The sequence below is a fragment of the Diadema setosum genome, chromosome 13, assembly GCF_964275005.1.
Source record: "Diadema setosum chromosome 13, eeDiaSeto1, whole genome shotgun sequence".
NCBI classification, from domain to species: Eukaryota; Metazoa; Echinodermata; class Echinoidea; order Diadematoida; family Diadematidae; genus Diadema; species Diadema setosum.
In genome coordinates, this window is record NC_092697.1 from 28,956,321 (window position 1) to 29,016,254 (window position 59,934).

At 36.8% G+C, this 59,934-nt stretch overlaps 1 protein-coding gene across 1 annotated transcript; it reads left to right on the top strand.

Annotated features, from left to right (window-relative positions):
• Nucleotides 1-382: 382 nt before the first annotated feature.
• On the top strand, nucleotides 383-42,971 carry LOC140236557 (choline transporter-like protein 1). Its single transcript, XM_072316482.1, has 21 exons — nucleotides 383-503; nucleotides 8,927-9,028; nucleotides 12,377-12,469; nucleotides 15,607-15,749; nucleotides 17,353-17,565; nucleotides 18,148-18,314; nucleotides 19,335-19,424; nucleotides 20,234-20,373; nucleotides 22,870-23,056; nucleotides 23,755-23,923; nucleotides 24,390-24,530; nucleotides 25,392-25,507; nucleotides 25,980-26,017; nucleotides 29,148-29,276; nucleotides 32,201-32,293; nucleotides 34,052-34,147; nucleotides 35,042-35,152; nucleotides 38,664-38,711; nucleotides 39,854-39,925; nucleotides 41,429-41,500; nucleotides 42,900-42,971. The coding sequence occupies exons 2-21, from the start codon at nucleotides 8,996-8,998 to the stop codon at nucleotides 42,969-42,971; spliced, it is 2,223 nt and encodes a 740-aa protein (XP_072172583.1). The 5' UTR covers nucleotides 383-503; nucleotides 8,927-8,995.
• Nucleotides 42,972-59,934: the final 16,963 nt, after the last annotated feature.

Below are 59,934 nucleotides of genomic sequence, written 5' to 3' on the forward strand. Positions count from 1 at the left end.
AATTCCCTCGAAGATGAAATTAGTTGAAGGAACCCTGAATACACCTTCATACATGATAAAATTGATAGTTTTACGGAGATTTACTGACAAAACAACAGCTAAAACTTAGTTGGGCCGAGTTAGCCCACCGCGCGAAATGAACGTGAACCTATGGGGATCGCGAACCGCGATAAAAACGTCTGAAATTTCATTTTTACGTCGTTGTATCCCCCAAAAGTTGGCAAATATTCTTTACAGAAACCACTGAGCACAATTCCATCAAAATTACGGATAGAAAAGACGTCTTAAAGACGAAATAAACTCAAACACAGACAAGCGCTCACGATCACTATCGATACCAACGAGTGGGACAACTCGGCCCACCCTCGACAGGTGGGACGAGATGTCCCGTGGGCCGAGTTAGCCCGACCCCTGGCAGACGTAGATGTTGTGATTCTCCGTCCACCCTACGGTAGGAAAGGCTCAGGTCGGGAAGGCCTGCGATCCTGTTGTTTCTCCGAAAGGTGAGAATTCCCATGAGGCCAGCTTGTGTTTTATGATCCTAGGTTGTTTTACACTAGCCACTCCAAATAGACTACTAGTACCCTGGTATGTCGGTAAGTCTGCGTGAAACAAGTTACCGGTACAAAGAGCATCTCGCTGCGCGAGGCTGGTTTTCTCAGTCCCATCTATTGCTAAATTTGTACGAGTGATGATGATTAAGTCTAAATCCAGCACCATGCACCAGTTACTAGCAGTAGCACTCTGCAGCTCATCCACCTGTCGCAATGCCAATGGTAATCACTGTAAGGCCTGGATTTGCACTTGTCATACTTGTGCACATACCATAGATATTCGTCATAGGATAGGGACAACTAAATTATTTCTTCAATGCAGAATGAGAGATTGTCATGAAAATTCATGTTTTCAACTCTATTTATAGCGCTATATTATAGGTTCCTAACTAACAAGTTAGACTAACTGTTAACATTAATATAAAAAGGTGGCACCAACCAACCAAAGTCCAAGGTCATGGCCGATGCAATGCCATCAAAAGTAAGCGAGACAACCAAAAAAGAAGAATAAAAAGAAAAGAAAAATTGATCAAATGGCAGGTGTGTGAATGGTGTTTCAAATCATGAAATGTACACTCAGCGCTGTATCTTGAAGTTGAAGACAATTCAAAGTCAAATTGAGCTATTTAACGTTGTTCTTTCTGTAATAACCAAGAACAACTTAATTGCCATTTCTACAAATCCACCTGCAAACACCGGTGTTTGCTTGAGTCACTTGTGTCGGGACGTCTTTTTTTAAAAAAGTTTTTCTTCTAGTACATCGATCTAAAACAAAAATTCAACTTTCTTCCGAGGTACCGTAACATGTTTTTCATGTTTAGAAATAAAACAATCTTGATTTTGCATCGATCTTTCCATTAAGCTGTATTGTATAAGAAGATTACTGGTATGTAATGAATAAATGGATGACTGAACTTAAAGAAGGAAGGAAGTACATTTGTACTGTATTTCTAGCTGTGTGAAATTGAAAAAAAAACCACACACACTACATTTGTATTTTTAAGAAAAATGTGTACAATGCAAAGGGCAATGCATGTACCCCAGCATATGTAGGCCTATTAAATGCTGAACATTGCAATGACATTTTATGAAAAAAAAAGAAAAAGATTTAGATGGGACATTGTTTTACATCACCTCATCTGGCCTTTAAATGACTAATCTTAATCCTTAGAAATTGACATTTTGAATGATGAATACTGTAAAAGCCACCTAAAAACAAACTATAGAACCATAGAAGACAAAGCAGATCTGACTGTTCCGCAAAGTTTTGCTCTTTGATAACTTATGAAAGAGGACATCTTGGAACATGAAAATGATATGTAGGGATGACAATTGATGTAGGACTTGATAAAGAGTTGTGCTGTTCTACTCACAGATAAACTTCAGAGTGAAAATTGATTGTCTATGTGTATGTATCACATTCAAATCTATAGTGCCACTTAATTAGTAATTGATTATACATGTAGGTATCATTTGTTTTGACTGTGACATGCCCAATGATAAAAAAAGAAAAACAAAGCAGCAAATGAAAATTTGCACATTAAATCAATTCAGATGAATAGTAAAATTTGCAAATGAAATCAATTCAGATGCATAGATACTGTATATGAATAAATAGATAAGTACAGATGAGTAAATTATTATTGAGCCAGTAGCTTTCAATTTTCATTTTCTAAGACATTTCAAGATGAAGTTATTTTTCAAAGCCGTAAAGGAAATGCATGATTACAAATTGAAAATATATAATATATATAATGTTACTTACAATTTGTAGGAGAGCTTGGCTGCTTTCCAGATTTGCCATGCAAATTACTTACATCATTGCAAGAAAAATTCAGTTGAATGCCAATTTCAATGAGGATCTCTGATATGACAAATATGAAAATAGTATTAATCCTACCAAATGTGTGTAATGATAGATCAACATTTATCGTAGACTAATTGAAGTGTACATGATGCCTGGTTCTGAATTTTTTGTTTGTTTGTAGCTTTTAAAAATTGTAGATTATATGTGACACTGCATCACAAAACAAAAAGTCGCCAGACATGGATTTTTAGTTAAGGGTAGATTCTGAAAAAGCAGACTCTAAGCTTTAAAATGATATATAACTCTATTCAAATGGACTCCCCTAATCTACCTAAATATTGGAAAGAAAGCACACACTCTGGAAAAGTGTGAACTGAGAAAAGAGGCTCTGAAGTACAGGGTCTATTCAAGCGCTTGAAAATCTTTCACCAAGCCGCGCTAGGTGTGCGATGAAAGGGACAAAACACAGGATGTCAACCACTGCAGCAATAACAATGAAGGGATTATCAGATTAACCTGAAATTGAGCATGTTCTATCAACACATTCTTTTCGTGATTAATGCCAACTTTCAAAGCAGAAGACTCGATCCTTTCAAAAGTTATTAGACTTGAAAATGAAGAGTGTACATAGGATTTCAAGAAATAAAAAGGGGCCTCTAATACATACCTGATCAGTCTACTTTCCTCCAAAAAGTGGTTGTAGAAAAACTGCGAAAAATGCACTTTCCCATTCGTGTTTTGATCCCAAACTAAAGAATAATTTAGAAGAAAGGTAGCTCTTTTAGAAAATGTGAAAAACTCAAGATTGACTTAGTTGACCCATGTTACCTGTTTTGAGTCCTTGCGTAAAATCAAGGGGTGCGACTTTTTGTTTTGTGGTGCACAGTCACATAATATCGTAAATTTTTGGATAACTGTTGCAACAATGAAATCAGATTTAATATTTTTGTTAGTCTCAATGTCATTAGTGTGATACCCTGGCCTCGGGTGATTCTTTGTGGTACCCTGTATGATTAATGATTACTTGACGTACCCTATAAACAATAATTTGATGATATATCCATGCGGTTTTGTGTAATGTTGTGATGGGAATTAAAGGCAAGATGTTGTTATACATTCAGTTTAAAAGGAGTGCAGAATGTGCTGTAGGTACAGTTGTATGTTGAGAATATGGAGGTACATGTACAAATACCTCCATGGTGAGAACATTGCTGGTTTGGATTTTATGTATGGGACAATGTCTTCAATAGGTGTACAATTTAAATATAAAGTTGTCCATGATCCGAGGCAGGTAACACGTTCATTGAGTCTTGTCAGAGGACGTGTTCTGACTTGTGTGAAATTACCAGGTAGTGATGTTCGTGGTTGATTGCCCATTTCCTGTCCATCCCGCAATGCCCATGATACATGTTTCGGAGACGAAGGCAAGAGGATATTGAGCAATTGCACAGTGACACTCACTGGGAATACCAAGGCCAATGCGATGACTGACACACTCCTCAAGAGGAAAAAATGATAAAACAGCACACATGCACACACACACACACACACACACACACACACACACACACACACACACACACACACACACACACACACACACACACACACAAGAAAACAAGGTGAACCAGTTTGGGGAAGGAAACTCTTTGACATACACGTACATTGCTTGTTCGCGCACCAACTCATGAAGGAAGGAGCACTTCCCTACATTTGGCAGAGAATTCCAAGGAGGACATGAAGTGGCATGAAGTTTTGAAATAAGTTTTGAAATGACTGGAAATGACAGTGCAAGTGATTTATGGACGTTCAACCCATGATTGAGACCTGAAAGCTTCTTGTGTAATGTACAGGAAATTTTGAAATGACACCAACAGTCTTGGTGATGCAGTAAGAACTGGTTCCACACATCACTCAAAATACATTTAAAGTCAAAATAATAGCTTCTGCACTCAAGGTTTGCTTGAATTTGAAAGATAGTTGTAATTTTTTGTTTGTTTGTTTGTTCTCCCTACCCCCATTCCTATGTTGAAATCTTAAATGCACAGGTCTATACATTTACGTACAAGTGTAGCTGGACTTTCGTAAAGCACAATGTAATTTGAGTCATATTTCATACTGTACTGTGTAAGGACTAATGAAGTTGAACATAAAAAAACTTACCACAGTATCTTTGCTTTTCAAAACCCTTTATGCACCCAGGCACTAATAGCTTAAATTGCCAGGCATTTTTAATAATCAACATTCAGTAATCCATTCAAATTTGACTTGGTTTTAAATGAACAAGCCTACTCAGGTGTAACAATGTGCTGTAGTCCAACACGGAAGGCTCTATTGACACAATAAGTATTATTTTAAAGGGAACCCAGACCCAAAGAGCAATGTGGACTGAGTGAAAGCAGCAACATTAGTACATGTAGAACATATCAGTGAAAGTTTGAGGAAAATCGGACAATCAATGCAAAAGTTATGAATTTATAAAGTTTTGGTGTTGGACCTGCTAGAAAAGTAAATTTTTTTTGTCTCCTTTAAAGGGAAATAGGTAATCTACAAATATTTATACTCAGCAACAATTCAATTCCAGACATCGTCAGTGCCAATTGCCAAAGAAAACATTCTAGCCTTCGTGCCAATCAGTGAACAAAAGTTAAAGCTGCCTGTGTACAGTATTTGCTTGTTGCCTCCAAAGAAAAACAAAAAAGCCACTAAAATGATATTTCTTGTGCAGAATTGTGATGCCTTCAAGTGACTTGTTTAAATACATAGGCCTACTACTCCATGTACAACACTGACAGTTGGGCCTACAATGTATGTATGAGATGCTAAACCCTTGAAGGCCATCTCCATTAACCCGTTGAGGACGGTTTGATTTTGCTACAACACGCAATTCCCATAGACACCTGCCCGAGTATACTCGGGACTCGTCCTCAACGGGTTAAACTTCCTGATAGCACAATAAAGTCTTTGTCGAAGTAAGATGAACTATTAATGAACTATTCTGAAAGTTTGCACTTTCATTTACGATTAGTCACAGTACACAGAACACAGATTAAACCCTCTATTGAATTTTCAGTAACTGTATTGAATTGTACATTTTTTTTGACCAAAATATAAAAAATATATTTGATAAAGGATTATCTTGAGTAGCACTGTAATATATTAAAGTCAAACAGGGAATTTCAGATTTGTTTTTGTTGTACATGTTATGAATTCTTGTGTTAAAGGGAAGAAAATAGTGCCTTTGTTCAGGAAATATAAAACCTACATACGTACAGGAAGTGAAGGGAAAGGTTTAAACGTGAAATGATCTGAATTTGTATAAATCATCATGCATTGTGTCTTAAAGGCTGCACACTGGCACTGGTCCGATGGTCCAGGACCAATTAAAATCACTGTCGGACCTGTAACTTTTTGAGGGATGGACCAGTAAAAAATAGAAAAAAAAAAAATGGGTACCTTGTGGTCCGACAGACGGGTCAGACCATTAGAAAAAAAGAAAATGGGTTAGGGTGCAGCCCTGCTTCAAGGACAAGTTCACCTTCATATGCAGATTAAATGAATGCAGCAATATTAATAGAATACATCAGCAAGACTTTGAGGAAAATTGGACAATCTGTTTAAACGTTATGAATTTTTGAAGTTTCTGCTTAGTCACTGCTGGATGCGAAGACTATTACAGCTTGTGATGTCACATGTGTACAACGATATAAAGAAAGTATAAGGAAAATTCAAGATATTTTCACTTTTCTCGCATACTAAAAGACACTTGACTTCCCTCTTTCAGAAGGCAAGGGGGAATAATATTACCCTATGTAAGGGCCTTAACATGTCAGTGACAATTAAGTCGAGGAAATGTGCACCTTTTTCAAAAAGTAAAATTTTGTGAAATTCTCTTTTTATTTTCCTTATATCGTTGTATGCATGTGACATCATACACCCTAGTAGTCTTCTCATCCAGCAATGACTATGCAGGTACTTTAAAAATTCATAACTTTTAAACGGATTGTCCGATTTTCCCCAAATTTTCACTGATGTGTTCTACAAATATTGCTGCATTCTCTCAATCCATGATGTATATGGTGGACTTGTCCTTTAAAGAACCCTAAATTGCTGTCTTGGTCATTACTATAGCTGTGAATTTATTTAATAACTCACATTTTGTTCTAAAGATTACCTAAAACGTGATCTAGTTCTCATATCTGTGAATCAGATCAATTTCCATATCCGGTAGGATGTAATAGGTCTACTACAAGTATAATGTCCTTGATGTACAGTATATCGAGCAGATGTATGAAAGAATTATTATCAATACACAGCTACATTTTTATGTCCTATGAAAATGTAGAAGGACTCTTCATGGGTCTAGCAGTAACAGTGAGAATTTTACAAGTACTGTAAAATGGAAATCACAGCTTCTTGTTTGGGTCTCAACATTCAAATAGCCATTATCACTATTGTTCAAACATAAAATCTGCTCATTGTGCTCAAACTGTCATTGGATTTGTTGTGTTTGTTTCACTCTAGTCATGGAGTGTGAAACATCTCATAAACTACATTTTTCTGTAAAAATGCATTGAACTGAGTGATTAGTGTACAGTACACATAGGTAGTTTGTCAGTATTATAAGATAATATCACCTTGTGGCTTGTTGTACTAATACCGGTATTGCCACAAATGGTTGCACACACCCATGCTAGTGTGAAGAAATATGACATGTACACACATAGCGGTGTGTATGAAGTTTATACAGGGTATCCTGCTATAGTGCTTTAAATGATTAATCAGAACACGTCCAAGCAGTGGCATGGAAACGACGCACTTGAGATGCTGTATACATGAGGTATTGATCGAGGTACGAATTTGTACTGTTGTACAGTATTGTTACAGTAACTTGTCTGTGTGAACTAAAAACCCTGGTATTTGTAATTTAAGTTGATTGATTTACTCACAGTAACACTAACAGAGGCGGATTTGCACGCCTTTTATTTTGTTTTTATTTATTCAGTTCTCTATTTTTGTTGTTGTTGCTGCTGCTGAGGCCCTGCAAAGTTGTACCAATATACAGCACTTGGTAAATTTTTGCGTAGAGAAAATAGGCAGCTGCTTCTGATTTATGCTGGTACATGTAGCTTTTTGATCAAATTCATTTATTTCATTTTTTTTTTCTTTTTTTTACGTCTTCAAGAGAATTTAGTCTGTTGACCCAAGTAGTGCATTTGATATGTTTGTTCAGGAAATAGTCAGATGTCTATATGCAAATAATAACAAGACCAAAGGAATTTCAGTTGTTCTCATTAATATGGTACTGGTACACAAAGAGGCACATATAATGCAGACCATTAATCTGTACCAATTTATATAGTGTAGAGGTCAGTGTCCAGTAAAATTTGTGTAAAAGCCTGGTACACTATAGAAATTGAACCCAGAATGTGCTGTACATTAATCATTTATGCAGTCCATTTTTTTTTTTTTTTTTACCTTCAGCTTTTCATCAGTTGGTAAGACCATTACAGCAAATCAATTAATTATTGAAATCATTACAAGTCAGAGTAAAAGATGTACTGTATATGCCATGTCGCGAGTCTGAATTTTTTGCCAATCGGGAATTCCCGACGATTTTGCAAGTGATTAAATTCGCGATCGTGGAGTCTGGTACTGAACAGAGAAATGTACATGTAAATGTGGACGTCACATCCACATCAGGATCAGAGTCAATATTTTTGTGTGTCTAATTTCGCGAATAGCACCTGACTCGTGAAATTCACAAAAATAAAAACCTCCGAAATATTTGACATATATACAGTAATGCTCTTTAATAACCAATATGTACCATAGAGCCAGGGGCAAGATTAAGATATTGTATTCCATAAAGGGAAAATCGGATTCGAAATCCTCTTCAAGCAACCTCAAGGAGCCTTTTAGCCTTGTATAATTTTTAAAATGATCAGCCAGAAGATGGCAAAGGCGATCTGATCTGATCCGGTTCTGAAACCACCTACAGCAGGGGGTGGTTTCAGCTACCGTTACATTATTAACCTTTCTAGCTTCTACAGCAGCCTCGAAGAGCCTCAGCTGCAATATATAGTAACGTTTACAGGTTTGCAGCTATTTACACTTATTGTTGTGTTCAAATGCCCATGCCATTTATCAGAGGGGAACTCGGTTACCATGGAAAGGGAGCCAGTCATGGCCTGCTTTGGGTGGGTGGCCTGAGCAGTATAAATGGACAAGAGATCAATTTTTCTAAAGGGTTTTCGAAATGGCTCGACAAGGCTCCAAATATTGGCTACCAATGGGATATTAGTGTGGTCTCTCGTGTATTAAAGCTGGTACCAAACTCGTCGAAGCATTGACTGTTGAAATGTCAGTTTTGGCAATAAGATCAGCTGAGAGTGACCAAAGAAAGAACATGTTGGTTAGGCTCCATTGGCACTGAAGATCTTTCATAGTGTGACATTGTCAATGATGGCACATTTGGCAAAGACACATCAAATGAAAATATAATGGAGAATTGTTAAAGAGTAAACTTTCTCTCTTTTTTTTTTGTCTCTATTTTTACTTTCAGACCTGAGTTTTCTGAGCTACTTCAGTGCCCTCGTCAGCTGTTGTCCTTGGCAGGAAACACAATTGCACCATGGGATGTGCATGTCTTGGTTCCCCGACAGATGTAAGTTACGTACAGTAATATGCACATCTCAATTCAATGTGAAGAATTTCTGCATTTATACTAATGCGTGCTACTACATGCATACAAGTAACATATAAGAAAAATATAGCATGTGCACTGTATTATGTTTCTGTGTGTGTGTGCCAAATACAATGTATAGTGCAGCACCTCTCCTGTCTGTATCTTAGAGTCTCTGCAGTGTATTGTTGCATTTATTTCCCAATGCTCAGTACAATGCATGCATTTGCCAACTCATGATCTCTACCTAAAAAATGCAAAATGACAGAGAGTGCATGGGGAAAAAAAGATGGAAATAATGTATTTTTAAGGACCTACATCCACAAACCTGGTAAAAGCAAAGTAGGATGAAAATTGGAGGTTAAATAAAAGAAGTAATATTTGATACTGTTATACCTACCATGAGTGGTTCTTTAAGTGTCATTCAAGATTTGTCTATTACTATCTCATACCAAACTGCATATTACAGGTACATCAGTGAACACATCGTGTATGTTAATCCAGAATACATGCTCTCTAATTAAAGATGTTTTCACCAAAATACTTTGAGCATAGCATTCATGTATGACCCCGTTTACAGTGCGGGGCCGGGCTCGGCCGCGGCTCGGCCGCGGCCGAGCCCGACCTCAATTGCGCGGCCGAGCCTCGCAATTTTGTCCGTTTACACTGCTGGGCTCGGCTGCGCTTTTAATTCAAACCTTTCAATATTTTGTCGTAGTGGCGCTCTGCTTGTAAACAAACGCAATTTGGTATAGTCTGGTTTTCAGACCCTTTGCCAACTGGATTCCGTGGCGACGAAGTCGCCGTTCGGGCAAAGGCCTTTGCCGAAGGAAAAAATCCTTTGCAAGACAAAACCACCTTAAACTATACTAGTTTTCGACGTTGAGGGGGTTAATATCGTGAATAGCGAAATACTAAGGGCAGAGGGTTTGGAAGCCAGACTAAAATTGGCCGCGCATTTGGCCCAGTTTGCGTTTACACCAAGAAGAGGCCGGGCTCGGCCGTGGCCGCGGCCGAGACCACCTCCAGAGCGAGGCCAAATGCGAGGCCAATTTTGGCCTCGCATTTGGCCTTTTGCGCGTTTACACTGAAGCGGGGCTGGGCTCGGCCGCGGCTCGGCCGCGGCCGAGCCTCGCACTGTAAACGGGGTCTGTGATGCAGGCCTAATCAGCATATACATTGTATGCTGTATCAAAAAAGCTGCAGTGAAATGCACTCTTACATAGTTCAGTACAGTATTGTGTTGACAAGAGTACAAATTGTAGACCAGTGGTTCATGGCGGTATCAAAATATGATCAAAATTATGCTTTGTGTAGGATAGTCATTGTGAGCTGTGCTATCGTGTTCATGATTCTTCTGGCCTGTGCCGCTCTTCCATCTACACACAATCCAAACCTTTGTCAGTATTCAGGTGCTGTTCTCTTTTTTTCTCATACCGTGCTATGTACCGTTGTTACATTTTCCCGTCTCGAAATGACATACTACTGTAGGTTTGAGTGTCGTCTCTATTTACTCTAAGCCCACGTTTGAGGGGGTGTCCTTTTTTGAGCTTGTTCAACTTTGTATAAAATGGATTTGATTTACTTTTCATTCTAGTTTTATGTGGGTGTTTAAAGGGTGTTGTTGTTTCATTCTTTCTTTCAGCTACTTTGTTAACAGCAGAAAACAAGAATGAGAACACAGAGAAAAAGATGTTCTTGTGGTTGTTTTACATTTCAAACTCCAGCCATATTATGACTGCAAAGCTTGATTTTCCTCTCAAATGCAATAAAATGTCTTTCAAATTGATAGTGTTATTTTTCTGTTTTAAATAGATTCCTGGCACTTATTTGACAAGTTTAGAAGACTTCGCACTCTTTATAGGTTGTATGATTTTTGTAATTTGTGTTGTTGTCAGATTACAAAGCGAAATGGTTCAGGCTAATACAAAACAAAAATCATATGGTTCACTTGATATGTCCTTCACTGCATAGAAGAATTTCTATTGAGCCACAGTGGGTGAATTTTGAGCTTGATATTCATGCATGTACATGTATACAGCAAATAGAAAATGAAATCCAGATTGACTTTGTGTTTAACTCTTCTAAGGCTTGTAAATAGGTGATAGCAAATGATAGTTTATGCTGGCTGAGAGGGAGTGGTTGGCTAAAAAGCTATCAGCGTGGCTTGGAATTGTTGCTCAAATGTAAGTGCTAGCATGTTCCTTGTGGTTAATTTTCATATATAAGGTATTAATTGCATCTTGATACAGTTTCTCTTTGCTTATAAATGTACATTGCATGATTGGTTTATTTCGCAGTGCAATGTCTTTGATACATGTACATTTTGTAGAGATTCAGTCACTGATTCAACACTGCCAATGCATGCTTGTAGTTATTATTCCAACCCATTGCTCATAATACATTGTAGGATTTATTTCCTGGAGTGAAGGGATGGGAACGTTTGACTGCCACCTGCCAGGCTGTAATCTGTGCAATGCTCTTTTGCATCTTTTCATCCTCTAGTGGAATATACAAATACAATAGGAGTTATGGAGCTCATTGGTGCTCTTGTAAGAGATCAAAGCATCTCTGGTTTATAGTTCTGTGTGTGTGTGTATGTGTGTGTGTGTGTGTGTATGTGTGAGTGATGGACATGAATGCAGAATATTTCATGGCGTCTTTTGTTCTTGTGAATTTCATGAATCAAGCGATATAGGTGCGAGACTAAACGACTCACTACAATATTGCCTCAGAACTGTAAAACACAAGTGCTTTGCCTCCAAGGAGGAAAATCTAAAAGTTCCAACCCTTTCTTCTCATTCTGTATAGTTTTATTGTTCTTGATTGTGTATTCAGCCACTCATGAATGTGTTGAGCAAGTCCCAATCTGCAAAGTGTTATTAAATGCTTGTAAAATATGTGGCGTGTGCAGTACCTATGGATATCAAATATGAAATGATATCATACACTTTATACACTTGAGTGGATCATTATTTTACAAATTATACAACACGTATACAATGCAGAATGGACTTATTGATAGTTTACAAGTTGAAATTCGATACACTATTCTCATTCACTTGATGCTCCCCGCCTTACAATCTGTCAGCCCTATATATGAGTGGATCAAATGACTTCTATTCTATGGTCATTTCACCTTGTGAATCTCTTTGTTACAGTGATACATTGTATAAATGGAATAATTACCTTCAATAGTTTTGACCTTGTGCAGTCACTACATGCAGAACCTGCAAAGATACATGGATATTGTGATATTCACTTAAATTTAAAGTGATGCTCTGTTTTTTATGTGTCGCTCTTTAAAATGTTGCTTTCCTTTAATGGCAGGAGCCCGATTCGGGCAGTCTGAGGCCGGATAAAAAGAGACACTGCACAGACATCTTGTGTACCATCATCTTCATTGCCTTCTGGATTGGCATGGTGAGTTCAGTGGCAGTGGGATTGCATGTTTCAAAGAGTGCAAAACTAATCTGCAAACATTTCGTATTATCATCTATATAGGACGTTTTAGCCGCGCATTAAAAACGCATATTGTTGTCCGCGCAATTTTTACCGTTCAATATCAGAGCATATTGAACGAAACGCATAGGCCAACGTATTAATTCCCCATTGGCTACCGTTGTTACTGGCTGTTCAAGATCACACCATATTCTCGTCTGTTGCGCGAGCGCTTGCTGAGTGTGCAAACGCTTGCTACTAGTGCGCGTCATTTTGTTACAATTCACAAGCGCGCAAACAGCTTGCACCACGCAGTTTTAGGGGCTTCCCCTTTTCAGCGCTGGGATGTGACTGCCGGTCCAAGTTACTGAGTAACTTCAAAGACAAGTAGAAGCCCGGTATTTTTCTGTAGTTTATGCTTGCTCTACTTGATTGTAGATGATAATAATTATATTGGATGGCATTAATTCATGGAATACCAGGGAATATAATATAAATATTCATAGATACATAGACTACTAGTATCCCTATTTTTAACAGAGAAAGTGATGACTATTACTTTCACAAGGAACCACCTCCAGCCAGCCAGTCAGACTTACAGGTAAGTGTAAGGTTATATTGTGACTTCTCAATGTATAAAATTATCCTTTTTTTTTATCCTTTTTTTTTTTTTTTTTTTGTAGTACTGATAGTTCTGTGGTAGTACTAACACTATGGCTGGAAGTTGAATGGGTAACCTGGATGAATTCTAGCATGCATTATACAGTGTGTTATTTTTTTTTTTCTTTCATTATAAGAGCCTCAGAAATGTTTTGGACCATCCTTTGTCATATTGGCATTGTCTGCCGTAGTAAAAGCATGTCTGTAATTGCTGTGACCATGATACAAACATTTGCTGTAATCCCCCTGGCAGAGGGCTGCGTTCTGACTTTCTCTTTATCTTTCGTAAATTGCAAGGAGATTCCTGTTGTTCAGGCAGTCTCCTATTGACCTCCGAGGATGGCGCAAACATGCCCATCTCGGCATGGTGCGGACAAAGTACCTTGTGTAGTCTGGTTGCTTCCTATTCAGTTGTATGATCCAATTTGATGTAGGCCATGTCTTGATAAGAATTCCTCATGATAAACAGGAGATTAGGTATGACTCTTCTGACACAGAACAACACCTCAAGAATATATGTATCAAGGTACATTCACTTTTACCAAGGATGTACAGAGCTGCCAGATAGTATAATGTTACAATGCTTGAAGGGATGATATATAAGCATTGGCTGAGGTGAGAATTCAGTTTTTAATGTTTTGCAAGATATTTAGAAACCACTTTTAATATGAAATGTTAAGAAGCCTTCAATTCTAAGAGGAATTCAAAGTTTATTTGATAAAGAAGGGTTTTGAAATGGCAGAGATATCCGAAAACAAAGTAAAACAAATCGATCCTGATAAAAGAAGGGTCCCACCATTTATTTAAGATTTTTGTGTTTTAGATATCTTGGCCATTTCAAAACCAATTTTCATCAAATAAACTTTGAATTCTTCTTAGAATTATACGGTCTTTCATTTTTCATAATAGGTTTTTCATTATCTCAAAAATCATTATTAAAAAATGGAAACTCCAAAACCCATCTCAATGGAAACTGAACTATCCCTTTAAGTTTGTGTGTTTGTTTGTTTTTTTTACTAGATTTATACAGAAATATGTGCTTTTTGTTTTTAAGATGAATAATATGTTTCATGGAAGTTATTTATAGCGTGTGCAATTTTTCCACTTTTAAACCAAAGTATGATTTATACAGAAATATGTGCTTTTTGTTTTTAAGATGAATAATATGTTTCATGGAAGTTATTTATAGTGTGTGCAGTTTTTCCACTTTTAAACCAAAGTATGATTCATGCCGTCAAAATATGTTTTTACTGTGCATCAGTTAGTGCCTTTTGATCTACAGGAGTTGGCAACACTGAATGTATGGCACAGAAATAAATAGCTCAGAGTATACATGTGCAAGTCATCCTAAGATCTGAGATTGTGTTTGTAGCTCTTATTCTGTACTACAGCAGTCATGATCCTTCAAAAAGCAACTTCTGGGACCTGCTCTTCCCATCACATTTGCTGATTGATTTTCTTGAAATTTATGATTTGAATCTGCCAGGTATTTCATTGTCATACTATCTTTTGAGCGATGTTACAAAGTTACAAAATATTTGAAAAATAAACTTTACCAATGAAAGCAAAAGAGGAAATGACTCGGGACATTCATTATTTTAAAAGCATGAATGACTTTATGCCACAAATAAGGACAGTGGTTCTCAGCTAAAAAAGAAATCAGACCTACCCAAAAAGGAAACACATGGTTGTCATGTGTAAGGATTTGTGAGGTTGGCAATAAAAGTTAGGAAGTAGAAGGGCACAAATGCATGAGACTTTGTGTGGCATTAACATCTTTCTGACTCTCTGCTGATGATATTACACATCATGTGATGCGGGATTTCACAATCCTGTGAAAAGGTGAAGGCCAAGAGAAGATCATATGGATGAAGCTCGATAAAGATGTAGAATTTATAGACTGCAATGCATAGTATACAATACAGTGCAGTCTCAAATGTCCATATCTACATATATGTACTAATAGTATTCACTCTATAGATACGAGTATACAATTATGTACCCCGTGATCATGTGAGTTTTTCTTTTTTTCTTGTAGGGGGATGCTTCTTCCTGTAGGTGTGCTCATATTGTATCAGATAGAAACAGCACATTATGTTCAGTTTAGTTCAATTCAAGTCATACTTTAATTTGGTAAACCCTAACAATTGTGTGGACATTTTATTGGATAGGCAATCAATGCAGAACAGATTGGTTGCAATGTTTTTATTCTTCCCATTTGTGCGCTGTGTATTAAATACAGATACAATGTATGAGCCAAATGTATTGCTGAACTAGTCTTGTCAAAGCAGCTAACGAGTCCTAGATATGGAGTGTTTGGGGATAGAAATAATTAGATTGTTGGGCTTCACGTATATTCGTAATACATGCAGCACACTGTAGAATATTCAGTAACTGTGGATTTTGTAGATGCCTGTACTCATGCAGATTTTGTCTCTGCGACTTTTTTTTTCTTCTAGTTTATGATTGCTGGCTATTCCATAGTCTTCGGAAATGTGCTGCGCCTCGTCTTTGGCTACGACAGCTATGGAAACGTCTGTGGTCAGAAAAACAGTCCCATCGAGAATGTGTCCCTCTCCGGAATGGACATGTCGACCAGACCGTAAGAGGATGAAGTCAGCTCTGTTTGAATTGATTGAGATTCACATGATTTAAAGTTGTACATACATGTAATATCACTATTTCAGAGAGCCTTAAAGTGTGTGACAAGCTGACATTTTAATGCATATATGTTATGTTTATATTGCAAACATCAAGTGCTTATGGTGTCAATTTGCAGAATTGATTTAATGTCAGTTTACATTTACGTTGTATGTCCAAGTCTGCTTTAAATGATGAATTAACCAAATGATGTGCAGTTTCTATTTTGATATTTCCCGAGAATGCTATTATAAACCAGAGTCAGCATAGAGAGTGTTAGAACATGTAATAAAGATACATTAATAAAGTTGCACATTATTACATGTATCATATCATTTCCCAGAGGTATTAAGACAATTTGATAGAATTGAGATAATTGTAGTGTCAGTCAGGCAAAGCATTAATACATGAATTTTGCTGCATCCATTCATAACTGTAATTCTACAGTGAATAATGGTATTCTTTTAGTGATTGACATCAGTATTTCTCCTATGGTCTATAATTATCTACCTATTGTACATTTGTACCTATATTGTATCTATATTTTAATCTCACTATTGGCATCACTACCTAACACCTGCATTCATGCTTGTCTATGCCTTCAATGCCTAAGTCCGTGCTTGTCAGTGTTTTTCAACCCAATGCCCACTTTGGCTCCAACAGTTTTTTTTTTTCCCAGTTCGATCAAATATGAATCTTATTTATCTTTATTTCTGGCTGACATCAAGCATTTTGTGGCCCACTAGTTGCGACGGACAGCTTAACCCTATCTTAACTGACATTTCGCACCAGGATTCCACAACGCGCAAAGATGGCGCCGCATCATTTCATTACTTTTTTCATTGAAGTCTCCCGCATATTTTGAGACCAAATTTGCGATGTCCGGTTACGCCATTCTAAAGTTGCGTAATGATTTGCATATGCATGTCAACCTGAAAACGACTCAAATTCACGATATTGTGTGCAAATGCAGTGCAAATTGAGTTTTTTTTGGTTAAATTGATATAAATCAAATTATTTCCACTTTTAATCATTAAAATTAATCAATTCTCATGTAGATAAACTTGAAAAATTGCCTGCAACATTTTTTGGCTAACAGATCAGTAAAATGACCAAAAAACAATAAAATGCTTAAGAAATTAACAAAACAATAAAAACAAAAGAAATTGATTTTGATTGTGCTATTTTTCACAAGAAAATTGCTTGATGTGTCTTAAGGAATTCTGACACAAAAATTTAGCAATCCTTCAGTCTTTTTAGTGGAGTTATTAGGTGAAAATATGATTTCATGCATAAATTTACATAATTGATTTACTAAAAATAGAAAATAATATTTTTTTTTATTGTATTACCATGTAATCGTATAGTTGACATCGGGCTCTATATTCAGGCAAAATTTTATGGGAATCGCGCCATTGGCGGCCGAGATCTGAAGGGGGGGGGGGATCAGTTTGATAACCCCCCCCCCCCCCACTCCCAAGTAAAAACTTGATCTCATATAGCCCAGATAGAATAGGGTTAAAGGACAGGTGCAGTTTTTCACGCAACCTTTGTTGTCCATTCAGGTACGTCTTCTTCATGGACGTCCGCCGGCCGACAGACTCGCTTGAGATCTGCGTCAGCCAGTGCCCCGACCGGATGCTGAACTCCTCGGCCGACATCCAGGCCTTTGCGGAGGACTCCATGTCTAAGCTATGCTCCTACAACACAGAGGTGGCAGATTATGACACAGCTGCGAGGGGTCTCCATGGACCATGTCCTGAGATTGTCTTTGCCAGGTGGGACATTAACCCTTTGAATGCTAACGGAGACTTTGGACAGTGTGTGTTATAACACTATGAGGTTTTCTGTGCCAATTAGCACTCGAAGCTCACAAAGGGTTAAACCACCCCCTTATGATGTCACAGATGTCATCGCTGCTTGCTTACGACATTCAGAAGAAGATGCTATGATATTGCAGAATGGCATAGTGGATAAGATTCCCGACTCCTAATCGGAGGACCCGAGTTCGATTCCCGCCCAGTGCTTACGTCCTTGGACAAGATGCTTTTACCCACAATGTCCCTCTTGACCCAGGTGTATAAATGGGTACCTGGCAACGCTGGGGTAATAATAATGGCAGGGCCCTCTGGTAGAGCAGTGGCAACACTGAAGAGGCTACCCTGGATAAATAAGACCTTATTATTCATTCATTTTTAAAGATTTTCTTTCTGCAAGAGACAGTATGGTGATGCAAAATCCTTCATTTTCTTTCATCTGATGATGCGAATGGCCGTCACAGTGTAAGGATTCCAATAGTAGTAAAGAATTAAGTCATTCTAAACATGATTCACAAAAACTTTGCTGCTGTTTGTCTGCAGTGAGCCTATCATCAACCGCTGCGTGCCAAAGAATCTCTTCACCATCGCCCAGGCCTACCTGGAGAACATCATCTCCTTTCTCAACGCCTCCGAGCTGCTCTCCAAGGCTCTGGTGGACCTCTACATGGCCCGCTTCATCATCCTCGGCCTCTGTGCCATTTCATTGGGTGAGCTGAGCTGGAGAATTCTCATTACTCAATTCTGATTGGCTGATACCTGACATATGTTTGATTTTATGACTTAAGTTTGATCACATTTTTTCATGCAACACGGCCCAGAACATATCTTGAATGAAAGTTTGAGGGAATGTAGACAAATTGTAGTCGTGTAGTGTCAACCAAGTTGTAATAGCTGTGACTTACCTGAATACATGGCTTTTTGTAGGCCTTCTCACCTTTTTGTTATCTCTTTGGGTCACATAACCATGATGCCATTTGCAAATAAGTTGTCCCTTACCACATGAATGAAATTTCATTCATGTCAGATTTTTTTGGAGACATTCCCATTGTAAATCTACTCACCATTCATCAAGGATATTGCATATTTATGCATCCTCCAAGACATAGAAAGTCACTTCTTGTGCAAATATATGTGAAGGCAATGACAAAATTAACTGCTCTTCTTAATCCCTGGCGAGAATGTTACTCGGGTGACGTTGGACTTCATGAGGAGCTGATTTCGCTACATATCAGGCATGCCTGCCTGTGTACATGTATATTCAAGATTATCCTTCAGTGGATTGATACAAATTTGATATGACAGACTTTTATCTTCAGAATGCTGTGTTTTCACACATCTCACCAAACGCAGTGACCAGAACTCACAAAAGTATACATAAATCAAATCCATACTTTAAATTTAGTCCATGAACTATGATAGGCATAAAATATATGTAGGTGTACCTTTCGCACACGAGTGTGCTTGCTTCAGTGGATGTCTGTTGGTGTACATGAGCTGTCACATCAATTTTTGCAGACAAAATTTGCATAGTCCGAGGATTGAATCCAACGACCGATCTGAATTCTGGACAGAGAGTCACTCTTTGTTGCGAGGTAATAGAGAAACTGTTGGTCCTACTGTATATTACCAATCCATACAAACAAAGTGGAACTACTGTTTAATGTGCCAGTGCAGTGTACAGTGCCATGTGAAAGTTGATGTGTTGAATTATGACCTCCCACATGCAGTGCTGTCCTTCATCATGGTAGTACTGATTCACCTGATAGCCCAGGTCATCGTCTGGATCATCTACATCGTCTCTGTCGTTGGATCCATCGGTAAGAATTTCAATTCTTGTAATCTTCTTATTTAGCAATGGTGGCGCCAGAACTTTTGAACAGACTGTCTGATTTTGTGCAAACTTGTCCCCTTAACTTTGATCTGCATCCACATGGCAAAGCTTATCATCAAAGGGAGCTTATCATCGATGATAAGCTCCTACCCCCGTAACTCAAGCGAATCGCACTTGAAGATAAAGCCACAGGACCAGAAGTTTCGCGATGGGCCAGTACAAGGAGCACTGTATTTATATTCGGGAGGTCAACCTGGAAGCGAAAGGGAATGAATGTTTGTGGAGAGGTCATGCTTACCTTCAAGTTTGTTGATTTTCGTGTCCGCATGATGCTTAACACTGAGTGGCTCATGGATAGAGAATTAACCCTGATAAAATCTTGTGGTTCTTATCAAGTAAGAGTTCATGTTAGCTTTACCTTTGAATGGGTCCACACAGTACTTTACTATGAGCTTATCCATGAAGTTAGCTTAACTTCAACTTAAGAATCACCATCAATATGTAACTATTGCTGCTTTCACTCGGTTTGCAAATATATACATTTTGGGTAAATTCCCCTTTAAGTAGAAGTAAATAGAATTAAATAGAATTTGTGATGGAAATTTCACTTTCATATCCTTGCAAAGGGTAGCAAAGTAGATGAGAAAATGGCAGCAGATGACTGCACTCATTGTCACTTGTAAAATTTGCATTGCTCATCAGTCTTTATGAAATTGGTCTCGTCTGTTGTAATGCCCAAGTGCATTTTGATATACTTGTATTTTAATGTGCTTGATGTTATCATTTGAATTGTAGCTGGTACTGCGGTCCTGTGGTGGACGTACGTCAGCAAGAAGAAGGCTCTGGATGCCACACCCGCAGATTTGCGCCTTGATGCCGATCAGAGGAATGTGACCGCCTTCCTTGGTTTCTCCATTGCTGCTACCGTCTTCACTGTGAGTTGAGATGGCTGAACTTCTCCAGATACAAAAGAACTTCTCCAGATACAATACGATACAATACAATGTAGATGCTTTGTATATGTAGCGCTCTTTACAACCAGTTAACATGTATCAAAGCACTTCACAAAAAAATATCAAAGTTATATTAGAAAGGAGATAGGGGAAATGACAAAATGTGCATAATGAAAATGACAGAATAAACATAATTAATCTTTCAATTATTGAAAACAAAAGTCTTGGTAGGATTTTTGGAAAATTGCCAGAGATGGTGATTCCTGGACACTCTGGGGGAGCTGATTTCGTATGTGTGGGGCAGCAGCTGGGAAGGATTTGCCTCCTGTCAGAGTAAGAGTCCTGGGGATAGACAGCCTGGTCGGGTCTTTCCCAGATGGCATTCCTTGATAAAACTTGATCTAAAATCTCATGTGATACACAAAACTCAAGCAGTGTCACATAGCTTTACAACGTGTAACATGTGTGTTTTACTGTATACGCCAAATATTTTGCGAGTTTTTTATTTTCACGAATTTCGCAAGTCGCGTGCTATTCGCGAATTTAAAGACACGTGGAAATATTGACTCTGATTCCAATGTGAATGTGACGTACGCATATACATTTCTCCCTTCAGTCCAGGACTTCACTATCGCGAATTTAAACACTAGCGAAATCGTCGGGAATTCCTGATTCGCGAAAATTTAGACTCGCGAAATATCTGGCGTATACAGTATGAGAAAGTGAGAAAGTGTATTCACCTTCCAGTGAGGACAGATCATCTATCATTAGGTCAAAATATGACCTCAAAATACCTATTATGATCATGTGACAGGGGGATTCTGTATGTAAAAAGCCCCATACCATTTTATGATGTTATCCAGTTCTTATATAGGAGTCAACTTTGTGTATTTGTTTTTCATCAATACTACATTAGGGCCCCATTTTATCAAAAGATACAATCGATTATAAATTTCCTTACCACACAGGCTGCCATAGACTTACCATAGAAATCAACTATATAATCAATTATAACTCTTCATGAAACAGGGCCCTCCAATGGAATTATATGCACAATAAGTATTACGTGAAATTTGTGTCATTTTATGCACAAAACGGATGGCCAGACTTCGGTTCTGAGCTTGTACTGTATGTTCTGATCATACAATTTCAATAATTTCTTCACACTCCTCATCAAGCACAATGATGTAAGATAACTTTATGTGACATTCCAATTATAATCTAACATTCTGAGTTATTGTGCAGTTTATAGCTTGATCTTTCAGCAACCTTTAGTTTGTTTCTCTGGGAATATGTACCGTAAATTATTCTATGGCTTAGAGTCTTCTTCAATATTTATTGTGTGTCTTTTTTGGGTACTATGAGTGTTCTAATTGCTAGTACAAGTATTCCATAGTCCCCTTTAATAAAGAGCCAAGGAGAGAATATTTGAGACACACTCCCATTCTGTCTAAATGACACCATGTCCTGTATGTGTGATTCACCTCCAGTACTCGTCCCCATGTTGTTACATGCACACATACATACATTGTATCTGTATCATTGTGCAAGTTGGTGATATATGTTTGCTTTCAGGGACCATAGTTTTTCGATCTCATGCATTTAGAAAGTTAAGTAATGTTTTAATCTTTGGTTTTTGTAGTAATCTGAGTATTATCTAGTGTTTAGCAGCATCTATTCTTGGTATCATTTCATAGACAAGGTTATGAACTTGTTGAAGACTCCTCTGTGTACTAGAGAAATTAATGTAAGGATTTTTTTTTTCTTTTAAAGATAAACAGTGGTGCTTGTTTCTTGTGCCTGAATTTTGGAGGGATTGCTGGAGCATATTAATTTTCTTTTTAATAATTACGGCACTGGTATGTGAATAGTGAAAATAACTGTTATCTCTTTTATTAGTCTCTGAATGGTATTTGCCTGCAGTGGGGACACTGAATTAGTTTGCATGTTGTTGATAATGAAGTAGTTATGTAAATTTCTGACCGTTTCAGGGTGTTTAGACTACCCTCTCATTTTTGCAGTGCTCAAGATAAAGTTCCAAACACACAAAGCTTTTGCAGAATACTTTGCAAACCTCATAAACCAGTCTGAATTTGGAGGAAAGAATCTGAATTTCGACCATTCCTAGCTCTTATTTCAGTAGAAGTTGATTTCTTGATAATTTTACTACACATTCCCATGGGAACTGCTCTTTCTTTCCTAGTTTTGAGCCAAATCATCCCTATTTTTCAATTAGAATGGTTGAGCGGTTTGGTCTTGTATTCCAAGCAAAATGCTGATACTCTCTGTAAAGGCAACAGGTGAAATTTGTTATTAGAAATCTGTCAGAAGGTGTACTGTGGTGCTATATCCAAACATAGTGATTGCCATGGCAACGTCACCTCCTGAACAAGGAGTGCATCGTGTATCATCTCTCCATTCACCCATCCATGTATGTCACACACCTCATCTCATTCCTATCCCCCCGTCCATCACCAGGTGATCCTCTTCCTCGTCATCCTCGTGATGCGGAAGCGGGTGGCCTTCACTGTGGAGCTCTTTGCCCAGGCGGGCAAGGCCATCCGCGCCATGCCCCTCCTCCTGCTCCAGCCCTTTTGGACGTTTCTCATCCTCCTCGTCTTCTTCGTCTACATCACCATCGTCTTCATTGCCATCTCGGCCACAGGTGAGGGCGTAGAGGTGGAGGAGGCCAGGGATGAGAACCTGTGAGGGGGGAAAAAAAGGGGGAGTGCTTGTCCAGTACTTCACCTGGCATTGTGTATTGTGCAGTCCATACATGCTTTGTTGCAACGTTATCATTCTGAGCAAAGACCCCCCCCCCCCCCCCCCCCCCCCCGACAGTGTCTTACCTGTTCTGAGAGTGGATGAACCTCCCATGACTTCTATCACTTCATCTCATTGTTGGTTTTAACCTGTAACACATCTAATTTTCTACACAGAATGGCTTGAGCATTTTGAAATTCTATAAAGTGGGAAGTCATTGTTGTAGCATTTATTAGTCAATTAGTGCTTCAGTGACTATCTTAAAGAAAACATAACATTTCGCTGACTGACAGTGATTAGTGTAGGATTAAGACGTTGATAACAGCAGTTATGTTGGTGACCATCTAGTTCAGTTTATTTGTGTTAAACTGAAATTGTATCCAGGATATGGCAATGGATAAAGATTATGTTGGTTCTTGTCATTAATTGTAAGTATTGACAATAAGCCCAAAGATTACTACAGATTTACTGATGATCCCATCTTCAGAAGGCTACTAAGTCCATTACGTATATCATGCAAAAGTTTATACAGATGTCATGTAAATTGTCGTACTGTACCAAAACAGGGGCACACTCACATTCTGTATGATATTTCTGCAGGCTACCCCTTGGTGACTGAGCCAAATGGCTACGTTACCTACAACCCTCCCCAGCCAGTGAGGTACATGTGGTGGTACCATGTCATCGGCTTCATCTGGACTGGGGAGTTCATTCTTGCCTGTCACCAGTTTGTCATTGCTGCCTGTGTAGTGGACTGGTACTTCACTAGGTGAGAAAAGGATCACCAGCTCCTGAGATAGTCATAAATTTTCCATGTTCTGTAAACATATCATAAACTGTTTTGTTTGTTTGTTGTTGTTTTCTTCGCCACTGCAGTTGACATGAGTATTATACTCTCGGGGCATATCTCCTGTACATATATGTGTTGTTTTTTTAAATGCTGAAAATAATTTTTGCTAACTTTGAGTGATTTTTAAATGCAATATGTTAGGCTGTGGAAATGCAGTGGATCTTCCCTCAATTCAATTCTGTCTCATTTGTATTCTCAGTAGCATCAGCACTTTTATCGCCAGCTAAATTCAACCATTTGAATGTAACAATTGCGCCATATGTTTTCATACTTGGCACACGATGTACTGGTAATGAATGTCTACCACTCCTCACATATCTTGAACGGAGGTTAACGTATCGATGGCGCGGTAAATACCGCACCTATTTCATTCGTTCTTGCTCAGAGACAAGAAGAACTTCAGTTCCCCGATTCTCCGCTCCGTCGGCCGCCTCCTACGCTACCACATTGGCTCCATGGTCTTTGGTTCCTTCATCATTCTTCTGGTGAAGCTGCCTCGAGCCATCCTCATGTACATCCAGTACAAGTGAGTTTAAAAGTCTGGCATTCCTGTGTAAAGGGTTGTGAGCACAGCCATAGAGATCCCTATTGCACTCAACGCTGTGTTTAGTGGCCACTTGTCTATTAAGACCACAAAATATTTGTACAACGCACTCCCATTTTATAACAAACGAGTTAAAATTGAAATTTCCTTACAACGAAGTAAAAACATGGGTCCCAGAATAACAATCTTTATTGTATCTTTGTATACTTTATTAGTTTGGCCATAACAACACTTGATTATAACAAAAGAGAACTGCACAGGACTTTGTTATAATGATGGGGATTGCCTGTTCCTCCAGAGCATCTTAAACATTAATGAACCTGTATACAAAGACCATTTGCCTGCAAAGACTGTTTTTACCATGTTGTACAATACTAATGGTAGGTTTATATGTCTAAAGGAAAGCTTTTCTTTTCAACAAAAAATGATATCCCATACAAGAATCATATACACTGTAGGATTTGTAATTTCCATTTTGTCGGCAGGAAGGAGCAAGAATGATAAAGACCTGTTGCCATGGTTCATCTGGAAATGACTTGTCTGATAGGAATGAGGAATGATGAAGAAAAATGAACAGATTTAGAACCAGATTTCTGTGCATTTGATTGCTAGAGATCCTAGGAGTTGGCATTTTGCTGGCAAGATTTAGAATTTTGAGAGTCTTAAAGTATTCATGTAGCATGTGCACAGTCTTTCTTCCTTTTCATTATTTTGCATGTCCATGTATGTTCTTTATTGCATTCAGCTTATTTTCAGCAGGTGGTGGCTAATTTTTGGCATATTTTTAATGGGCAAATAATGGTGATGAAGTGAATGAACATCTTTTCACCATCTCATCGGCAGACTCAAGGATAGCCAGAACCCAGTTGCCCAGTTCATCCTAAAATGCCTCATCTGTTGCCTCTGGTGTCTGGAAAAATTCCTCAAATTCCTCAATGAGCATGCCTACATCGTCATCGGTAAGGATGCATTATCGCCCCCTCCCCCTTTGCTCATATCCCTCTTCTCTTTTCTCATCATCAGTATCTCTTTTATCATTTTATCTACTAGTCCATCTTTCTCTCATTCTCCCCCTTCTCTCTACATTCCAAACTAGATATCCTTGCAAAAGCATGGTTAGTGACCATTTTGTTCACAGATATTTCGACTTTGTGAGCCCCCAAAGTTGTATATTTCTCATATGTGTATGTTTTTGAGACTGCAATTACGTTGTATTTGTGATTTTTCACTAAGGTGTCATTCTTTACAGATTCTTTATTTGACCTTATTAAGGAATCAAAAATATTTCAACATCTTTCATATCCAAGGGATGTTATGAGTGTAGATCAACCGCACATGACAACATTTAAAAGCCGCAGACGCAGTAATCTTGAAATATTTGTTGTCTTTCTTGAGGTTGACAGGATTGTCCTTTCTGTTCATTGTTTACAGCTATTGAAGGTGATGGTTTCTGCAGTTCAGCAGGAAAGGTAATTTACAATTCATGCAAGATACACACTGAATGTTTTATCACCAATATAGACATGTTTATCATAATTATGACCGTGATGGTAGTTAGGTGATCCGAGTATCCTCTCGGATCACCTTCTGTATCTGTACGGATTCTTTGGTTCTTCTTCTTCTTCTTCTTTATTTCTCCTCAAAAGTTGTGTTTCGATTAGCTCAGAAAGTGTTCCTCCTATCAATTTCAAAATTATACCATACATGTATCATGTCCCAAAGTCGACAAATTTTGTAAAATCATAGTGATCAGTCAGCGGTGACGTCACTATGACGTCATTATATGAAAACACATTTTCATGCATATCTCATTAATGGAAAGGAATTTTTCAATGAAATTTACGTCACGTATATTTCAAGTCAAGCGCATTCTACTCATATTATCAAAATTCACATTTATTATTAAAAAGTGCGCGTACGCGCGCGTTGAAATATTTGTATGCTCAAATCGAGCTCAAATTTTTTTTGCACACGTTTCAGACCATTTGGAGCATTTTTTGAAAAATTGAAAAAATTGGACGGACGCGTACGCGCGCGCGCATATACGCACGCACAGCTCATATGCAATAGAAATTTCCCGTTTTTTCACTTTGATCGGATACCTGAAAGGTCAAGGAATATTTCTACCAAGTTTCAAGTCAATCCGACTCAATATGACGTCATACGGGCCCGTCAAAGTTGAAATTCCGCGCGCGCGTCAATGGCGATATACAGTGCAACTATGCCAAAAAACCGCCAATTTTAAATCCGATTTTACTCGTCAGGATGGACGGTGACCCCCCGTTTTCTTTACATATTCTGAAAGCTTATGAGTTGTACATGCCATTTTATGGGTTGGCGAAGCTGAAAAAATGATGAAAAGATATCAAATTTCTTAATAAAGTAAAAAAAGTAAATTTTCAAAATGACGTCATGAAAATTCAAGTTCACTCGAGCGTATTTCATTTATCCTTTGCCGATTTTCACACAAATTTCAGTATGTTGTAGCTTATTAAATGCTCTTTCATTAATATAATAACAGCATTTTGATTGGATGACGGCATCACCTCGTAAAAATGGATTAAAAGTAATTTTGTCAAATTTGGCCAGTTTACGTGTTATCTCTATGGGAGTGCAGTTTTTCTGGAAATGAAAATTGACATGACTATCTTTCTCGAGCACTATCTCACTTATGCTTCGGTGAACTTCTCCCAACTTTTAATATGTTGTAGCTGAGACTTTGGGCTATCGTAAGTGTGCCCTTCATTTTTTCATACGACGTCGGCATCATGTCAAAAAAATTGGTTGAAATTAAAGCTTATCTTCGATGTATTGAAATATTTCTTCCTTTCTGCAACTTTCTTTGCAATAACTCAAGAACGACAGCCCCTTTCGCCCCCATATTTTGCACATGTTTAGTTCATGTTACGTACATTTTTTCATAAAATAACAACTACTTGATCGGACACCATGTTGGGTATGTAAATTAGGGTCAAAGGTCATAAATATTTCATCCTGTATCGTAGTAAATACATGTCCTTTCTTTCCCATATTTTGCACACGTAAAGACCACGTTACAAGGATCATTTCACAAAATAGCCACTTTTTGCTCAGATGCCATCTTGTCTGTGCAAAGTAGGGTCAAAGGTCATATGTACTTTTTTCTGTATCTTTGTTATGACGTGTTATCTCTATGGGAGGGAATTTTTCTAGATGTAAAAGTTGACATGATTGTCTTAATCGAGCACTAGCTCACTTACCCTTCGGTGAATTTCTCCCAGATTTTAATATGTTGTAGCTGAGACCTTGCGCTATCAGAAATGTGCCTTTTGTTTTTTCATACGATGTCTGGATCATGCTAAAAAAAAAACTTGGTTGAAATTAAAGCTTATCTTCGATGTATTGAGATATTTCTTTCTTTCTGCAACTTTCTTTGCAATAACTCAAGAAAAACAGCCTCTATCACCCCCATATTTTGCACATGTTTAGTTCATGTCACGTACATTATTTCATAAAATAACAACTACTTGATCGGACACCATCTTGGGTATGTAAATTAGGGTCAAAGGTCATAAATGTTTCGTCCTGTATCTTGGTGAATACTTGTCCTATCTTTCCAATATTTTGCACACGCAAAGACCATTTTACAAGAATCATTTCACAAAAAAACTACTTTTTGCTCAGATGCCATCTTTGGTGTGCAAAATGGGGTCAAAGGTCAAATATACATCATTCTGTATCTTCGTTAGTGCATACGGAATTCGGTACCAAAGATGGCAGGTCTGACTCCCTTTTCTAACTGAAACTCCAAACATCACATGGCCAATGTCCCCTCAACACAGATGAAACCTGTATGGTCATGCCTATTGGGATCAGGACTCAAATCATTGATTTCCCAATAGATCGGATCACCTAATTTGTCAGTGTTGACAAATTCCGAGTCTAGTTACTATTGATGTTGTTATCATGACTATTTTCATATTCTATCATTGCCTCTGGTATTATTTTACTGTCAGCATCTGTGTATGCTGGTGAGGTGATGCAGTAATGTGAGAGATCAGAGTTAATCTGATTTCAGACTCTTTTACTCTACCCCAAACCCACTTTTTAGACTTTTTAGCTATTCAAATGCACTGAAATGTTCACAGTTTGATGCGCTTCAGACTTTTTTTTATTAATGAGTTTCAATTTTTTTTTTCAAACTTTTTTTTCTGCAAGCACTCTCACACCCCCGATGATTTTAATGTGAACTATTAACTTCTTATAGAAGGTGACATACGAATGTATCAACTTGTGCTTCATGTCTGCTTTTTCCCATGTGTAGCAGGGGTCTAGATTGCTGTCTGATCAGTATTAACTCATTGAGGACGAGTCCTGAGTATACTTGGGCAGGGGTCTATAGGAAGTTCATGTTGTAGCAAAATCAGGCCTTCCTCAACGGGTTAAGATGACAGATATACAGTTAGTTTCATTAGCAGTAAAAGAATGGCAGTTGTCTGTGGAAGAATTTTTTTCTTTGGAAATTAAAGCTGTGTATCTTTGCTGTCCACAGTAAAGTCTGATCAAACCGTCAAGTGTCTCAACTTCCTTCCCCCTTCTCTCATTGGTTGGACATGCCAGGCATTCACAGTACTCCTCTCCAACGTCCTGCGTGTGGCAGCCATCAACTGCGTGGGCGACTTTGTCCTCTTCCTGGGCAAACTGATGGTAGTGGCACTGACCGCGGTCATCGGAGTGGCCATAATGGGGGTAAGTCGCCATGCTTTCCTCACTACTACCCAAATTTCTGCCATGTTCACAATATATTCATATTCATATATATATAAATTTGCAAGAAGAAATAAAACAGCTACCATTTTTGCGACTTGTGTGAGACATTTGGTTTAGTAAAAGGTAGAATTTTGAATTTCAGTGAACTGATGCTTTACACCTAACCCTGGACTATGTGAGATGAGTTTACTGTGTTATCTAACTTTAGCCAGCCAAGTATATTTCTTCTATTTATATTTTGCTTGGTTGATGGAGACCATTGCTTGATTAATGCAAAATATATATATACCCTATGCATGTTGTAATAAAATTGTAATTTTAAATCAAAATATCTTTCATATCTGTGACATTTTCAGTTATTTATAAACTTGAACTAAGTGTAAAGAAGATGATAGATTGTGTAAGAAATAACACAGTGATGTACTGAGGAAATCATGTGTGTAAAAGTTTAAGCAGATAAGCAGCCAAGAGCTGAATATTGAAATGCCCAAAAGGTAATATCAGGCTTTATGACAATGTATTGCTATATTATTTGTGATGATTTTGATGGAGTGGATTGATGCGTTGATATCCCTGTAGACATTTTTTACATTAATCTGTATGTTTCTCATTATAATGATAATTGATACATATTTTTATGTAAAATAGACCAACAGTAGTGAAAATTTTCCCACAAAGTTTGTCAATTATCTTTGAAATATATATATAAAACACCTATGTTCACTTTGGCCTTGTACTTAAAATTATCAGACTTGAGTGTCCACTGCTTATATGGATATTTCTGTTTCCGTTAAGGAAAAGCTGACCACATATATAATAATATAATTTCAATTTCACAATCAGGACATCTTTTTCGTTTTTCTTTTTTGGATGATCATGCTCCCACCACTTCCATTCAGCTTGTGTCTAGAAGAAATGAAAATTATATTTGTGTTGATTTGTTGATTAATAGAATATTAATCAATCTTTTTTGTGAGTTCATTACAGGCACTTGATTTTATCATTTCAAATGTCAACATGCATACAAATCCAAAAGATTATAAGGTTGTCTTATTTTCCCTTATCAAATATAATTGTAATGATTTCCCTGACCTCAATGAAGTTTTCTCTGCATTCCCGAGTTCATTGGAATGTATGATGCTTATTACTAAGATGATGATCTAACCTGGACTTGACCTTTTGACGATGTACTGCATGAAAACTTGCATTGTGTAGAGTAGTAGCATTGCATAAGTGCACAGTGACCCCCGCCCCCCCCCCCCCCCCCCCCGACAAGCTAATGATGTGCAAGTGGACAAATGCATAAAACAAGTTTTAGTGCAATGTGTGCATGTGATTGTTCTTTTTCCCTTTTCCCATTCACAAAATTCATCACCTTGCTCTTGTATCATCTGTTTACTGTCCTAATTTGCTCACTACGTACAATCTTCACTATTTTTTAAATCTATTTCATTGTGTATTTTTTATTAAAAGCATAACTTTTCCCACAGTTATGTGCAGGAAGAAGGGCTAGGAGTCAATTATGCATACATACTTTGTATTTTGGCTGGCTGATAACAACTATAATGAATATAATAATTTGTTTGATGTGCATGTAGCGCTTTTTTTTTATACCTTTTTTTGTTGGGGGAGGATGTATACATGTATAGAAGTATGTATGGACTGGGATGTGCAGATATTACTTGAAGCCAGCAATCTCATCTTGATCAACTTCTTTTTAGGCAACATTTAACTTATTAAAGTGTAGTGACATGAATTTCACCACTGTATTTAGAATTGACATCAATGCACTAAAATGGAAGATAATTATTAGCCTAGGTCTCAGTTATCAAAATGCAAAGCAACATGGGCAACATACATGTATGATTGTTTGTAATAAGCAGCACATACTGCATTGTTCAGTCAAAAAAAGCTGAGCCTGTGCTCATTGTTTGGTCATATAATTTTGTCAGTGATTTTCATCTTGTCATATTATTTTTTTCATCTCTGTTTGTCTCTACTTCGTCAACGTAATATGTAATTATAGTTGCTACTGTTTGTGAACTTTGTGAAATCTTACCAAAAACATTGGTCTGTGCCACTTCTGGCTGCACTGCATTTGGAAAACCCTCCTACCGAAATCAAATAGAATTGATTGAAAATTTTTACCTCAAAAGATTAAGTTCCAATTTTGGAAATGGTGGTAAATTGAGAGTTAATTCTGTGTCAGAGTTTACTATAGTGGTGTGCGTAATATATGATCTGTTTGTGGACTATTTTGAAAAGACACAGTCTTTCATTGCTTCAACTCAGTCATATCAATTTATCAGTCATGTTCAGCTTTTGGAGCCTGTTATCTATTCCAATTGCATAAACATTCACAGTTTCATCATACTTGCATACATCAAGGAAAAATTTCCATTCTGATTTGAGATTGGTTTCAATGCATTTTTGCTGTGAGAAATTGAGGACAAAGTCAGTGTAAAGTTTCGTTGCCATCTATAACCAATCTCCCAAAGATCTGCCAAACATCATTTTCACCAAACAATTCTGCGCTGAATAAGTGCTCTATGTACAGCTTCCCAAAGCAAAACTACAATTGTATGCCATCATCCACTTCCAAATGGAGAAGCAAAGCCATTAAGAAAAAAATGAAAATGAAGAGTAAGTATAATGCCATGTGCAGACCAATGTTTGTGGAAGTGGAAAAAGTCTTCATATCTTTCGATCTCTTACTATGTACTTCTCTTCAGTGTATTTCTCTGTTTCTCTCCTGTTCCCATCCTTTGCTAACAAAACTCAAACTCTCTCCTCAAAACAAAAACAAAAACATGCACACACACACACACACACACCCACACACACACACATGCACACAAACGAAACCTGCACTTAATTTGCATCGTGGTCATCATGTGACTCAGACCATGCCTCAGCTAAGCTTCTATGCCGTTCCTGTCGTTGTGGCCTGCATCTTTTCCTACATCGTGTCTGGTACCATGATGAGTATTTACGAGGTAAAGGAAGAAGAAAGCAGAAGATATCAATTCCCTCCCCCCCAAAAAAAAAACTTGAGGGAAATGATATTGAAATGCAAACATGCCAGGCATTGAAGTGGCGCTATGCCTTAGAGGCTGAGGTGTGTGGTGATGTGCTGCGCAGAATGGCGGAGGATGTGTGCTTGTAAACAATATTGAAATCCTTAGCCGAGAAAGTAGACCCTTGAATGGCAAAAAAATTAGTAGATGCAAGAATAAATAGAAGATCTGGTATAAAATTGCCTGCTTAGATGTACCAGTTTAGTTTTCTAGAGGATTCCTACAAAATGGAGCTTTTCTGTGTGGGGCAGGAGGAATCGCGTTTGAGTCATTTCACTTCCACTTTTCACCTGTGTATTAGAAATTTGCCCTCATCCCTGCACTATGAACACCTGAAGCAAATACAAGCACGAGAATGCGAGGAAACAGTTATGTAAAGCATCTGATGCTTTCTATCTTGTGTTTGCCCACTTCAAGCATATTACAAATAAAATTTGGGCCCTAATTTCAAAAATTGATATATATTCTTTTCAAATTCTGTTTTTGCTTCTGTAAAGTGCATTTTGCTCAGTAGTCCACAAACCATGCTCACATTGATCACTCATTTTGAGCACATTGAACATAAAAAATTTGCAGTTAGGCTTTCGCGCATATGGAGAAGACCCACTCTCCCTCCCGGTGCACAGACCCACACACCCAGCCAACACTGCACCCAGCATTGTGTTCCCCTGCCCGGTAGAATTAGTTACCCCCACCCATCAGTGTCATGAGGTCAGTCCTGGTCTGGTCCACGCCAAGTTTAAACACAACGTTTGAACGCAGGACCGAATGAATATTCATGATGTATCTTTGATTCCCGATTTGTCCCCCCTCCGCCCGTTCCATTTCCATCGTAGACCAACCAGAGCCTGCTCTTCTATGCTATAGCGGCGTTAATCGTCTGCGTTTTTTCGTACTTAATTGCCAGCTGTTTTCTGTTAGTGTACGAGGTGAGTATTGAATATGCTATAATGGCAACATGTGAAATGTACTTGGATGAAAATCCCACTTGAATTAATCCTTAAATGCCCCTTTGCCAATGAGTAATATTCATTTAATGGTCAGTTATATAACATATTCAATTTGAAAAATATATTTAAATTGTATTGTCTGGTAACGTCTTCAAACAAGATATGAATCAATTTGTTCTGAGTTGTGCCTTTTGTATGTTCAAGTTTGCACTATTTTTTCGTTCTGGAGATGTGATTTTACGATTATGTTAACATCTTGTTCAGAGATGTTCATGGAAAGAGTTTGATTTAGATGAAACCAGTTTAGACCAAACACATTTTGTCATTTCCTAGGAAAGAAAATGTTGTTGACTTATTATTGTAGACAAACTGTTTTCGTTCTGACACTTTAGCTGACTAAATGTTTGATTTGATTTGATTCAATTTTTGTCCTCAATATCTTCTGGACTTCTCCACTTGTCTAAACAGTGTTGATATTTGACATTAGATCATGTGATAAACTGGTACTAATTATTTGCACGAAATCCTTACCATGATTGCAAATTGAAACCATTACAAATGATTTTGCCATATTTCAGGAATATTGGATTTTGTAGTGATGATGTGTGATTGAATGTTTGCTTAATATGTGGCAAATTTAATTACTTGCACTGACAAAACCCCCTGTTTCAACAAAAAGAGAAGAAAGCTATGATGCTAATCTGCATTGTGCAAATCTCAACTCTAGATGGCAGTAGACACACTTCTCTTGTGCTTCTGTGAAGATTCACGTATCAACGATGGCTCCGCAGAGAAACCGTACTTCATGGACAGAGATCTGCTGGTATGACTGAATGGAATATAATCAATTTGATATAGTAATCTTTTGTAGCATTTCATTTGTTAAGATTATTTAGTCTTAAGTTTTTACCATGCAAATTGTAAATTTCTCTTGAGATTGATTCTGTGTATGATTGGTCACTGAATAAACTGTTGAGTACTTACAAAACTTGCCCAGAATATTGCAAACAATGACAAAAATACAGCTTGTTCAAACAGATATGCACTTGGGTCACCTGAAGACTAGAACACCATAAACTATTTTGTTTGTATGTGCTTTATGTGTGTTGGTGAATGTTTGTGTAGTGAAATAAAACATGGAAGAAAGATATTATTCAGAGGGGTTAAGGTTCAGGTGCGAGTTCCTTCACTTTGTCTACAAATTTAATTTCTAGAGGGAGACAAAGTGAAGAAACTCGCACCTGAAATAAAACATGTTTTATTCTTTCACATGTTATAGATGCAGTTGGCTGAAGGTTTTGGGTTTGTACTATTAAAGGTGGCTGTGAAATGTTAGGTAGTCTTGTGAGTGTATGTTGTAGCATATTATCACCTATTAAACATGAAGAGCAATGCTGCACACTGATACTGGTCAGACGGTCCCTGACCAGAAAAAAAATCACAGTTAGACCAGTAACTTTTTCAGGAATAGACCAGTAGAACATGGAAAAACTGGGTACCTGCTGGCCTGAGAGACAGGTCGGATCAGTAGAAAAAAAAAATGGGATAGTGTGCAGCCGTGCTGTAGAGATTAGAATGCATTTATTGCTGAATGTATTTATTGTAGAATTGATAAGATTTGTTTCTTTGGTTTTGTTTTTGTTTATACCTGGGATCATGATTAAATGATTTGTTTATACCTGGGATCATGATTAAATCACTCTCTCCCTCATCTCAGGAATTTGTGAGCAACAGTAGTGATGCCATAGATGGCATGGAGAAGAAGAAGAAAAAACACGTCAGGATTCCAACAGAGGAGCAGCCAGAGACCCATGCGAAGCCCCCTCCTGTGAGTGCCTGATATATCCCTTTAAGGCTCTTCCATAGTCATCTGAATCAAAACTTGTGCAAACTTGTACAAATATTTCATGTATGATTATCAGTTTAAAAAATCCTTTTATAAATACAAAACATTAATTTTATTAGGTAAATTCAGATTTGAAAGTAAAGGTTCAACATGACCATCAGAAGACAACCTATTGATGTCTTTTGTAAGCTTGAAATGATTCACATGCCTATTTGAATATATCAAGGCATATGTAGTTTTCACAGCACATTGTCTTCATCATTCTTTAAATGTGTTTGCTGATGAGCATTTCTGTTTGACTGGATATTCAATTCCTCTGGGCATTTGTCTTCTTAAAAATGTGTAGATGCACAAACACCTAACCAGAACTGAATGTTATTTGGACAATATCTGAAAATGAATTTGCTTGCATGCTCACTTTGCATGTACAGTGAAACCCCGTTATAACGAGTTCGGTTATAACGAGGAACCGCTTATAACGAGGTGATCGCGTCGGTCCCGTTTTCCTTTGCGTGTAAACCTATGGCAGAACGAATCGGTTATAACGAGTTCGGTTACAACGAGATTCCGGTTATAACGAGGACATTTTCGGCGCATCATGATAAAGAAAAACATAAGAAATTTGATCGGATATAACGAGGTACCATTTCTTGACTTGCCGCTTTTCAAACACGAGACAAATGAAACATTGAAAATCGAATTCACGCTATCCATGTCTTTTTCCCGTTTTGCAGAGAACAGTTCCTTCCATGTTTTCTTCTAAATCACGCAAAAACACATTAATACCATTCGATGTTCCTGCTAAATAATCACTCGATTTTCTTTTTCGCGAGATCACACGCGTGCGTAATGTTATAGGTCAGACCACAGCGCAACAAGGGAAAAAAGATAACGCACTCAAACTTTTCCAGTTCTTTTGCTGGTTAGCAAATACGAGTGTATGATCATAGCCGAAATAATTAATGAAATCGCGATCTCGCCTGGTGACAGTAGCGTAAAAATGGTTGAATAACGCAATCCTGTCGCAATTTTTTTAAGAACGGATGTATACAATGCGAAGGGATTTTCGGCAGATGATAAAGAACGCATCTTTAATCCTTTCGGGCGCAACGATAATACATTGTATGAGATTACAGCCGAAATGATTCATGAAATCATCGCATTCCCGCTGGGCACCAACAGCGTAAAATAACCTCGCAAGTTACGGTAAACGACTCACGAATGTTACTCTGAAATCATCGCGATCTCGCCGGATGACAGTAGCGTAAAAATAGTTGAATAACGCATGTTTAGCTACTTAATCGGTGTTCAGAAGAAGAAACAAACGTATTTAATAATTTGAATAGATCTGGGTTTGTTCATTATCACAATTTTAACAACGCATTTCACAATGAAGATTTTTCTTTCTTTCAAAATGGTCTACGAGTAACAGATTTGCGTAAAAAGGATCACAACCTTCTAAATTCAATCCTGTCGCTTATTTTTCAAGCACGGATGTACAAAACGCGAAGAGATTTTCGGATGAGAAAATGAACAACGCATCTTTAATCCCTTCGGGTGCAACGAACATACATTATATAAAATTACAGCCTAAATGATTCATGAAATTATCGCATTCCCGCTTGACACCAACAGCGTAAAAATACCTCGCAAGTTACGGTAAACAACGCATTTTATACAATGTAATTTTAATATAATATAGGCCTATACTTCTCAAGAACATAACGTGCACTATTATGCGAAGAGATTTTCGGAAGAAAAATAAAGAATTAACCTATTTCAACCCCGACTTTTTCGCCTATTTCACAAATAATTTCCCTTCATTCTCTCGATAATAATGATCCATAATTGTGTAATAACAACGCAAAGGATGTTCTTAACTTTCATTGTTGGGTATATTATGACGTCGTGCTTATGTTTTTCTTTGTTTTTGATGCGTACGGTTATAACGAGGTACCGGTTATAACGAGGTACGTAGTATCGCCGGTCCCACGGACCTCGTTATAACGGGGTTTCACTGTACACTTTGTATATACATCTCACAATGAAAAATTATGGTGCAATAGCTTTTTCATGCTTTTGTGCTGATGATAAATTTTTATGTGATATCACTTCCTCTTTATTTTTCATTATGCATCAAAAACATTTAGACTGACTATAAGCATTAATTGCCGTGTACAAAGTTGACATTATTAAGTGAACTAGACAGTACTTCTTTTTTGGATAATTGCAGTATACTTTTCTTTGTTCAAAAACGCCTCAAGCATGCACAGATAGATCGAGTGTCTTTCATATTAAATAAGCTGTACACAATCAGCACGAGTAATTTTTTTTTATCACTATTTGATTGTGAGTGTTCACACATGGTTAATGTTTGCAATAAGTGGCTTTCCAACATAATTGTTTATCAAACAATCAATTCATAAATTGCTGGTGCTGGTGCTGGTGCCATTGAGGTATCATTGTGCTTGTATTCAGAATGCTTCACAGGGAGATGCAAGAAAGCAGCAATATGATTTTTAGTGGAAAGAAATAGGGGGAAAAATAACATGTGGTGATAAAATCAATTTTTCCCTATTCAAGAGACCTACTGTAAAAGGATTTTAACTGATCATGCTATGTTCTTGCCACCATTCGCTTTTGCTCCAAAATGCTCCCATTTCTTTTTCTGCCTGAATTAGGTCAATGTGGCATATTACTGTATAAGCTGTTATTTTCGCAAATTTCCCGAGTCACTGTTGGACCGTGAATTTGACAGCACGCGAAAATATTGCCATGTGCTAGGCTAACAGTGCACTTACAATAGCCTCGGCATCCATTCACGAAAACAACATCTCGCAAAAATGTCCGCGACCTCCTCGCTCGCGAAAAATATCTATGTGCGAAAATAACAGCTTATACAGTATATGTGTGTGTGTATGTTATAAAGTTTGCAGCAGAGCTTAGATATAATGATGTTGAAGCCCGATAGCGTGGGGATGTACCATCGAGTGGGAAGGCTGGCCTGGCTCAGATACATGTACATTCGAAAATCACCATAACACATTGTGTACAGTGTTCTCACTGATCGCAATCAGTGCACGCACAGTTAAACAATCTGGACTGGAGTCGAACGTTACCTATTAAGTGTATGCTTTGATGCACATATTTACTGACATGCGCTATTTGTGGTTTTTCAAATGTACCTCAGTGGGCAGCGAATGAAAATCAATCCTATCGAGCCACCAATGTCTCCCTTTGCTACTGGGTCTTTAACTTGTCTCGCTGATTCAAAGAGAGAAAAAAACAAATTATTGGTGAAATATGACATTTATTCTATTACACGGGGAGCTGCCCTGCTCATGCAAATTAGCTTGCCACGAAAAAACAAAACAAAACAAGAACAACAACTACGTTGTAAGCTTCTTTTCATGTCATGAGTCATTGGTTTCATGCAGTGGCTTTAAATGCATTCTTATTCTATCCCACCTTACTGTGCCATGCTTCCATGAAGTCTGTTCCTTCTGATGCAGAGGACCAGCCCGACTCTGCCAAACCTGCTGTAAGTCTAGTCTTGGCTCTAGAAATGCATAATCAATATTTCATTTTCTTTCCTGAGGTGTGATCAGACATTATTTTGCATTATAACTGCTCATTAGTTTCTAATTCCCATTTTGATGTTAGAAACTGACTTTAGTATGTGTACTTTGTGTCTGCAGGGTTTTCAATAGATGGAGGAAATTCTTGATTTTTTTTTTTCTTGGTTTATTTAAGCTTCTTCTTGTTCATTATGTAACTGTCTCTACCATGATTGACATCCTGTTGTGAAATCTGCATTATGTCATTTGCATATGCACATATACAAATTGTGTTTCTCTCATTTAGGTAGATTTATATAGTTTCATGGTCAGTCATGTCATCATGAAAGTCCAAATAACCTTCATTAAACCTTCATCATTCTCAAATAAGAAGATTTTTGGCAGTGACATTGGGCCTGGCAAAAATAATGTGTGGATGTATGTGGCAATTTTTTGCATTGACATTTGCTCAGTGTTAGTGTAACATTTTCCCTTGTACACAAAAATGCTCCTACAAACCCCCTAATATCTCTCAAAATCTCCCTTCAGCAAAACCACTGCATTCACTGTATAATAAACTATTGGTGTAGTGTATTGCATCAATAATCTATCATCAGTACAGATCATTTATCACATCCTTTGGTTTATTTTTTTTTTAATGGGGGATGTACAAACCCCCTATAATTGCTTGAAAATCTCCCTTCAGCATACCCGCTGCATTCACTGTATAAGAACAATTGATGTACTGTATTGCATCGATAATCTATCATCAGTTATACAGATCATTTATCACATCCTTTGGTTTTATTTATTTATTTATTTTGTGTTGTTGTTGGAGGGATGTGTTTTTTTAATCTTTTTTTTTTTTTTTGCAAATAAACATAAATGATGGTTGATGGGATATTTACCTCTCCTGCACTAAAAAAAAAAAATTGTTGATTGCACTTGTGCTCATGAGAATTCTTTGCTGCACCATCAAAGAAACTGCACAGCAAATGTCATGCAGTTAAAATTTGTCTGCTTACACGCATTTTTACCCATCACCAAATTGTTTCACAGTGTATCACGTTGTCCTTTTGTTACCACTGTTTTCATTGTGGCGTATTTGTTCTTCCCCTAATGGTAGCCTGTAGCCCCTGAGTCTGTGCCTCTCACACAAGCCCCTCCCCCATCCACTGATGAAGAGGTGAAGTCTGAAGTGAGTTCAGCATGGTGCCCAAGACTGGGACCTTCTAATATTTAAGGGAAACTTATCGAGGAAATTACCAATGCATGATATACAAGTGTCCGTTGGAAATACACAGATATTAATTGACTTTACAAGAAACCTACTGTTAGAAATGTAATCAATACATGTGTTTATTTCGGGCATGGCATTTCCCAAGCACTGTAAGTTTCAGAATAGTGATAATAATGACGGTAACAATTTGAAAGTAATGATTTCAACTTTAATCATATTGAACAGTAATAATGACAACAAATAATGGATATCACTGTCATTATGTCCTTTTTCACCTAGCATTGTCTTGCCTGTCATGATGATTATGATCATGAATACAGTGTTTTACATATCCAACTTTTTGTATTGTGTTTGAAACTAATTCTTGACAGGAGTATTTACTTGTAAATAAAGACAAGGTATATTTATAGGCTATCTTAAAATAAAAACCAAAACATGACTGAAGTGAATCTATCAACATCAGACAGATTTGATATTTCAATGTCCCTCGGCCATAGAATGTTCAATTATTTTTCACCTTCCTTCTCCTTTTGCTCATCTTCTCTAACTGGGAAGAAATGTGATTGTGTTGCCTGGGATCTCATCCCTGCAACATTAAAGGCATAGTACAATATTGGTGGAGATGAAAATTGGGCTTTTACTTTTTTGCGAGATATCAAGAAAACACTTATGAAATAGTACAGAGCATACCATTTTAAGAGGAATTCAAAGTTAATTTGATAAAATCGGGTTTGGAATAGCTGAAACATCCAAAAACAAAGTAAAACAAAACGATCGTAATAAAATGTGGGTCCCACACTTTATTAGCATTGCTCTGTTTTGGATATCTCGGCCATTTCAAAACCAATTTTCATCAAATAAACATTGAATCCCTCTTGGAATTACATGCTCTTTCATATTTCAGAAGAGGTTTCTCACTTTCTCACCAAACAAAAAGTGATAAAATCCTGAAGTTAAGTCTCAACCAAAACTATACGATCCCTTTAACTTGAAGGCACAGTTTGCTTTCACCAGTCAAGCCTTTTCAAGCAGAAATTTCAATAGTCTGTTGAATAACTGGGTAGTAAAAGTAAAGATATCATTATCATTCTGTTGGGATGATATTATATTATATCATTTTTTCTTTAATGGTAATGACATCATATGAATAAAGTAAATGATGGGAAAGTAAAACCGCAGTATGAATATCAAACTTTTTTCTTTTCGTGCACTACATGTATATCAAATATGCAAAGCAATCCAGATTAGTTTTCCTTGATTGCAGTTGGATAATAGTTGTAAGTTTTGTCTTCAACTCTCATCTGATCCCCTAAGCATCCCAGCAAGAAATCTGCTACCTTTATCACATTTTTAATCATTTCTTTATTGTGTTTAACTTTGCACACACCACTCTGTTGTTTTTGTGTTCTCCTAAACCATCATGCTTTTGTTTCCGCCACACATTTAATCTCACCATGGTAGCCCGTAGCAGCTGAATCAGAGCCTGTTGCACAAGCCCCTCCCCCATCATCTGACGATGTGTGCCAACCAGAAGTGAGTTGTGTGCAGCAGCTAATTGGACCACTCACTTCTCAGAATTCAGGGAACTTTGTAGAAGTTTGATAAAAGAGAAGTCATGCATGCAATTGGGGGGAAAAAAGACAATTTTCTAAATATGTTTTTGTTGTTTTTAAAAGTTTATTTACAAAATCTTGTGTAATTTTAACTGGTTTACAAAGTTTCATGAATTTATCCGTACCAAAAAGAAAGAGAACAAATCACTGATGTCTCAATGATTAACATTTTTCTATCATAGCATTTAGTGAACGAAATTGCAATTCTTTGGGAGTTGCATTAGATAGATTATTGAGGAAAAAGTGCATAGGAGTGGCATGATAAAAGAGAGTACATTGTATGACATTGCTGTTGTAGCGTAAAAATAAAAGCAACTTTGAAATGCACATTTTTCACTTAAATCTTTTGGACTTGCTTTTGCTGTGCACTTTTATTTCAATATAATATTTTGTAAGCAAAAGAGACAAGCCCCTGCTCAAAAAGTAAAATGAGCAAACAAATAAAAGACCTAACTGGAATGTGCACTCTTTTAAAATGTCTGTTTTATATTGTTTGAAAGATGATTAAAACATTGAACTAATGATATGCCAAACTCTGAATGTTTTCCATTATATATATATTTCATTCCAAAAGCTGCTTAGAAAGGATCAAAAAGAACATCTAAACCTGTTGAGGACAAGTCCCGAGTATACTCGGGCAAACGTCAATGGGAAATGCATGTTGCTGCAAAATCAAACCATCCTCAACGGGTTAAATATAACTCTTTTGTAGAACATTAAATGTGGGTGATATGAAGCAGAGATAAAATTTATTGTAGTTACAGTGATATCATTTGGTGAACATGAAATGTCATTCACCCTACAGTTTTGCTTATCAAAAATTAAATGACAGTATTTGTCCTTTGCCGACTCGTAACCACCTTTAAAAAGTGCACTCATCAGATCCTTCATAATTCAAAGCTTTCCACCTTCAATAGTGCACATGGAGATTGTACTAAAATTTGAAACAGACTAGTTCTCTCCAATCTATCTAGTTTCAGTCTGTTTTATAGAATTTTGTTACAACTCGGGCAGCTCTGTAAAAAGTTGTTGCTACCACATTTTTTTGCTTGTGAACTGTTACACAAAAATGAACATTTAATTCTGATTATTCCAGGAAAGAAGAATAGTGGTGATTTGAAAAGTATTGTCTCTATATTCCATGATGTTGATGTGGTTCTCTGTAAGCATATGGGACAAAAATATGATTTCTTTTCATTATCACTGTTGTCACGAAATCACTAGATGTGATCTTTTCATCACAACACTGTAACCATGTCATCATTTCATTCCTCCGTTCACTCCTCCCACCACTCACTGGTGACCCCTTGACCTTTTAGCCCGAACCGGCTGAACCACCACCCCCTTCACCATCCACAGAGGCCAACAATGGAGATACTAACACAGAATGAAAGTGAGTGTGTATGAAGTGAATGTTTTTGAAGGGGAATGTCAACTTGACAAAGATGTTTCAAGTGAGACAAAATAACACAAAGTTGAATATAATTGAAATTTCTCCCGAGAAAATTTATGACTATTTGAACATCAATAACTTTTGCAGAAATCCATCTGTTTGGGGGTTGTCATATAAAGTTGGTGTCATTTATGTGAAATTTACTTCTTTGATTAAGCTAACAATGGAATACCTCTTCTCTTTTTTGTTTGGGCCTATTAAAGAAAGAAGAAATATGAAAGTACTACTGGGAATGGCTATTAAACATATGCTGGAACAAAACGTATGTTTCATCTCCAGTATGATTTGATTGTTGAAGAAATTGCTTCGTTTGATATGGTTTTTGACGTGTAATTTTTTGTTTGCTGTGCAAATATAATGGCAAACGTGAGGTGATCATACTCTCCCATAGGACCATCACTCCATCATTGTACAACCTTTGAGAATGGTCACGTTGTTCCTCCATTTAACAAAGATCTGGGGCCCGTTGCATAAAAGTTACTATTATGGTAACTTTGCTATCCAATGGTAACTTCCATGGAATTCTTGATTTTGATTGGTTGTTGAGTATTGTTGCCATGGTAGTTACCATTGGATGGCAAAGTTACCATAATAGTAACTTTTATGCAACGGGCACCTGTCATATTTCTTTCTTTTTTTTTTCATTAATTTTGACATTCTTACTTTAGTTGATATTAACCTCAAAGTTGACATATCCTTTCATTTAAGTTTGTTGATTTACTTTTCTTGAGATCCTTAGGATTCTCATATGTATGCATTACAGTTAAACATTTTTTTTTTCTGTGTAGTTTGCTTAGTTACAGTAGCTGTGTGTTTGGACAGATTTTAATCACAGTGCATCATCGTATAGATTAAGATAGAAGTTTATTACACTAATGTGTGATATCTGGCTAGCACAAACCCTAGCATCATAGAAAAGAGCTTCATTCCATGATATTTTGAATAAAGGAAAAAGCGAGCCTTTTCTCACTAACATGCACCTAGATCTTTAATTTGCTTGTAAGATATGCTCAAAGTAACAATTGATCACAGTTCTTTGAATGCAAAAATTTATACTAATGTGATAGTTCCCTCATGTCTATATTGCTTTTAACTTACAGATAGAATCAGAGTGCCATACCAAATGCAGATGAAATATGTATTTTTACAATTTGTCTTCTTTAAAAAACAACCTTGTTGGGAATATTTTCATTTGTAATTTTACCCCATATTTTACCAGCAATAATATCCACCAGAGTTCTTTTGCAATAATGTGACTGAAATGCTTATTCTAAATAATTTTATATTTACTTTTCTCCTAAAAAGGTCGTCAACAAAAGTTTCATTGAAGTACTGACGATGCAGTGTTTATACATGTTTTCAACCCATCATTTCTGCATGATGGTACAATTTTGAATCATTTGCAAACTCTATGAACAGCTACACTTTTAGTGCATGAGTCGTGCTCTCTGTCAGTGGTTCAGAGGACAGTTTGAAAGGTGCAGAACTGGAAGGTGTTGTCAAAAACTGTTGATAGGTGCATCTTACACGTATTGATACATCTATCCATGTATTTTCTGTGAAATTTCATTCTCACATCTCCCTCTCCCACTGTCCTTTTCTCTGCCCTGTGCCCCATATAATTCTTCATCTTTACCTCCCTTGTCCACTTCCCAAACAGTCGTAGAGCGAGTCAAGAACTTTGTTGGACTGAACTACGTCTTGGCAGACCCTTGTGGATGATGAGGACACCTTTCAGGAATTACTGCAGGGAACAGCCTGTATCCAGGGCCTTTGAAATATTGTGTCATATTTCTATTTCTTTTCTTCCTTATAGTGATATATGTCTTGTGATTTTCGGAGAGTGAAGTAGTATGAAGGGATTTCTCCGGGATGCTTCTTTCTCCTTCATGAGATGTATTTTTTGATTGTATGACAACAGAACTGAACTTTTTACTGTGTGTGTCTTGGGATGGGTAGTATGTGTCAGCATGATTTCATTTTCATTTTATTCCACTGAATCCATTACCTATTCAGGGCTGGTGGTTTGTGCTTCTTTGGGTCAAAGTTTGCATAATGTAGCCATAGTCAATCGTGCCATGAATTTGTGCATTATGTTGTATAGCAATATTTCAAATTAGTTTTGATTTATGTTTGAAATGCATATTAGAATCATGGGTCAATGTGATATTTTTTAAATGAATTTGAGAGGATATAGAGGTAGAATTGTACTCGTGTGGCATATTAGTTAATTGACATATCTTTGTTCGTCTCTTTCCTTGTTTTTTGTATTTCGCGCAGCATGTGGAGGGGATTCCAAAATCGCATGTAATTGCAGTAATGGTTCTCAATCAGTGGTAGCAATAATTTACGAAATTTGACAGAATGAATTTTGTGAAATCCATCAGTTTAGCATAAATTGAATGGTCACACAAGTAGATATTTACAAGAAATAAGGTACAGAAGGGTTCTCTCTCAGATACCTGCCAGGTTCAGACAAATATGTAATGCGTTTAAAAAGTGCATGGCATCTAGAACAAGAAAATATATTTTGTACAAATAGTTAAAGGTTTATGAGTTTTGAATATCAATGCTGAGTTAGAAATAATCCTCCCTTTTTTTCACATTTGTAAGGGAGCAATAGGATCAGCTTTTTTCTTTTTAATTCTCTTTTTGTTCATAGTATGTCTGCAAAACGCAGAGGCTGGTAATTAGGGCATTATGTTTAATCCACACTGCCAATGGTATTATGAAGTAATAATGTGTTGTCATAATTAAAGTGTCCATTGAGCTTCTGGAACATTTTGACACAAGAGCCTGATGTGCAGTGCATAGTAAAACATTAAAACTTCAACTTATTTGTTTTTTTTTTTCTCTTTTTTTTTTTTTTTTTTGCTGAAGATAGTACAGTACATGAATGTGTTCGACTTGCGAAGTTAAAAAAAAAGTTTTATAAGTATGATATAAATACAAACACAATTGAGTTCAACTTTAACTTGTGTTGTTAGTTTTTCCTCGCTCCAGAGGGATGCAACCATTTTATTGTAAATAATGTAATGTGCCCATTTTATTGTCCTTGGCTTGATGTTTTATCATACACAACTAGAAAGGTGTTTACGTCCTGCCTGCCATCATTTTACTGATGACAGAATGAAGAAGTGCATTTTATGGTGCTATTTCCCACCTGGGACGGTGTCAGAGTTCTTTCAATAACTTGAGTATCTGTATTCACCCTTACTCACCCCCCCCCCCACCCCAATAGTCAAGAAGGAAATATGTAGCATTTTCTATACACATGCACTGCAGAGAAATCACGTAGACTATTCAGTAACACGAAGGGAGTCACTAATCATGTGTTATTGATTTGATAGACACGGTACCCGCTGCTTGGTGATGATTTTGAAGAAAAATGAAAGGAGACTAGTGTTTATTTCTGATGAACGCAAATGGTTATACGGTGTGATTTTTTTTTTTGTAACTTTTTTTTTTTTAACAAATGCGGTCAAATTTTAGCGATGTGTCTCTGATGGAATGTATAGTTTCTCTATTTAACGTGTATAATTACTGACTTGAGACTCTTGCTTTTCAACTTAGTTGACATCCTGTGCTCGTGAAAAGGATGGTACAGTATTGGTGGAGATGAGAATTGGGCTTTTAACTTTGCGAGATACCAAGAAATCACTTATGATATAGTACAGAGCATACCATTTTAAGAGCAATTCAAAGTTTATTTGATGAAAATCGGGTTTGGTATGACTGAAACATCCAAAAACAAAGTAAAACAAAGCGATCGTAATAAAGTGTGGGTCCCACACTTTATTAGGATTGCCCTTTTTTGGAAATCTCGGCTATTTCAAAACCAATTTTCATCAAATGAATGTTGAATTCCTCATAGAATTACATGCTCTTTCACATTTCATAAGAGGTTTCTCATTATCTCACCAAAAAATGTTAGAAACCTGAAATTAAGTCTCAACCAAAACTATACGAGCCCATTAACTTCGATAGTTCTTTCATTCCCTACACAAGTGTCTTGTCAGTAGGTGATGATGAATTTGAATATTCAATTTTTAAAGTATTTTCGCACTTATTGATCATGGAATGAAAATTGCGACTCAACAGAGCATATTGATTTTCGTCAATTATCATTCATCATGAATGTGTGAAACATTTATTTTTAGTTAATGATGATGACGGCAATGTTCAAGATGAAATACAGGGTAAAGACATTTTTGTTACATGAGTCTGGAATCGTTGTACAATGATTTTATTTAAAAAAGTACGTTGGAGGATTTCTTAAATCTAATATCGAATGAATTTGTACAGCCGTGTTTGTTTTTAGTGATCTACATTTCTTTCAATCCTGTGATGTTTTTATCTACAAACATTTTTTATCTGTGTTGATTTTTGAAATCAAATTGAAACTTCATTATGCAATGCGTGATAAGTTGAGCTATATTTTTCGTATTTTGCAGTGATCAAGTTTGAGGGGAAATATGAAATATGATTAGCAGCAAGAGATAGTGCGTTCATGTAGACCTTGATTCGTCTCACGTAGGAACCTGCTGATTTTATCCCATTCCAGTCTTGCTATAGTCTTTGCGTTACCTTGCCAGTTACAATACCCAGTGAATATCATTCTACGCCGTCACAACTGTGGGGATTGGCCCTCGCAAATCGAAAGTTACGAGCGTTCTTTCGATTGTGTCCGGACGCATTTACGTAGTGTTTAATAATTATTATGCTTTCACTGCAGAATACACTTTCTAAAATGCAATCAGGAGTTGAAGCGCTGTTCTTGTTATAACGGAAGTCAATATCTTCAAATTTTATGGGATCACATTTGGTGCATCTGATAATTAAGTGCAGGTAAAGTTTGCTCTTTTTAAAATCGATTAGATTTTAGATATATACTTTGTAATGCGTGTAGTAAAATTATAAAATGTCATTTTGACTGACAGTTGGTATATGTAAATGGCATACGTACATACAATCCTAATGTACTCGGCTGACGTATACTCAGTAACTAGCATGCTTAGAAATCCATGTAAACGTATTTCAAGAGTTTCTTTTTTCCGTTTGACGGGTGCATTGTTGGCTGTTCTAATATGCTGTGCTGTTATGATAATACGTTTTTTTTTTAATATACTGTATCTCAAAGATAAGTTTTGGTTACAAACTTTATGCTACATGTTTTGTTATGTCTCAAAATTGGCTGAACGTAAACGATGTTCAGTACTATAATATGTCCATTTAAGAGAAAGTATCGTGTCCAACGATTATTTGAGGCTGTATAGTATACTAGTTTCGCTGGCCTCATCAAGCATCTCAATTGCAGTAGAGCATTATAAAGGTTGGGTACAACCATCTTCATTGTCAGTACGAGAATCAACGTATGCAATCTTCGATCTCATCTTTCAAGGCATTTGTACATAACCGTGCATCTTGATTTCAGTTTATGTATAATTCTGTTTCAAAATGTGTGATGTGTGTAGACTCACAACATCAGTATGTACATACTGAATGCATTGTACCTATTCTGTGGCTGTCTTCTCGACAAATAAACCCGTTTGTATCCGAAGGCTTTCGTCACAGACTTTTATTTATGTTTGTCGTTTAGTGTGAGTGTATAAACTGCTACGTAGGCAACAGTGTTTGAGTCTCTCTGAATATGTCTGTTTGCTTTTTCTTTTACATTGTCATACGCCAGTACAGGTCTATACTTTCTTCTCTTACCGGATTTTGTTCTTTGATGTATTTTTGTGTGTTTGCACGAAAAAGCGTGTTCTTCCATTCGTGTAAGACTTTGTTTCGCATAATGATTATTTACAAACAAACACATACATGTTTATTTATTGATGCATATTATGTATATATATATATATATATATATGTATATATATATTTATATATATAATACACTACGAAATAATATGACCATACTGTGTGTACGTATATCTTGCAGAAATTAAAGCGAAAGAAAGCAAGAACCAAAAATTTGGTCGAACGTTGGGTCACAGACATTTGTCAAAGTACGACTGAAAGTAACATCTGATGCAAGAAATCAAGGAGACGTGCACATTACTCTATATGTATCATAATTATATCAGGTGTAGATATGTATTCAGTCTTGTTTTAAACATTTTATTTGATCCGTGTATTGGCAGTACTAGCAGTAGTATAGTAATGTCGCGATAGAGGAATGCATTAAATGCCAATTATTTTTTTATCTAAAATCCAAATTTTGATTTTGAATAAAAACCAATTGGAATTTATTGCATTCCTCTATCATGACATTACTATTATTATTACTATTACTATATATGTGTTTATATATATATATATATATAATTATATATATATATATATAATTATATATATATATATATATTATATATACACTCAAGCAAAAAAGTAAGTTCCCCCTAGCATTTTTGGATATATCTCAAAAAGTATTTTACCGATTTCCATATATATATATATAATATATATATATATATATATATATATATATATATATATATATATATATATATATATATATAATATATATATATATATATATATATATATATATATATATATATATATATATATAATATATATATATATTCATACGAAGCATACCACTTACTTTAGATAATGATATTGCATGATATAGTACGTAAAATATACCTATTCAGAATCTAAAAACGAACACCGATCAAAGCTGCGCCCAAACTTTTGTGAAGAAAATCACGACTTGCAAATACATGTATATTGAAATATGCTATACTTCTCAGGGGCGGATCCAAGAATTCTGTAAAAAGGGGGGGGGGGGGCGTAACTAATATTTTTGGTTAAACGAGAGGGGAAAAACAGGCTACGAATTACATCCCTCTTAAAGATTAAGCAGTTCAATACGCGGAGAGACAAAAAACGAAATGCTTGTTTTAGGATGTAACAAGCCAGATGAATTTTTACGTCTCTCTTGAATAGGCTTCGACGCTTGTTGACACTACAAAAAGTTTCGTTGGCCCGAAAAGTCATCGAATCAACTGCGTGACACGCCCATATTATAATGCCTTTATGAATATATTATTGTAAAGGGACACTGGCGTTTTGACAGCAGAAAACAAAGGGAACTGACGAGGCGAATTAAGAACACGGTCCTTTAGACAGTTATCAAGATAATTATACATTAATTTTACAATTCAATGATGTCTCCTATGGGAATTGCAGTGCTACCTCATGAACATCATCACGTAGAATTAAGAAAAAAATATTTGACAGTTTAGTGAAAGTTTCATTACAAATTGATATAGATAGCTAGCTTGTGGAATTTGAAAATGTCCCGTGTATTTCCAAAAAAAAAAAAAAACTTTCAGGCGCAATGATATAGAGAACTTTTGTAATTAAGCAATGACGTCATAGCTTTATAACTTTATACTTGGTTTATCAAGTAGATCATGATTTGTCGGTCGGGATTGCAAAATTTAAAACCTCTTTCAAATGTGTAATTATACTTATTAGGTCTTTATTGCTAGGCGCAAATCACGAAGAAGCGAATGATTGAAGTTACTACTTTCGAATTAATTCAAACATAAGAATTAGGGAAATATTATTCAAACATAAGAATTAAGGAAAATATTTATATCAAAAGAAAGACAAGGGAGACGATCACTTCAGTCAAGTCGCTCATGTCGTTACAACCATACTAATCTACTGTTTCATGAAAGCTTGTCAAATAAAAAAAAAATACAGCTTTCTCTAATGTTATATGAGAACTTAGCGAAAGATTTTTGTTTTATTTAAACGCTATTACTCTGCTTATAAAAGTCAATCTGAATCACGGGGCGGCGTTGCACTCTCAATGAAGAAGAAGAAATCACACACACACACACACACGCACAGCAAACTTGTTATATCTTGATATCATTTTCATGATGGCTCTTACCATGGCACATCAAGAGTGCCATTCACATTTCTGAACGTAGCAAAAGAAACCATTAGCGATAGTGTCTACAACTTGACAAAGACGACTTACTCCGAAGTGCCACCATGTGGAATGATTTACCGACCTCTGAATAGATAATGTCTTCTGTCCAATTACATTTCTTGCTTTTAGAATTGATTCATCCGTAAGATTGCCAGTAGAGAGCAGGATTTCTACAAATATGAAATCAGCTTTATGATAGATATTTTGTTGGCGGCAAACAAGGTAGATTTTTTCCCCCTCTCTGTCTTCTTCTAGTAGAAAGAGTAACCGCAAGATTCGTTCTCATGGAAACGGTATCCTTAAAGAGTAATTGAAAGGTTGTTGGAAAAGGATATCACAAAAGAACATACCTGACAGCCAATTTCTTCTTTTTTTAAATTTTAAGTCAACAAGAACATTTCAGTTTTCCTCGATACTTAGGGAGAGACATATAGCAGAGTGAGTGAATGAAAGATGAGTTAAGAAAGGGAGATTTAATGAAAAACACAGAAAGAGAGAGGAAAAAGAGTGAGACTCAAAGTCTAATTTGTATTTCATATTTTACTGAAAAAAAAAGCTAGTGCTGTTAAAGAGCTAATACAAAAGTGCGTCTGTGAATATAGTAAATACAGAACGCATTTGTTCACGTATATGCAGATAATCGATTTTTATATCTTTTGTTAAAACTTTCTTCGCAGTCATTTCCAGCACGTTCCCTTCATTAACCAAGGTATACTGATGATGTGAATGTTCTTTTTTTTTTCTCTTTAGACAGAAAAAAGAGCTTTAAACCAGCCAAAGGCATGCGATAGAAACTACATCTCATACATTTTATTAGTCTTCTTTTCAAAGCAAGAAAATAGATCCGGCTATATCCTGCTTTCCTTTACAAAGGTAGATATGTTTTAGTTCTTAAATTGTTGACGTGAACGCTCCTTTTTTTTTCCTTTTTTATTGAGACATCCCTTTTAAGCTGCATAACATTCAGAATTGATTTTGTGGTCCTTCGGTCAAACAAAGAAAAAATAAGTGCCGCGGTATGTTGTTATGTTTATTAAATTAAGTTTAGACGTAGTCTATGACCTGGGTTGTCCTTTTAACTCCTTCATTTCCAGATGGTAGAAAAACACCTAAATAACATAAAACATCCATCAGCGAGCCCATGCCTTTAGAGATATCAGCACACTTTAATTGAACCATCATAATGGTTCATTCTAAGCCTTAATTTGAATAACATGCGGTTATGTGCATAACATTAAAACTTAAAAAGTAAGAATGGAAATACCAAGACAAGAGAAGAAATGAAGGTTACGTATAGGACAATGTTATTGAAAAAAGATTGATTACACTAGATATACTGTAAATTCATCAGTTTGTCACACCGAAGGTTTTTACTGGGGTAAAAACAAAAGCCAGGTTGTAGAAGGCCCACTCACTTAAAATGACGTATGCTATAATAAGATCATGGTAAACTAATTGAGTCTTATCATTCTTATTTGGACACAGCAAAATTTGAAGAACTTTGCAAACCATATACGTGGCTACCTACAAGGGGCGGGGGTGGGGGTGGATGTTACATCTATTACATTAAACAAGCAAGTAGCATATTCATAAGGAAATAAATATTAGATTTATTTGCTTGTTTCATTTCCTTTAAAAAGTGAATTTCTTTGTCTTTAAAGTAAGTTTCTTGTCAGGATAATGCAGATTATCATTGAGGCAACATGAAACCACATTTTACGCCGACAACAGGTCCCGTTGCATACTACTATATGAAAATTTTACAATTACCGGTCATTCTGCACCGATGATAACTGCACTAGCAACACTATTCTTTTTTTTTGATTGCAGTGTTACCCTTTAACACAAAGTTACCATGCTTCTACGCAACAGGACCTATAGTGTGGAACACTGTAATAAATGGTTACTCCACTGGAGACGATGTATACTGGAATTCAGTAAACTGTTACTCTTGGTTTACGGCTTTCATTTAGACGTGATTTGCATTTGTTGTTCTTTTTTTTCTCCACAAGCATTGCTTTAGACAAGTATAGTTCATCACATTGTTACGCCAATATATTTACATGTTTGTTGTTGGGCAGCTTTCGCGTTCACCTATGACCCAATATTGCCAGTGACTGCAGTGTCACTGAAGGTGTTCTTGGAAAAGAAATAGCTAAAGTCTCGAGGCCTCACTCCCGCACGTCTTTATAAATATCAAAACAATTTTGCAAAACCTGCGCTTTCTAGATCTTACCTTCGACATTCAATGCAATCTTCATACTTGTTAAGTCTTAGGCGCATGCGCACTTCCGATACCAAACGCCAATTATAATTGCCCAACTGATTTTATTGTTAATAATGTAGCCTAATATATTATTGATAAGAGTGACTCCTAAGCAGTGTAAGCGACTCCGCCAAATGGTCGTCCAAGTAAGAAAGTTGGAGGCGAATGCAAGTTCCCTCCAGTCTGATAAAACTCATCAACGGATAAGGGAACTTCTGGGATTGTCAAACAGGGTTTTCATTCACTGACAGAGTTCAGCTTTTTTCTCATATTCTTCTCGATCCCATCATCACGAACAGGGTCGTCTACCACCACTGACATGATATTTTAAATGCAGCAATAATTCGAAAGTCATTGTTGCTGCTACTTTGTAGCTTTGTGGCAGCATGGATAGGAATGCTACCGCACCTTTGGGGAACATATATTTCGAATCAACTCTTCTGGTAATCTGTGTCACAGCAATGCTGTGTAATCTTCTCACTCTCTTCGCCATCCTTGGACTTCCCGCCTTGCGACGAGAGCAGAACATCTTTACCTTCAATCTGGCGCTCTCGGACCTGGTCCAAGCCGTGTCGCTGATAGTCCAAGTTGCAAACGAGCAGAGCGGAATGGTGAGTTCCAAAAATGCAGTCTGGCAGGCCGGAAGGATTAATTTCAATAAATGTCCATAAGAAATATGCAAACGTGCTCCCTAAACAGATCCGTAAAGTCACATTGATAGCTAAGAAGTATTCGATATGGCGAGGATTTGATTCATGCACAATAGTACTCCTTGTTTATTTGTTCAAGTTATTTTTAAACCTAGATGCACAAAGAATAAGATCACTACATTGACAATCTTTGACTACCTTCATCCTCTCTGGCTTCATTTGCTCTTCCACCCGTTCTCGACTTTACAGTTTTCGAAACAACAACAACAACACTAACAACAACAACAACAACAAACAACACAAAAACAAACAAATAGCAATTAGTAGGGCACGTCCTAAGATATACAAATGTTTTTAAAAATATACAGTGGTATACAGCATAAGTACACCGTGTAAGAATATGATACATATTGCAATGTCTGATTTCAACAATCCATTCATATTTCGTAACGTACTACTGGCCCATGAAGTTACACAAAAATTGGTATAGAGTGCAGAGTTTATCACTCGACATGATCATTATATTTCTTGACGATGATCTAAACTGGGACCAGGTCTACAATTACAACCAAAAGATATTAAAATAAAATGAAAAAAAAATGCATACGAAAAAAAGGGGATATGAAATTGCGAAAAGAAGTGAAAGCCACGATAAATGCTATTGTTTATTTAAAGAATGCTGGACATTTTAAGGCTTGTATAGTAGGAACGTCAATACGAGTTTTGCATTAGTTATGAAATGACAGTGTAATTCTTTGAATCACAAACCATTCCAACGGGTTTGTGAGCCTGTGAACTAACCTCTTCTGCACCGGCCAGTATTATCAATGAGATGTAGAGATTTTGAATGCAAAGTTAGTGCTCCTTAGCATTGAAAAGCCTTGATGGCAATTCAAATTCTCCCAAACATAACATGGACGATGAGTTTACACGAATACATTTCCTCATGCTATAAAATAAGTCATGCTTAATAACGTTAAACCGCAAGAGGTATCCTTATATACATCAAATCACCCGAAGTAACCGAATAGATGTACTAATTTAGTTACATATTGCACCTCTGAATACAATATTCCTTCAGGCTAGTAGAAAAGACAATAAATTATGGCTGAAATTCATTATCGGGAATTGCGATTGAATAAGGATACCATACTTATTATATATTTTATAATACTCTCTTAACAGGTCACGCCTATTGTTGGAGATTTACAGTCCCCAGCAATGCTCATGTCGATATTCAGCACTCTTGCCATCGCCTTCCAGCGGTTTGTCGTCATCCGCCTCGACCCATTCGGTAATCGTAATCTTGTCACTGCTTCAAGATCCATAGCAGTGTGCGTGATCGTTTGGTTCGTCGTCCTGTTTGGCTATATTGCATTACCGGAACTGATAGAGACTAATGGCGACTTAGTGTCCTCCGAAATAGTTCCGGTAGCTTCAGTCACTTTCATATTTTTGCTTATCACATCGTTGTGCTACGTAGTGATTTACCAACAGGTGGCAACAGTGTCCCTCCAAGTTGGACTGCCCGCTGACGCAAAAGCAAGGCGCGCTGATCAGAACCGGAAAATCCTGCTCACGTTTAGTCTCGTGGTCGGGACGACATTTGTCGCATGGGCAATAATCCCTTGCGTTCTTCTGATCGTGTTCTTTGCTCCACATCTTACCTTGAAGTATTTTCGACCGCTAGTTAACGCTGGTCTCATCTTGCTCGCCCTTAACCTGGTTATGAACCCTACAATCTACTGGTTTCGCCTCGTCGAGTTTCGACAGCAGCTAATGAGGTGTTTCAGAAAAAGAAGAAAACCAAGTGGATCAGTGTTGCATAAGATATCAAAGGAAGATACCCGGAAGAACAAGGCTGCCTCTGTTACCGAGACAACAGCTGTAGGTAGAAGTTCGAATTTCGCCAACAACATGTGACTTCAACTTATACTGAGTACACAGGGCCGACGGAACGTTTTCAAAAGTATGTGTGTGTGTGGGGGGGGGGCACTTCCGAGTTTCATGAGTTAACGAGCAAAAAAAAAAGTGGGGGCCTTCAGCGCAACTTCTGGTGTTTCTTCAGCTGACAAGCAAAAAAACAAACACACACACACACAAAAAAGGTCTTCAGCTCATCTTTCTCATTCCACTTCCGGGTTTTCTTCAGCTAAAAGAAGAAGAAGAAAAGGTCTTCAGCCCCCAAACATAACCTTACCGCTCTGACACTTCAAGGTCTCTATTTCTTTCGAGTGCCACTTACGCACTTTCGGGGTAAAAGAAAAAAAATGGGGTGGACCCAAAGAGGGGACACCTTATGTATTCCTTTGTATGGTGCAAAACAAGTGCCCCCCCCCGTTCCCACGGTTTCGGGGGAACCGTAATGAAATAATATATGACGAACCTTTATAAAAACAAACTTTTGAAATATCGACTCATATTTCCATTTTCAAACACTCGAACCTTCGGAACAACGAAGCATATTTCATTTCCGGATTAACAAACCTTCAGAATAATATCACAAATGTTCAGAGTAACAAACTAAATTTCTATTTCAGATCAACGTCTTATCTGGGTATAGGGATTTGTGTGTGTCTGAATATTTAACCTTCGGAATAACGTACCTTCGGAATAAAGCCACAAAAGTTCGGATTAACAAAACTATTTGATTTCTAGATTACAGTGCAACTACAATCATTGCCCCTGACCAGTCCTAATATCTCATCCTGTCAATTATTCAATCTCCATAGCAGCCAATTGCCCTGTATCCAGGCGATTTCATTAAAAATGATAGTCTGCGGAATTTTGACTGTCGTGTTTCCTGTTATCTGTAGATAGAGAAAAGTTTCAATATACGCGAAAAGAAAGTTCAGCCTCCATTTTCGTTTGTTCCTTAGAAGAACATAATTGGAGAAGCATAATTATCGCGAACACGCGTCACTATTTTAATTTGACAAGTTCATCACTTTTTCTCAACTCCAGAACTGGAAGAACGTAATTGCCATTTTGAAAAAAAAAATATAGAAAATAATTTTCTCATTTCTTGTGACATATCTTGAGGGCGAATGTTTGTTTAAGTCTTTGGGGAAAAATACACAAAACTTTGCACTACGCCCTTGTCTAGAGAAGTCAACAGATGGCCGCAGTGACGCCAGTCATTGTACAAGGCTCATTGTAACTGGCCAGTAAATGTAATAATATGAAAATTTGTCTCCTTTCAATTGTTGCTGAAAGAATAAACATAAATGCTCGTTTTTATGTTATATCGTTTTTGAAGTTTTGACATTTTACATTAGGTTAAACTCATTCCATGTTTGGATTACTCGAGGAGCTAACATAGGCCAAAAAGTAACAGAGGGATGCTGAGCAGAAAATAAAACTAATATCATTCTAATATGACACGGACGAGTGTGCGTTTAAAAATCCAATCCTTGTGTTAATTTGAGCTGTTCTTCGATTTACTGAGCAGTTTATCATTTGAAACTTTTGTTGTTGTTGTAGTGGCTGGTTTGTACTTTTCACGATATCTGTAACATAAAGAGTATTTTTCCCCATCTGTATTAAATGAATAGTGTGAAATCAAGTGTCATTAGGTTATCTAAAGTGTAAAGCAAGGGAGTAAAGTTATTAGTAAGTTTTTGCGTATTTGACAGTGACAGTAATTCAATCAATTGATGTATGTGAATGATATTAGTTTTTGAAATTAGTAATCTACACACATATCTTCCCTGCAGTATTGCAACGTCAAATCAAAACAAGGAAAGCATCTATGTTATGTTGCAACGGAAACTTAAAAGGAAAGAGGTGCGGCTGGTTAATAAGTGACCTAAGGCTGTTTGTAGGATTTGTGTAAATATCTTAAAGGAACGGAGTATTTGTAACCTCACAAAATAATTGCCTACGCTATTTCACATGTTTATTTCTGCCAAGAATGAAAAGTTTACTCGATGAAAAAAAGGAGGAAAATAGGAAATTATAACATGTCATTGACAATGAGACAGCTTCACCGTTCGATAATCAATAAAAAATGAGTGCAACAAACTTCTCCGAAAGTTTTATCAAAGAATCGTCTTCAGTACCGTGATATTCAACCGAAAAAAAAAAGGATAAAAAAAAAGACCGTACAATTTTCTGATTAATATTGTAAAGTGCTTTTAGAGGACAATATTCTGGGTATAATTCAGGTATTCACATCAAAAGCATCATTGCTTACAAACTTCGCTGTTTTGTCTACATGGCCATCGTCGTCGAAGTCATAAATATTACCAAATAATCATTGCAGCCTCTTGGTTGACAGTGGTACCGCTCCTACTCGGAAGGTCAACTTTGCTTCTTTGCTCATGAAGACAGGTATATTTTCATCAACGTCACCCATATTTGTCAGGTTATATCATGGTTGTGGAGACGTACTTTTGGACAAATGTGGACTCTGACTCGGAATAAAAATTGGACTCTGATTTACATGAAGGACAAATATGCGACTATTCGTCATTGTTCTATATAGTGGCATGATTGGGATCAGTTGCTGAAATCGCACAGTGCTCGCATTTCTTACAACAAAACGTTGGCTTCAACAAGCACCGAGAAAGCAAGAACAAGATGTATTTTACATCACTTTCACATATTCCTGTAGTGTGATGCTGTCTTGTTCATTGTCCTTTTCGTCTATAATACTAGTAATTACTGTAACAACACAGTTCATGCATATACATCACACCAGAGGTAAAAAAAAAGAAAAGAAAAGCAGCGCTAGATTTTCCACGGAATACCTGTAGTTCCGTCACATTTTGACTTATTGCTCATCACAAAGTCACAACATTATTTGTAATGATTTACCAACAACTGGCCACAATTTACAAGGGAAGTAGGACCTCCCTTTCGTAGGCAAGGTGATAGGTAAAAACAGAAACTGAACCGGCAGAGTGTAACTTTGCCTAAGAAGATACTTGATATTTTCACTCATGATGCTCAAGACGAACAGCATCATAGGGACACACTTAACATTAAGTGCAACATTCTACCAGACGGGGACTCGATTTTTCTTATATGTATATAGAGTTCAACATTGTTACACTCTTCTGCATCAAAGAAACTGTATGTGTCACCACAGACATCAAAGCTGAAAAGTCAGTCTTACCCTCATAAGGTTAGCTATTTCAAGATGATCTCCTATTCAAGGTAAAGTCAAAAACATACTCTTCCTTTTTGATATCTCCACTACAGGTTCATACATTAATAATGTATAAATATTTTACACGTAAAATGACGTGTAAGAATTAAGAAGTCGAAATCGACATAGAATCTGTCATAACTTCAAGGTGACAATTCAATCGTCCCTCTTTGAAATCTTGATGAATTCATAGGCATATATTATATATATATATATATATATATATATATATATATATATATATTAAGCCTCCATAGTGTGGAAATATACGTCTGAAAACGAGGTATCTTAAGGGAAATTCGTCCCAAAGGGGAATTTTTTGATACCCCTTAAAGGTCTACGGTACCTTTGGGAGCAGTGATTTTAAAACATTCCAAAATATCACATTTGATGCATATGTGTAGGTCTGTTGTATCACAAAACATCCTACCATATATATATATATTTTTTTTTTTTTGCAATAAAGCCTGAAATATATGGAGATATCAGTATTTTCTTAGTAAACTGAAACTGTAGATGGTTTCTATTATAACTACTGTTCACATTTTGTGTTTTTAACAACTTAACACCAATAATACGGTTTCAATTTTTTACAGTGGTTGTTTCTAACCCTAACTCACATTTTAGAACTATTTTAAAGCACTGATGCTGTTTTTTTTTTTCATCTGCAAATGGTAAATTATGCCTTTAAGGTTTTGACAATGTTTTTCAAAGCATTATCATTGATCTGGGGCCTCAGGACTCCTCCACAGTAGGACACAGATGGCATATACCTAGTGTGTATAGATTGAGGACTGCACAGTACAATCAACACAATTTTTGGGAGATTGGCAGGGATGCAAAAAAAAATGGGTGTATATGTTGGATGTGCATAGA

Coding starts and splice junctions, on each gene's coding strand:
- LOC140236557 (XM_072316482.1), top strand. CDS start 8,996: ATGGGATGTGCATGTCTTGGTTCCCCGACAGAT. Junction 20,374..22,869: donor TTGCTGCTACCGTCTTCACT/GTGAGTTGAGAT, acceptor GTCCATCACCAG/GTGATCCTCTTCCTCGTCAT. Junction 41,501..42,899: donor ACGATGTGTGCCAACCAGAA/GTGAGTTGTGTG, acceptor TTGACCTTTTAG/CCCGAACCGGCTGAACCACC.